We start from the raw sequence: 72,089 nt of genomic DNA, 5'->3' as shown, positions 1-72,089 counted from the left end.
GAGCAGCTCTCCACTGATCACATTCTGTGCTACGGTAAGTAACAGCCGATCAGATACAGGGATTCCCCTCCCCTGCCCTGGTGTCAACTCTAAATTCGTACATTTTCACATTCAAACACTATATTTGCCTCTTTCTTTAATCTGTCACTTGTTTATGGATGTATTGAAATGTGAAATGAATCATTAATAGTTGGTGGATAATAATTCATATGGCTCAGTGCTAATTGCACGAATGAAACAACAGAACTGCCAGAATCTAAGTGTAGTCATGGAGTCTGACCTGAATTCCAACATTAAAACAATTGCTAAATCAGCTTAGATTTCTTGTCTGTCAGAGAATTGATTTCAAAGTTCTGCTGCTGGTTTATAAAGTATTGAATGGTTTAGGCCCAAAATACATTTCTGATCATTACAAACCATCCAGAACTCTCAGGTCTTCTGGGATGGGTCAGCTTTCTGTCCCAGAGTCAGAACCAAAGATGGAGAAGCAGTGCTCAGTTATTATGCTCCAATTATCTGGAACAAACTCCCAGAACCCTGCAGGGCTGCTGCTACTCTTAGTACTTTCAGATCCAGGCTGAAGACTTTTGCCGCTGCTTTTAATTGCTATTCATATCTCACACTGCACTGTAACTTTTATTCATGTTTGTTTTAATCTTTTTGCCTTGGCTAAGGTATAAACTGAATGATTTCATGTTGAACCTCAACACATCCAAAGCATTTTGAATCAAGACAATTTTATTCAACAATATTTCGTTATAGGCTGTTTGCTATTTAAGAACAAGGAACACATTAAGCAGCAGTGAGTTGGAGCTGGGAGGGACGGTCACTGTCGCCTACAGCAGGGTGCAGCTCTTCTTCGGGCTTGCTCCACCACTGGAGGGGCTTCCTGCTCCACCCTCTTCTCTGCCAGCTGTAAAAGGCACAGCCTTTACTCTGCAAAGTGACAATAAATATGCATATCTTCAACTGATGAGATGAACAGGAAGCCAATGAAAAATTCTCAAGCTTAGCGTATTTAAATATCACTTCAGAACCAAAAGATAAAGCAGCAGCCAAACACTAAAAGTATCCAAAGAAAAAGAAGTCTTTATGATTCTCTAATGTACAGTATGTTGTTGTATTACTACACCAATATGTTATCGTTTAGCTATACGAATAGTCACTCATTTAAAATGTTTAATATTTTATTAGGAATTTTAAGATTATCACCATTTGCATCCTATCCTATAAAATATAAATGGATCATGGGTTTTCAGTGTGAAACCATCAACTTTAAAGAGTTGTTAAAGAGTAACTAAAGAGGTCAATAAAATGTAGTGAAGTATAAAGTACAACTTTTATCTCGGATATAAAAGGCTGTAGAAATGAAATCAAAATCCTCCAGTAAAATAGATGTCTGAGCAAGGACATTCCCAGAAGTTAAACAAATATTTAACATTTCCCTCTAGACGTAATACTTTTGTCTGAAAGTACTTCATTATAAGTGAAAGTCCTAATTCAAAATGTTGCTAAAGTAGAAGTACATAGCACTGCCAGCTAAATGTACTTACAGGATCAAAAGTAAAAGCACCCATTATGCACCGTGGCAGTTTAGAATGTAATATATTATTATAGAATATTAAATGATTCCTTATATGAATTGCTTACAAATACATGTAAGAGCATTTATATGGTGTTGGTTGTTAATATTCAGACCATTTGAGCGTTTTAAAAATACATTGGTAGTAATGTATATCAGATAACATCCCATTTGTTTAATATGTAAACAGTAGCTGGCAGTGTTAAATACATTTAGTGGATTAAAAACTACAATGCATGTTCAAAAATGTAGTGGAGTAATAGCATTAAATGGAACCACTCAAGTGACAAAAAAGTACTTGAGAACAGTAGTTCACTGAACTGACTTTAATTATATGTATTATGTCAACACGTTGCACATAACTGTAATAAGTTAGTTGAAAGCAATAATATTTGGTTGAACCTATCTGAATTTAATATTATTGCTTTCAACTAATACAGTTATGTTCCTGCAGCCTCTGCTCGTCAGGCGCAAATCTCCTCTCCCCTCCTCCCTGGACCAAACTCCGGACCTGGGGGGACAGAGCCTTTTCTGTCGCTGCCCCCTCCCTCTTGAACTCAATCCCCAAAAACATCCGTGACTGCCCGGACCTCACCCTGTTTAAATCCCAGATCAAAATTCACCTTTTCAAAACTGCTTTTACACGGTAAATGAATGTTGTGTTTTAAATACATTAAGTGTGTTGTTTTAATTATGTTTTTATAAGTTGTATCTCTGTAAAGTGTCTTTGAGTTTTTAGAAAAGCGCTATATAAATAAAATGCATTATTATTATTGTTATTATTATTATTATTATTATTATTATTATTATTATTATTATTATTATTATTGTGTGCAACCTGTTGACATGATACATTTGATTAAAGTAAAAGTTTCAGTTTATTCAGTGTTGATTAAATGTACTTCCCACCACTGCCTTTAGAGATACACAATTGTATGTACGTTTCTTTTTGTTGTTAACTATCCTACTCAGACAATAGCTACTATAACACTGTGGTAATATGTTACCTTTGAGGACGTTTGCCTCGAAGTATCCCGGATTGACCATGTTGCCAGCTGGCCTGTAGCGCCCAACCACAAACACACTGTGTCCATCGGTGGCCAGCCCCACACCCAGCTCCCTGCTCTCCTTCCACACCACCTGAGTGAAATGCCCTGCAGGGGGGAACAGCAGTGTGTTGAATTACACTCAAACTCACACTGAAAAACTGAAACCTTACTCATTTCACATAACTGTATTAGGTTAGTTGAAAGCAATAATATTAAGTTGAACCTAATATGTTTTTATTTAAACGTTATATTATTGCTTTCAACTAACCTAATACAGTTATGTGAATTCTGTTGAAATAATACATTTAGTTCAAGGCAACGTTTCCGATTGTTTTGAGTAAAAACAACTCAAAAAAATTATAATGTGAAAAATCAAACCAGTAACTTCATTTTTTCTTATAGCTTTAACTTAAGTGATTTATGGTATGCAGATATTAATATTGTCTGTTTTTTTTCTGATCTACACATTTGAAAGCATTCTATTTTTAAGGATTTATTAAATAAATCAGCAGTTGTGTTTTTACCAGTGTTGCCGTTGAAACCCGGGCTGCTCCAGTCGTAATCTTTGATCTCACTGTACCACGAATCCACAGCTTCTTTCCCTAAAAAAAGAAGAATTTACAAAAAAAAAAATGTTACAAGAACATTTGAATTGGTAGTTTAGGTTTGACTTTTATACCCTGCTCTGGAAGCAAATTTTTTCTTTTTTCTAATATAAATCCAAGATCAGAGAAAGGCAGAGAAGGGATTTGTTAAAAAATTAAAATAAAAAACTCAAACCTACAGGTTAGTGGTTATTAATAAAACATTGTGAACATAGGAAGTACAGGAGACTGATGAACTGCTGTGACTGTGTCTCATACCACAACAGGAAGCCTGAAGCAGTTGTGTTTTATTTCCTCATCATTATGGTCTGTCCTCATTTTTACAATCTTACCGTGGCATACAAACAACCTTTGGATTGAATAACTAGGTAAAAGTTAAAAAAGATGTGAAAGTAAGCAGCACCTGTGGAATTGCTGGCTGCTGAACTCCACATGTTGTAGATGTTCTCTCCGTCATTATTGTCACTGTGCTGCAGGCTGTTGATTGACAGCAGGTGGTCAGCCCACTTCTGAGCTGCGGCAGACATCTCGCTGTTAAGGGTCAGTTGTGGCGCACCATGCTTCGCCCTGTAGGCATTGTGGGTTTCCAGGAACTCCTTCTGGAAGCTTGCATCTGTCAAAGAAAGTGACATGAATAACTTATGAGCACTTAGAGGAAACAAGTCTTCAATCACTGAGGCTGCATAAGAGTTATTTCGTTAAGGAAATTAATTCTTGAGCAAACAATGCACCAACCTGCCATTGTGTGTGTTGCAATGAAGCCTGAAATGACAAAGAAAAGAAAATTAAGAATTCACGTCAACAAATTGGAAAATAATTCCAAAAAATCCAATATATGATAACAAATTAAATGATATGTCTCAGGCATAGTGTGGCGATGAAAGAGTCCTTTCATACAGTCCAGGTCTCATCTAAAGAGACAATCTTCTCCTGTGAACCCAAATACTTACCTGCTTACTGTAGGTGTGGAGGGATGAAGATACACTTCCTTCAGCTGTCTTCAAGTGCGTATTTATATACAACAGCAGGGCACCCCCCCTGTCTACATGTAGGAGGAGCCAGACACCCGGCCCTTGCCAGTAATTATGTTCCTTATTGTTTTTAACATGGCTCATCTATTCAAAGATTCCTGAGAATTCATTATCAACCATTTTTAAGATTACTTCAGTCACAATTCAAATAAGTTTCTTCTGTTCAAGTTAATGAAGAATTTCCTTTTTCTGTTTCCTTTGCATTTCCTCATCTCTTCAGACGAGGTGGGAGAAGTCCTTTATTCATCAAAATGTTAGGTAAAAGTAGAAAAATATTATCATCAAAATAGACTTAGTAGTCATTGTTTGATTGGTCCATTTCAGAATAATATCTCTGATATGTTTTATAATTATTGATCATTAAAGTGTTCTCAGAGCTGGTAAAGGTGCAGCTAGTTTGAATGGCTTTGTATACTGCAGGGTAGCTGCTGAATTTACTCCAGGTGAACTGAAGTCTGATTTAAGGGCTGATCATATTTACCATCATTAATCCAGATCTGTAAAGTAACTACAGGGATTAAATGTAGTAAAAGTACACCATTTACCTCTGAATTGTAGTGGAATAGAAGAACAAAGTAGCATAAAATGTAAATACTCAAGTAGTACAAGTATCTCAAAATTGTATTTAAACACAGTACTTGAGTAAATGTACTGAGTTACTTTACACCTATGTTCTTCATCATGTTGATCCACAATTCATCGGTATGTGCATTGCAATCTGAGTTACTATCATGGATCAAAGTGTTTTTTGAACTACAACAATGTATTAGGCAATTAAAGACAGCAGAGACACATTTTTAGTAAGGGAAACATGTTGGTGCTGTGAGACAGGTTGTTGTGGGTCCCCCTCCAGTAATCAGTAGTCCACACTTAACAAGTCGAGGCCTGAGTGACACACAGACAGACACAAGACTTCAAACGCACACAAGTCTAATTAGCTCACTATAAAAAGACTGCTCCTCCACCCCATGCTGATGGTTACCACAAATTCATAACCCAATAATATATTTGCCCCAAAGCTCTCTATGAATCTCACAACAGTGTTCATCCACACCTCTTCAGCTCACAACAAGTACAGCAGTTATGTAATTGTGGTTTAGTGTTTGTGAGGCTGCGTTTGGGCTTATATTAGGTTCATCCCAAACATGCACATATACTGTATATGATATTATTATTATGATGAAAAATTACACCATACGAATATTGATATATCATTTACTAATATATGTAGCTGTGTTTGGTTTCCACCACTGAATTTGATGAAGATATTGTTAATCAGACCAGGAAAGAGATAATCATTGAAAAAAATGTCCAGTACATGAACTGTATTTACTATTTCCAAAGGTTTTTTTGGATAGTTGAAACCAAAAATAATCACAACATTTCATAGGAAGTAGATCTTTAGGTGTGGAGCTGCCTAATAGCTGTGTGTGTGTGTGTGTGTGTGTGTGTGTGTGTGTGTGTGTGTGTGTGTGTGTGTGTGTGTGTGTGTGTGTGTGTGTGTGTGTGTGTGTGTGTGTGTGTGTGTGTGTGTGTGTGTGTGTGTGTGTGTGTGTGTGTGTGTGTGTGTGTGTGTGTGTGTGTGTGTGTGTGTGTGTGTGTGCTCTGTCAGGTCTGTGCAGTTTGGCTACGATCTTAGCATGAAAATCATCACATTATGCTTCTCGTATATCTTTTATCATGGTTATGATGCCTCTATATCCTGCTTTAAATAACTCAGGATGTGATGAGGCCTTTAATGGTTTAATATGATGTCTAAATATTGAAAACAAAGAACACAGACATTCCATATTATGTACTAAAAATGAGTGTTGACTCAGATTTGATGAGCCGGTCAGACAGGTGCATTTCTGATTTGCATGTTGCAGGCTGAAGGTACCTGTGGTGACCTGTCTGAAAGGGCTTTCTTATGTCACCTATGTACATGTTTCTCTTTGTGTAGAATTGGAACCTTTAATTTTGCTGGAATGCAAAAGTTTGTCAAATACCATGGCGTCAGCTCTAGACTCAATCGCCCCGAGGCACCTTCTTCGTTTTGTGTCTGTAACATGACAGATGATGAAGGTCACTTGTCAGCTCTCTGTCTAACATACACTTTTACTGCCACATGCTCTGCTCCCTGTAAGTCCTAATATTCAAATCAGAGATTCTCTCAAACATACACAAAGGAGCTCATGGTGGAATGGAATGTATACTTAAGTACTGTAAGGTTGTAATTTCCATGTAGAGTAATGTAATGCACTGTACACTGCTACTTCAATGGATGTTGGAGGAAACTACTCCAACACATTTATTTGCGTGCTTCAAACTCATTTTAGATTAATATAATTAAAAGGTATCATTCAATTATGCTGTGTTATTGTAGGTCAACCAGGCTGTTCAATATATTAGGTATCATAATAAGCTCGACCTTTACTAGCTACAACATTTAACTGATGAACACAGTATTCCACCAATCATTACACTCTGCTTGATTGCATTATTATAAACTGGGACAGTACTGTTACTATTTATACTGTAGGTATGTTGATGCTAGTACTTTTGTCCTTTTACATAACAAAGATTCAGAAAGCATTTCTGGGCAATGTATCACACACACACACACACACACACACACACACACACACACACACACACACACACACACACACACACACACACACACACACACACACACACACACACACACACACACACACACACACACACACACACACACAGAAAGACAGACAGACAGACACACACACACACACACATGGGCACACACACACACACACACACACACACACACATAGAAATAGAGACACACACACACACTCAGACAGACAGACAGACAAACACACACACACACACTCAGACAGACAGACAGACAGATAGACACACACACGCACACGCGCACACACACACACACACACACACACACACACACACACACACACACACACACACACACACACACACACACAGAAAGACAGACAGACAGACACACACACACACACACACATGGGCACACACACACACACACACACACACACATAGAAATAGAGACACACACACACACTCAGACAGACGGACAGACAAACACACACACACACACTCAGACAGACAGACAGACAGATAGACACACACACACACACGCGCACACACACACGCGCGCACACCCCCACACCCCCCCCCCCCACACACACACACACACACACACACAAAGGTGGTAGGTGAGTCAACAATCAGGGAGACACCCTTTTGTGTATGAAACCAAAGTTGTGTTACATGTCTCATGGTTTCACGTCTGTAGCTTCTTTTAACTCAAACCTGTAGTTTGTTGCTTGAACCTTATCATTGAGTCATGTGCTACAGATTAAGGTCGCTAACACGGTTAACATTATATTGAATTGCTACATACAGTGGGGCAAAAAAGTATTTAGTCAGCCACCAATTGTGCAAGTTCTCCCATTTAAAAAGATGAGAGAGGCCTGTAATTTCTATCATAGGTACACTTCAACTATGAGAGACAGAATGGGGGAAACAATCCAGAAAATCACATTGTAGGAGTTTTTATGAATTAATTGGTAAATTCCTCGGTAAAATAATTATTTGGTCACCTACAAACAAGCAAGATTTCTGGCTCTTACAGACCTGTAACTTCTTCTTTAAGAGGCTCCTCTGTCCTCCACTCGTTACCTGTATTAATGGCACCTTTTTGAACTCGTTATCAGTATAAAAGACACCTGTCCACAACCTCAAACAGTCATACTCCAAACTCCACTATGGCCAAGACCAAAGAGCTGTCAAAGGAGACCAGAGACAAAATTGTAGACCTGCACCAGGCTGGGAAAACTGAATCTGCAATAGGTAAGCAGCTTGGTGTGAAGAAATCAACTGTGGGAGCAATTATTAGAAAATGGAAGACATACAAGACCACTGCTAATCTCCCTCGATCTGGGGCTCCACGCAAGATCTCACCCCGTGGGGTCAAAATGATCACAAGAATGGTGAGCAAAAATCCCAGAACCACACGGGGGGACCTAGTGAATGACCTGCAGAGAGCTGGGACCAAAGTAACAGAGGCTACCATCAGTAACACACTACGCCGCCAGGGACTTAAATCCTGCAGTTCCAGACGTGTCTCCCTGCTTAAGCCAGTACATGTCCAGGCCCGTCTGAAGTTTGCTAGAGGGCATTTGGATGATCCAGAAGAGGATTGGGAGAATGTCATATGGTCAGATGAAACCAAAATAGAACTTTTTGGTAAAAACTCAACTCGTGGTGTTTGGAGGAGAAAGAATGCAGAGTTGCATCCAAAGAACACCATACCTACTGTGAAGCATGGGGGTGGAAACATCATGCTTTGGGGCTGTTTTTCTGCAAAGGGACCAGGACGACTGATCCATGTAAAGGAAAGAATGAATGGGGCCATGTATCGTGAGATTTTGAGTGAAAACCTCCTTCCATCAGCAAGGGCACTGAAGATGAAGCGTGGCTGGGTCTTTCAGCATGACGATGATCCCTGTTAAGCGTATTTTATTATTTGGGCAAAGCCAAGTTATTCAGCGCATCCAATGAGGTATATATGACGTAGTGACGTCAGCGCCACCACCTGTATATTATGTTGAATAAACGGCTGACTCCGCAGTGGTCGTGAGTGTGTTCAGCCAAAGAGAGAAGTTGGTCTCCGTGTATTTCTATTAGCAATGCTAGCCGGTTAAGTTCTTCACTGTGTGCCTAGTAAAACGCAAGTGCTGCTGCGTAGCCTAGAGATGGCTAATATTCACACAGGTTATGGGCCCAGTAGCTTAGGCAACAGGTGGAGCAGACTTTTATTCGACGGCGAAGAGAAAAATTATGAACTTTGGGAAACAAGGTTCCTCGCTCACATGGAGCTCCGGAGTCTCAGGGAGACTATCACGGAGACGCCTGATATCGACGAGGAGGATGAAGTAGCTCTCGCCGAAGATGAGGCAAAGAATGGTGAGGCGGACGCGGAACTTGTGCAAGTTTTGGACAACAAAAGTTTATCGTTGGTGATGAGAGAAGCAGAACGAGACGGAAGAAAGGCGTTGGCGATTCTGCGAAAGCATTACGTTGGCAAGGACAAGCCACGTGTCGTGAGTCTGTATTGTGAACTGTCCTCACTCTGCAAAGCTAGCGATGAGACAATTACCGAGTACATAATTCGAGCAGAGACTATTTTCATGTCATTAAAGAGAGCAGACGAACAAATCAGTGATGGACTTATGATTGCAATGGTAGTGAAAGGGCTACCCGAGTCCTACAAACCATTCGTTGTGCACGTTACACAGACAGATGAAGTCGTGACGTTTGGCGAGTTTAAAAGTAAACTGCGCAGCTATGAAAGTACAGAGAAATATGGAAGAGGAGACGTGACCGAGGACAACGTGATGAGAATAAGCGGGGCAACGAGAGCGCGCGGGAGAGGCCGAGGAAAGAAGGTGGACTTGGCTGACATGGAGTGCTACGCGTGCGGGAAAAGAGGACACATGGCCCGAGCATGCCCCAACTACGTGCAACAGAGGAGAGATGATCGAGCATGGGACACACCACAGCGAGGAAAATGGCGCGGGCGTGGACGCGGCCGAGGTCGTGACCAACTCAAGAAAGCTGATGAACAGACAGATGCACAGTCGTCATTTTTCTTTAGTGTGAGTGACTGTAAAGTGCAAGGAGAAAACAAGAAAGGGCTCATGGTTGACTGCGGAGCCACAGCGCACATGATCAACGACTCCAACAAGTTTAAAACGGTGGACAAGAGCTTCAGACCCGAGGACCACGTGATCGAGCTGGCCGACGGAAGCAAGGTGAGCGGAATGGCGAAGATGAGGGGAGACGCCGAGGTCTACTTGCTGGACAGCGAGGGACGACGAGTGAGAACGAGACTCAAGCAGGCGCTCTACATCCCATCGTTCCCACAGAACATTTTTTCTGTCAAGGCAGCAACAGGCAACGGCGCCGAGGTCCGATTCAAAGACGGCGATGACTGGCTGGTCAACAGGGACGGTACAAAATTCAAAATGGATGTGCATGGTAGGCTGTATTACCTTAGCACAGTTGAGAATGAAAATATGGATGAAGTGTATGGTTGTCATGATATGCAAACGTGGCACAAAATACTAGGCCATTGTAACTTTGATGACATTGCAAAGTTAGAGAATGTGGTTGAAGGGATGTCTATTAAGGGCAAAAATGATAAGTCAAACCAAAACTGTGAAATATGCACGCAGGGTAAATTCACACAAAGCCGAAACAGACAGGCAGATGCAAAAGCTACATCCATACTTGAGCTAGTGCACACAGACTTATGCGGCCCCATAGAACCAGCAGGTAAAGATGGGTACAAGTATGCAATAGCGTTTACCGATGATTATAGTGGGATGATTTTTCCCTACTTTCTGAAGGCGAAAAGTTATGCAGCGCAAGCTACAGAAAAATTCATAGCTGATGTACTTACCAAACCAGTGTCAAAGGTCAAATTTGAGAAATTCATGGGTTATTTGTTTGGAGAGTAATGGTAGCTGGCAGATTAAATGAATGTTAAGAAGAAATGAAGTAAAGAATGTATTTTTCTTTTATTTGGGTTTTCAGAACTGCCAGTATGTAAAATGGTTTTGTTTTACCAGTTATACTGTAACTGAGCACAGTACAAATGAGTTTTGTAAATTTTGTTTTTGGTTTCCACAATACAGTAGAGAGAGCTGTAAACATGTCTTTGAGTGGGAGTGTTAAGCGTATTTTATTATTTGGGCAAAGCCAAGTTATTCAGCGCATCCAATGAGGTATATATGACGTAGTGACGTCAGCGCCACCACCTGTATATTATGTTGAATAAACGGCTGACTAACGGCCAAAGAGAGAAGTTGGTCTCCGTGTATTTCTATTAGCAATGCTAGCCGGTTAAGTTCTTCACTGTGTGCCTAGTAAAACGCAAGTGCTGCTGCGTAGCCTAGAGATGGCTAATATTCACACAATCCCAAACACACCGCCAGGGCAACGAAGGAGTGGCTTCGTAAGAAGCATTTCAAGGTCCTGGAGTGGCCTAGCCAGTCTCCAGATCTCGACCCCATAGAAAATCTTTGGAGGGAGTTGAAAGTCCGTGTTTCCCAGCGACAGCCCCAAAACATCACTGCTTTAGAGGAGATCTGCATGGAGGAATGGGCCAAAATACCAGCAACAGTGTGTGGAAACCTTGTGAAGACTTACAGAAAACGTTTGACCTCTGTCATTGCCAACAAAGGGTATATAACAAAGTATTGGGATTAACTTTTGTTATTGACCAAATACTTATTTTCCACAATCATTTGAAAATAAATTCATTGAAAATCCTACAATGTGATTTCCTGGATTTTTTTTTCTCATTCTGTCTCTCATAGTTGAGGTATACCTTTGATAAAAAATTACAGGCCTCTCTCATGTTTTTAAATGGGAGAACTTGCACAATTGGTGGCTGACTAAATACTTTTTTGCCCCACTGTATTTACAGTGATGGGCAAGTTGCTTCCAAAATGTAATACAGTACATACTACTTATTACTGTCTTTTTAAAGTAATACGTTACATTACATTATTACTGTCTCTGAACTGTAATGTGTTACACTACTTTTACATTACTTTGAGTTACTTTCACCAAAATAACCTCTAAAGTATGGCTTTAAATGCTGAAATGTATTTATTGCAGCTCATTAATTAAAGCTATCTATCTATCTGGCAGTACATGCTGAACATTAGGAAAAGAGCTAGAGATTAAACTCATGCTCCGTTTAAGTGGGCTGAATAATATGTGATAGCGGTAACATGACGTCTCTGTGTGTTATTAATAACATGATAGTGGAGCCTCTGCACGGCCCTGTGACCAGTTGTACATCAACGAGTCTCTATTCAACGTATGCTCACCTTGTCATTGGTGTGTTGACGGGGATTTGGCTGACAAGCTTTCTAAAAGCCGGCGATTCCACAGAGGACAGAGGCTGCAGATCTTCAACACTCTGCCACAAGTCTCTCAACTTCTCGGGGTTCAAGCAGCAGACCCAGAGAAAGTTACCTTCTGTTGCTTCGGCCTGCGCGCACCTGTCTTTCTCTGTTCTCTTCTCCGAGCCTGCAGTTCTGCATTGTGAGCCTGCAGTTCTGCATTGTGAGCCTGCAGTTCTGTATTGTGAGCCTGCAGCTCTGCATTGTGAGCCTGCAGCTCTGCATTGTGAGTATGAAGCTCTGCATTGTGAGCCTGCAGTTCTGTATTGTGAGCCTGCAGCTCTGCATTGTGAGCCTGCAGCTCTGCATTGTGAGTATGAAGCTCTGCATTGTGAGCCTGCAGCTCTGCCTTGTGAATCTGTTTCTGCAGCTCTCTTAACCAATAGTAAACAGGCTTACTGGGTTATTATTATACCCTCACATCCATCTTCTCCCGCTTTTCCGTCAGGGTCACGGAGGTAACAGCTCCAGCAGAGAGTCCCAAACTTTCCTTTCCCTGGCCACATCAACCAGCTCTGACTGGGGGATTCCAAGGGGCTCCCAGGCCAGCGAAGAGATATAATCCCTCCACCTGGTCCTAGGTCTACCCCTCGGTCTCTTCCCAGCTGGACGTGCCTGGAACACCTCCCTAGGGAGGCGCCCAGGTGGCATCCTCACTAGGTGCCCGAACCACCTCAACTGGCTCCTTTCAACGTGAAGGAGCAGCGGTTCTACTCCGAGTCCCTCCCTGATGACTGAACTTCTGACCTTATCCCTAAGGGAGATGCCAGCCACCCTGCGGAGAAATCCCATTTCGGCCGCTTGTATCCGCGATCTCGTTATTTCGGTCATGACCCATCCTTCATGACCATAGGTGAGGGTAGGAACGAAGATGGCCCGGTAGACAGAGAGCTTTGCCTTCTTGTTCAGCTCCATTTTCGTCACAACAGTGCAGTAAAGCGACTGCAGTACCGCTCCCGCTGCTCCGATTCTCCAGCCCATCTCACGCTCCATTGTTCTCTCACTCGAGAACAAGACCCCGAGATACTTTAACTCCTTCACTTGGGGTAAGGCTTCATTACCTACCTGGAGTGGACAGTCCATCGGTTTCCTGCTGAGAACCATGGCCTCAGATTTGGAGGTGCTGATCCTCATCCCAGCCGCTTCACACTCGGCCGCGAACCGATCCAGTGAGTGCTGAAGGTCACAGACCGATGAAGCCATTAGGACCACATCATCTGCAAAAAGCAGTGGTGCAATCCTTAGCCCACCGAACTGCAAACCCCCTCCCCCACGACTACGCCTCGAAATCCTGTCCATGAATATCACAGGATTGGTGACAAAGAGCAGCCCTGGCGGAGGCCAACCCTCACCGGAAATCGGTCCGACGTGCTGCCGAGGACCCGGACACAGCTCTCGCTTTGAGAGTACAGAGATTGGATGGCCCTGAGCAGACACCCCCTCACCCCATACTCCCGCAGCACCTCCCACAGTATCTCCCTGGGAACCCGGTCATACGCCTTCTCTAAATCCACAAAGCACATGTAGACCGGATGAGCGTACTCCCAGGCCCGCTCCAGGATCCTTGCGAGAGTGAAAAGCTGGTCCGTCGTTCCACGACCAGGACGAAAACCGCATTGTTCCTCTTCAATCTGAGGTTCGACAATCGGCCGGACCCTCCTTTCCAGCACCTTAGAGTAATCTTTCCCGAGGAGGCTGAGTAATGTGATGCCTCTGTAATTGGCACACACCCTCTGATCCCCCTTTTTAAAGAGAGGAACCACCACCCCGGGCTGCCACTCCTTCGGTACTGTTTCCGACTTCCACGCAATGTTGATGAGACATGTCAACCATGACAGTCCCTCAACACCCAAGACCCTTCAGCATTCTGGGCAGATCTCATCCACCCCCAGGGCTTTGCCACTGTGGAGCTGTTTAACTACCTCAGTGACTTCCCCCCGTGAGATTGGAATTGATCCCCCTTCATACTCCAGCTCCGCCTCTAACATAGAGTGCGGAGTTGTCGGATTCAGGAGTTCCTCAAAGTGTTCCTTCCACCGCCCTAAGACCCTATCAGTTGAGGTCAACAGCGCCCCATCCTTACTGTACACAGCTTGGATGGTACCCTGCTTCCCCCTCCTGAGGTGTCGGACGGTTTTCCAGAACAACTTTGGTGCGGACCGAAAGTCCTTCTCCATGGCTTCTCCGAACTTCTCCCAAACCCGCTGCTTTGCCTCGGCCACAGCTGAGGCTGCGGCCCTTCGGGCCTCTCGATACTAACCAAGACTAAGGAGTCCCCTTCAGGAGCCCCATACAGGACTTCTTTCAGGGTCTCCAAGAAGGCCGAATACTCTGAACTGCTGTTTGGTGCATAAGCACACACAACAGTCAGAGTTTTCCCCCCCATGACCCGCAGGCGTAGGGAGGCGACCCTCTCGTCCACTGGGGTAAACTCCAACAAAGCGGCACTCAACCAGGGGCTTGTGAGTATCCCCACACCCGCTCGGCGCCTCACACTTTGGGCAACTCCGGAGAAGAATAGAGTCCAACCCTTATCCAGAAGTAAGGTTCCAGAGCCGACGCTGTGCGTAGAGGTGAGCCCCACCAGATCCAACTGGTAATGCTCCCCCTCCCGCACAAGCTCCGGCTCCTTCCCCCACAGAGAGGTGACATTCCACGTCCCCAAAGCCAGCTTCTGTCGCCTGAGTCTGGTCCGTCGAGACCCTCTGCTTTTTACTGCCACCCTTCTGGCAGCGCACCTGACCCCATCGTTGTTTCCCGTAGGTGGTGGGCCCGCGGGACGGAGAAGCGGAGGTGTTGCCCACGTTGCTTTTTCGGGCTGTGTCTGGCCGGGCTCCATGGCAAGCCCGGCCACCAGACGCTCGCTGACGAGTCTTCCTTCTGGGCCTGGCTCCAGAAGGGGACCCCGGGCTTCCTCCGGGCCGGGTATCCTCGCTTCCAAATGTGTTATTCATGGAGTCTTTTTGAACCAATCTTAGTCTGGCCCCTTACCTGAGACCAATTTGCCATGGGAGACCCTACCAGGAAAACAAGGTTCCAGACAACACAGCCCCCAGGTTCATCGGGGCACACAAACCTCTCCACCACGATAAGGTGCTGGTTCTCGGAAAGGTACCCTCACAATTGTTCCTCTGAATTCTTAGAAACAAAACACCACATCATTTCGGGTTAAAATGTGTTGTAACTGCGTTACTGAGAATTCTAATGGGTATTATATTACCCACATTTCATAAGTAAAGCGTTATATTACTCCTTTACAGCAAAAAGTAATACATTACTGTAACTCCATTACTTTTGTAACGCGTTACACCCAACACTGCATATTTGCATATAAGCATGTTTATTTCAGCTTGAAGCACACACATGTAGAGTCTCTCAGAGCCATTAGCATGACTGTGAGAATACAAAATGACCTTTAATCCCTCCTAAACGCATGGCTGGGAAACATCAGTGGTATGCGAAAATATATCTTTTGTTTTTTGGCTGAACCAAGTCTTCAAAAGAATCCGGTTCGGCTGGAAAAATGACAAATGTTACAATGATGTCAAACCTGCAGTTAAATGTCAGCAATAAAACGTCTGTTTCTGTTTGAATGATATGCATTGCAGAAACATCAACGCTAAGTAACGCTGTAATGTTTTCCTCAACTGTGTCTTAATGCAGTTCCATCTGAGGCACCTAAAGCAGACCTTTTCAGAATTAATTCTCATTAAGCACTTTTGGCATAGTGCTGTTTAACCAGCTGTCGGTGAAACTGTGACTGGCTGGGCTTGAGAGTAACCCTAACACAGCGATGCTTTGATCCAGCTAAACGTCAGTTTTTAAAGAGAAAAAAACACTTTTTGTCAGCGTTTGCACAACATTTCCACAGCCTCTTAAAACTATGCTATCCAATGTTTGCAGGGTCATTTTGTTCTTTGTGTGTGTTCCACAGAAGTTTACACACACGATACACACCTATTTTAACACAGCAATGAGACACACCTGCAGGTTAATGCAGCATGAGACCATTAATCAGCATGAGAAGAAAAAGAAGACAGTAAGAGCTGAACATTGACTTCATAAAAATATCCTTTCCCTCTGAAGGAGCTGATGGTTCCCTGATTCAGCACATTTACCGTGACTAATTTAAATATGAATTTGAGTCGCTTCCTCAAGTCGGCTTTATTTAGAAGTTATAGTTAAAATGATGTTTTCTTTCATATTAAACATTTAAAGAGCTTATAAAAAAATACGTTTTCCAATACATCTGGCTTGTTGTTTGGAAATAACCAACAATGTGAAGGTGTCTATACGGGCTCTGTAAATGTGACGTAATTTCTAACAACTAATGGGTAAAAAATGTATCAGCCCAGTAGCAACCCATTACCACTGTAATGGGTTGCTACTAAATAAAAATTCCGACGTGTCGAAACAGCAATGCTGGTGTTGTGTTCACCTTGTGAGTCTGTTTTTGTGCCATCATGGCAAAATGTACTCCAGGAAATACTGTATATTGTACACTACCACGGAGGCATGTTTGAGTTCTTTGCTAGGTTTGTCTGTCTGCCTGTCTGGGGACCAGACCTCCGTGTCACATATTTTCCGGTTTCATGATTGTGCTCTGGATGTCTGCTCTAAGGCCGACTTTCAGGTGCGCTGAAGCAGGTCACACCTTACTGAGCGGCAATCTGATATTTACAGGATGTTGTTTTTTTTAAAAGTTGATTTCAATTATTGTCCGCGTGAAGCAAAACAGTGGTTTTCCCTAGAAAATGTTTTTTCTGCTTTGCTCCGCTCTGCCCTGTTTGTATATTGTGTGCGTGGGAGTGTGCAGGACATAAGAGCAGCAGTGCTAAAAAAAAACTGTGCAAAGGCCATACATTGGACAGATCTTGAATATAGGGTGACAACTGAAACAAGAATTAACTCAATATTTGCGGTACACTTGAAGATATATTTTCCCTGTAATTGGTTGTTTCTCGTCACATAACAACGGAGCGCGCTGCTGGGTTCCAAAAGTTGAACTATACTGCCCAGCCAAGAAAAAGGTCTCAAGCCTGTGGGGGGGCAGTGCTATGATCTGGGGTCGCTGCAGTTGGTCTGGTCTAAGTTCAGCAACGTTATGGGCCCAAATAATGAGGTCAGTTGACTACCTGAATATACTGAAGGACCAGGTTATTCCATCAATGGAGTTTTTCTTCGCTGATGGCACGGGCATGTTCTAAGATGACAATGCCAGGATCCATCGGGCTCAAATTGTGAAAGAGTGGTTCAGGGAGCATGAGACATCACTTCACACATGGATTGGCCCCCACAGAGTCCAGACCTTAGCCCGATTGAGAATCTTTGGGATATGCTGGAGAAGACTTTGCGCAGTGGTCTGAATCTCCCGTCATCAATACAAGATCTTGGCGAAAAATGAATGCAAGACAGAAATAAATGTTGTGACATTGCAGAAGCTTGTGGAAACGATGCCACAGCAAATGCGTGCCGTAATCAAAGCCAAAGGCGGTCCAACGAATACTAGAGTGTGACCTTTTTTTTGGCGAAGCAGTTTATTTTCAACCTTGGGGACCTTAGTTGTGCCCTGGTTGCGCCCTGGGCCCTGATTGTGCCTTGGGCCCTGGTTGTGCCCTGGTTGTGCTCTGGTTGTGCCCTGAAAAGAGAGGTACGTGGTGCGTATCCATTGAAACTAATGGAAATAAGTGAAAAATGTGTACAGCCCTTAATGCCCAAAGGAGTCCAATGGAGGCAATTCAGGCAGGGGGGCGGGGGACACTTCTTAGATTTTAGTTTTTGCAGACCATTTACATGCACCAAAACCTACAACACACTACACGAGAAGGAAGCCCACAAAAGATGAGCCAATTTCTTGTCCTCTAGGCAAGGAAACACAAGAAAGAAGTCAAATGGCAACAAAAACCTTTACCTTAAGATGTCTTCTGTCAATCAAAGTGAAAATAATGCATCCATCACAAAGGGCCATGAAAATCTCCTCAAAAGAAAGTTGTCTTGTGGCTTAACTTGCCCCATGTGAGGGTACGTTGATGCAGTGATACCTCTCCTGCAGCTCAATGGCAACACCATCTCCAGGACAGCTGCTCTCTAAATGGAATGCTGTACTTGTTGTCCATTCAACTGATGTCAAAAGGAATAAGAAGAAATATTGAAGGGGTGATCAAAATATTGTTCAACAAATGTCACATCTTGCCCGCTTTTGTAGACAAAAAATGTTAAAATAAGAAAACTGCAGGAAATTGTAAGTGTTTTTTTAATCCCTATCCGCAGCTAAAAACAATAAAATAAAATAAAATAGTGAAGCATTGGCAGTTTTGAACTCGAAGGGGTCTGCCTAGGCTACCAGGGGGCTTGATATGTGGTTGTAAGGGTCTGGAGCACATTTTAAGTAATGTGTCACCTTTTAGATTGCAGTTTGTCCAAAGATTTCTCACAGAGCCCACACTTGTCTGGAGGGAGGTGGCCAGCTGCCCCGGAAGAAGACAGACGGCCTAGGACGGAGCGCTGTTCTTAATGGATCCTATATTACCTCCTTTTTATCTAAAACTTTTCAGGTCATGGAATGTCTTTGAGTGGAACAGACTGCAGCCTGCCTGCTTCTGCACTGGAGAAGGATCCTCTTAATAATGGAGTGTGTAACTAAGTAGATATACTCGAGTAATGCACTTAAGTACAATTTTCAGATACTTGTACTTTAATGGAGTATTTCAATTTGTTGCTACTCTGTACTTCTACTTCATTACAGTGTACTTTTACTCCACTACATATATTTAATCCCTGTAGTTCCTTTACAGATCTGGATTAATGATGGTAAATATGATCAGCCCTTAAATCAGACTTTAGTTCACCTGGAGTAAATTCAGCAGCTACCCTGCAGTAAACAAAGCCATTCAAACTAGCTGCACCTTTACCAGCTCTGAGAACACTTTAATGATCAATAATTATAAAACATATCAGAGATATTATTCTGAAATGGACCAATCAAACAATGACTACTTTTACTGTCTCTACTTTAAGTACATTTAGATGAGAGTACTTTCTACTTTTACTGGAGGAACATTTAGAATGCAGGACTTTTACTGTGACAGAGTATTCCTACTCTCTGGTACTTCTACTTTACTCAAGTACAAGATCTGAGTACTTCTACTTTACTCAAGTACAAGATCTGAGTACTTCTACTTTACTCAAGTACAAGATCTGAGTACTTCTACTTTTACTCAAGTACAAGATCTGAGTACTTCTACTTTACTCAAGTACAATATCTGAGTACTTCTACTTTACACAAGTACAAGATCTGAGTACTTCTACTTTACTCAAGTACAAGAACTGAGTACTTCTACTTTACTCAAGTACAAGATCTGAGTACTTCTACTTTACTCAAGTACAAGACCTGAGTACTTCTACTTTTACTCAAGTACAAGACCTGAGTACTTCTAATTTTACTAAAGTACAATACCTGAATACTTCTACTTTTACTCAAGTACAAGATCAGAGTACTCTTCCCACCTCTGAGGACAAGACAGCACCACACCAGGCCCCTCTGCCTCTCTGCATTGCTGTAGCGCTCATCCTGATATAGTGGACGTATCTGGTACTGAGCTGGAGGACACTGTGGCTGTTCTGCTCGTAACGAGGTCTGTTGGACAAACTGAGCCTGTTTTAAACAGGTGGTATGAGGAACTGATGGAGGAGTCCGTGCCATGTTACAGGAATATAAATCTGTAGTGGAGAAACCTGTTGAGAGCAAGACTTTTGCGGAACTGGGATCCAAATCTGAAGGGCCTTTCATAACAAACAATGGCGCTAAATATGTGTACTTACGCAATGCTAATGGAAAAAGAAATGTATACCAGAGGTGTAAAAGCAATGAATAAAGAGAAACTGGATACACTATAGAGAACAAATCTAAACATGGATAGTGGGGGACCCCATCATGTAGGGTTTTGTACAAACCACATGTAAACAAATGAAGTGAAGATTCACAATGGAGAATTTTCCATGGGGATAAAGCATGCTTTAGGGCGGCAGTGGCTCAGTCTGTTGGGACTTGGGCTTTGAACTGAATGGTCACCGGTTCGCGTCCCGATCTGACCAAAGACATACGGAGTGTGGACTGTTAGCTGGGGAGTTGCCAGTTCACCTCCTGGGCCCTGCCGAGGTGCCCTTGAGCACGGCACTGAACACTCAATACTGGCAGCCTTTGCTCTGGCAACCTACAAAACTGTATAATGTGTCAAATTGTGAGTGTACTAAAAATGCATGTGTGCACCTACCTATTTGTGGTTAATGTATGTATGTGAAAAGTGAATTTCCCCCTAGGGGATTAATAAAGGTTCATCTTCTTCTTTACAGAGCAGAGACAGGAGGGAACAGGTTGGCAAAAACAATTCTGCTGCTGGGTCAGGGCAGAGGGTAGCAGGGAGCGGTGAAGGCAGGGGCAAAACGGAGGTCTGACCAGGGTGGAGAGCTCAGGGGTGGACACAGGGAGTGAGCCAGGAGGAGCTGGGACTAAGACCAGTGGTGGGAGAAGGTATGGAGACATGACGCAGGAGAAAGGCTGGCTGGAACTGCAGGCCCAGGAGAAATCAGGTAAGCCCCCCGAATAAACTGGTAGGAGAAATATCAGCTAGAGACACGACTGACTGTGTTAACAGAGTCTGAGATCTGGGGAATAGAGGCGTCAGGACCGGAGCTGATGGCAAAGAAGATTGGATTGTTTGCAGGTGGCAGTCTGTCTCCCACACATACAGAAGAGGGGGAAGGGGATGCAGGTTAGACACATGGATGTATTAAGAGAACCAGACAGTACAGGCTGACCAGAGGCCATGACACTATTCTTCCATCCAATAGTTTGAAATAGTTGCCCTTTCCTTGACAAATAGAAACTGTATTCTACTGAGACTAGACCAGATAATTGTGTGTGCTATCCTGGGAAGCTGTTACACTTTTAACAGGGGAAGCCAAACTGTCAATATACAGCAGCAGGAAAAACAGAGCAGAGGGAAGGACAAAGCAGGAAGTCCCTCCTGTTTTGATCTCACCTATCAAAGCTAGAATTGGATCAATTTGTGGATAAATGGTGTTTAAATTACGCTTTGTGTTCTGTAGCAGAGGATGAAAGACCTTAAATATGATTTTAGTAAAGATAAATGTGTCTGAGGTTTTATTTTAATGTTGGCTGTATTTGTTTGAAGATGAAGATCCAGATGTGACAGGTAAATGAATATTAACTCTGAAAATGTACTGCATGCAAGGTCCATTCTATCATCAAAACCATCCATGTTGGCTGTGTCCTGGGTTGAACTTGAGCCTCTCCGTGTGGAGGATCGGCTATTTCTCTATTTGAATGTGCTTGCTTCAAGTGCTTCCTCCCACAGTCCAAAGACATGCACATTTGGCTTCAGCCCTGAGGCAAGGTACAGGCCTTTAATGTGGAATGTGGAAATGAGTTGGTTCATGAGTACTTCATTGTGACACTGGATTCATATTTCTATTCTATTTTGATAAAATGTACATACCTGATAAATATTAAGTATAAGTTTAATCTAAGCTGTATTTGCATTAAGGATGTATAGAGCCTGCAGGACTTGGGAAATGTCACATTCCTCATGGGGGGGAAGCAGCAGGTTACGCGCCACAGCTCTCAGTTAAAGCAGATAAAAGCATTCTAAGACTCCAGTAAAAACACCCTGCTTTTACAGCATTCTGAACACTGTCCTATATAATTAACGGATGTAGGTGGTGCTTAAGATTTTCTTAAGCTTTTACAGTGTAACATAGCTGGTACATGACAACAGGATATAATCACTGGTTTGGTTTACACATATGAATATTTGCCTCGGTGTAGTGCATACATAAAAAATGATTATACATTAAGATATGGAAAATTATTAACATGAAATCCAGGTATACCAAAACACTACGTACAGTATACTATTACAAAGTACTCAGAATAAGAAAATAAAATATGTGCAGTGTTGTTATTAACATGGAAAGATGTGTTGATACTGAGAGAGGTATCTTGTGTACACAAATATTCAGATATGTCCTTTAATAACTATTGTAATGAAATACAGACCAATTATCCAGCAGGTATATTGCAAACCATCCTGAAGTGAATGTAAACTGTCCCAAAATCTAAACCTGTGTTTAAAGTAAAGTTGTCACCATCTAGAGGCCTAGTTTTTAGTGACAACACATTTTAATCAGCTGGAAATACATTTTTAATAATCCAGATTATATCTCAGTTAGCCTCCATAGCCTCCAGATGTGCAAGCTCACTACATTACACTTAATTCGTCAATCAATCCATTTTTATTTGTATAGCCCAAAATCCCAAATTAAACATCTGTCTCAGGGTTTTTACAATCTGTTCAGCATATGACACCCTGTGTCCTCCCCATAAGAAACATCGTTAGGCTACTATCAGAGGAAAATGAAAAATGAAACAAACTTCACCCAAAGCCATAGAGGAGGATCCCTCACCCGGGACCGAGTGTACAGAACAACAAACATAACACAAACACAAAACAAAAAGGTCACACACACTAATATTCGTTGGACCGCCTTTAGCTTTCAGTACGGCACGCATTCTCTGTGGCATCGTTTCCACAAGCTTCTGCAATGTCACAACATTTATTTCTGTCTTGCATTAATTTTTTGCCAAGATCTTGTATTGATTACGGGAGATTCGGACCACTGCGCAAAGTCTTCTCCAGCACATCCCAAAGATTCTCAATCGGGTTCAGGTCTGGACTCTGTGGGGGCCGATCCATGTGTGAAAATGTCTCATGCTCCCTGAACCACTCCTTCACAATTTGAGCCCGATGGATCCTGGCATTGTCATCTTAGAACATGCCCGTGCCATCAGGGAAGAAAAAATCCATTGATGGAATAACCTGGTCCTTCAGTATATTCAGGTAGTCAGCTGACCTCATTCTTTGGGCACGTTGCTGAACCTAGACCAGACCAACTGCAGCAACCCCAGATCATAGCACTGCCCCCACAGGCTTGTGACCTTTTTCTTGGCCGGGCAGTATATATTGAAACAAAATAGATGCAGGAGGATGTCAAAGAGCTTCCAATTCAGTCAGAAATAATGTTAATTTGTAAATATCTCTAACATGACCATTGAGGGGTCAAAAGAAGGGCCCTCAATACTTTTGTGGGTTGTAATTTAATGTATGTATTTATTTAAACAAGGACTAGCATACAAATTCATTAATATCAGAAAAGAAAAGAGATGTTTTATGCTAGATTTGAGCTAATAGCTAATTTCCACCTGCACTCTTTAGGCAGGTACATAACAATCAACAAACCCTAAAAACATACTCTCTATCACACAAAAAAATATGAAACAATATTTAAGTACCATTCAATTAAAATGGTTTATAGAACAGTTAAAATATAATATTATAATACATTTGAAATTGAAAAACTCAGAATGTAATTAATGTTGAGATGACTGGTTGCCAGAGAGGAAGTGCAGAGCAGCTCAAATGGAAGGCAAGTTTTCTTGTGTCGTAGTTGTTGTCAAAACATGTGGCAAAGCCTGAAAAGTTTTAAGGACATTTTTTTCGAGTTGAGATACAACATACCAGCAATTTTGACTTTGTAGTGAAGTGTGGTCAAACTAAAACTCTTTTTCAGTTTGTCCACAGCATATTGTAGCCAGGGATACCCACAGCCAGTGAGCACACAGTCAGCATCTCACAACACTAAAGACTCACACAATGTGCTCTAATGTGAGGGATAATGAGGGTTCACCATTCATTTTTAAGTGAATTAAAGGTGAATAACTTCACTGTACAGTATGCGTTATCGCAAATCAGGAGTATTTTGTTGTTTCCAGTTGATAAATATTATTTTGCAGAGAAGTCTTATAGATACAGGTTATGATACAGGTTACAGGGATATTAAGATGGTTAATTCAATTGATATTGGTTCTGAAAATCTGGATTTGATGAGGAGATGGGATGAAGATCTGGATTTGATGAGGGGGGGAAGAAGAAGAGGTGTGATGAGGTCTTTGGATTAGCTCTCCTGGGCGCTGGATATGATGATGGAGGTGGATGGGGTGGAGGCAGGCCGCAGCATAAACATCTGAAATCACAGCTGACTGCAGGAGAGAGGTGAACAATTTTAAAGTTTGACTGCAGCACAATAATACTAAAAATACATTTTATTTTAGGCGCCTTTCATGACATCCCAAGGACACTGTACAATTTTTAAAATATGCTAAGAGGCAACTGAACATGATAAAAACACAAACAGGAAATCATGGAGGAGATAATCAAGTGATGTGTACACAAGTGATGGGGACAGGTTATCAGGAGGAACAGATGATGGGGAGGGCTACAGTGAGTAAGCTGATTTGAACAGGTGGGTTTTTATTTGGGATTTGAATGTGTCAATTGTGTCAGACTGTTGGATGTGTGGGGGGAGGGATTCCAGAGTCTGGGAGCAGTGCAGCTAAAAGCCAGAGCACCCCTGGTGACTAGGCGTGGGGTGGGGACAGTTAGCAGACCAGTAGAGGATGAGCGGAGGGAGTATGAGGGGGTTTTCTTCTGAAGGAGGTCAGTCAGATAGGGGGGGCACAGCTTAAGTTGATACAGGATGATTGGCTGCTGGAGATTGTGGTGAAATGTGATTGGTTAAAGAGAGCGCCCATGATGAGCTGATTAATGCAGCTGTGGAGTGAATGGATGTATACCCAGTCCTCCTGAAATAACTTGTGTTGAGCTTCTTCATAACCTGCACTGTACTGTGATGTTTAACACTTTGTTTACTTTACTCACAATAATGGCAACCTCAAATATTCTCTTCCAGACTGACATACATGGGGGCTTGTAACATTGAGATGTCAGGGTGTGGCAGGAAACCACGCAAGGGCAGAGCAAATGAAACAGGTAAGACAGGTGTACTGCGGAGAACAAGTCTGGACAGGGCAACACAAGAGGTACAGCATGTCTGAAAAGATAAATGCAAACTACTGATAGGCACACAATACAAAACCCCACACCGTCCAGAAAACAAGCTATGAACAGGTTTCAAAACCATAACGAAACACTAAACCAAACATGATCAACTAACCCTGAAACTTTCAGTCTCTTGAGACCCCTGTCAAGCCTCAACAGGTTATTACAATGTGGACCAGCAAGTCGTTCAACAGGATTTGGAATACTTAGTCGCTCATGCTATAGCCTGCAAAAGATACTGGAAGGTCCCGGGTTTATTACACTGATTACATCCTGTGAAACTAAGCTGATGGTGTCAGTGATGTTTCTGTCCATCTGTCTCCTGAACTCTGCACCACACAGAACATCGAGATCCTTGGTAATGGAGAGGCATTGTATGTAGTCGTGCGGTTAAGTGTCCTGTGGTCTATGCACCGAACAAGACTAAAGAAACTAAGACGAGTGCTGACGCATTAGGGCTTCTTTTTTATTGCAGTCAAAGATATTCTGTGTAATGCTCTGCAGGTATGTAAGTAAAAATCTAGAAAGTACACTGTTGACACTAGTATGTTACCATGTGCAACAGGTATTGTAAATACACAGAGGTTTGAGGTCAGGTAATGAGAGTAATGTTCATGGATTTAAAAAGATGTGTTATTTAATGCATTTTGTGTCAAAGTATTAAAAGTTGATAAGAATGAAAATTCAAACTAATATCAGGCTCCTCAGTGTAGGTGGGCATCTTTTCTAAAAACTGTCGGCAGAAGTAAATAAATCCACAGACACACAATGTCTCTGTGTCATCATTATAGGGACCAGCATATTCAACAGGAAAAGTGCAAAGGAAAAAATGTCCCTGTGATATAAAAATAAATCTATTAGAACAATACATCCCTGTCTAAATTACACACAAATGTGAATTTACACAGTCATTAATGTTTGTTGCTAATATCTTCTGGGTATATATAGAAAAAGCAGCGCTCAAGAACAGAGGACCTTTTTGGAACGCACACAGAAGTGAAAACATAATTTGCTTAGTTTTTTAAAAAAGACGATAGTTGACGGTGGGCTGGTTTACTGAACAGGTGGGAGGCACATTGATACACTGGATCTAAGCTGCTTAACATTATATTGTCTTCAAGCGGGTGCATGGTGCATGGTTCATGGTAATTTGTAGATGTTTTTCTTTATACAAAATAATATAAGGAATATTTTACATATCATATTAGTACTCCACTACTTATTTTCTGATAACTTTTTACTTTTACATTTTTAACACAAATACCTGTTCTTTCTACTTCTAACATTTTCAAAAAAGGCACGTTACTTTAGTTTGAATCTGCATTTAGTGGCTTGATCATTATTATTCAGGCTGTGGCCCAGTGGATTAGTGCACTGATCTTCGGTTCAGAGGCGCACTGGGTCCAGTCCCACTGCAGTCAGCATGTCATTGTTGCCCTGGGCAGGAAAATTCACCCCAAATTGCTCCTGTGGGGATTGCCCACAAGGTTTCTTTAGATAAAAGTGTCTAACAAGTGACATGTGATGTAATATTGTTTTCCTGTTCTGTCTGAAGTCTACAGAGGGAAAGAGGGGAGTGACAGGTCTGAGAAGATGGGGTCATAAAGGTTTGGGCAGGGGAGTGGTCTATACTTGATTGACAGTTTGGTGAAGCAGGTAAATAGGAGACTTGTGATTTTTAACAATGTGACTGGGTGACTTGCATTCCAGTTTGACTACACCCTGTCTGTGCAACTTATGACTTATTTTGACACATTAAATTACTGTTATTTAAGGATTAAAGTATTAATGGGATTAATATACCTCTAGGTCTCCAGGTGACAAAGTGGTGGGGACGAAAGCAGACTTAGGCGTGGTGCTGTCACTCATCACCTGGATGGAGCCCACAGCACACCACACAAGCATGCAGGCCTGAGAGAGCTGCTTCGGAGGAGGCGCTGCAGAGGGACGGACTCAGTGAGACAACACCAACAAGACTCAGTTTTCAGTGGTACTTGTACTTGGCTTGAGTATTTCCGTTTTATGCTACTTGGTACTTGTACTCCATTACAATTCCATTACAATAGTGTTGCACTGTGTGAGGCTAATGTTGCTCACACGAAATACTGACTGGTTTTCTGACCCCCCTGTTCCTACAGTAATAAATGTCTGGCTCAAGATAAAAGTGCACATTTCAGAGTGGCCTTTTACAGTGACCAGCCTGGGGCACCCCTGTGCATTAATCATGCTCTGATCAGCTTCTTGATATACCACACCTGTGAGGTGGATGGATTATCTCGGCAAAGGAAAAATGCTCACTAACACAGATTTAGACACATTTGTGAACAATATTTTAGAGAAATAGTCTTAGATCTTTGTTTTAGCTCATGAAGAATGGGAGCAAAAACCAAAAGATTTATGTTTATATTTTTATTATATTTTCAGTCAGTGTATAATCGAAACATATAATGTATATTTTTTTCTGAAATGGCTACTACTTTTACTACTTTTAATTTAAGTATATTTTGATGCTAATACTTTTCTACTTTTACTCACTCTGGTAGTTATACTTTTACTCAAGTACAAGACCTGTGTACTTCTACTTCTACTCAAGAACACGACCTGTGTACTTCTACTTTTACTCAAGAACAAGATCTGAGTACTTCTCCCCCTCTGCTAATAGCCGTACAACAAAACTTACTAGTTGACATGTAAATGCAACTAGTCCAAGTAGTGATGTGACGACACACTTTTTTTAAGCTTCACTAGTTAACAAGCAATGTCAGAATACTTTTAAAATAGTGTAAAACATGAGAATTGAAATGTCAGTAGTTCAACTAGTATGAATTTTGAGCCTCTGGTTACTAGTAAGATGAAAAGACACTCCTACTTGTTCACCAGTGAGCATTTTGGCTTTCAATGGTAAAACAGGTGTAGGCACTGCCATCTGATATCAAGGTTACATACTCAAACGGGTGCCAGACCTTTCACAAGACTCAATGCTTTCTCCTGTGCAGCAGCTCAGCACAGCATCAGTGTGTGTGCGTCACATGATGCAGGTGCAGAGAGAACCAGAGCAGCTGACAGAGCCTGAACGCATCACAAACAATATAAGTCAGCTCTAGCGCCCTCTAGTGAACAAGTCTGAGAACCACAGCCCCTGCATCAGCAGCGCCCTCCGGTGGATCTGCCACATGGAGGAGCTGGAAGCGACCCCTGACGGTAACCTCAGCCTGTACCTGCCGAGAGGAGTGCGGAAACGTCTGTAACATCCATACTCATAGAGGATCCCACATCCTCATCACTGTCAGCCACTGTAGGAGCCCTGTTTCCATGAGTGTAGTGATGTCTATAACTTTACATATATTATTGTATGGATTGTTTTAAATATAATTTGTACATATATCTGTATAACATACTTGGTTATGTAATCTCCTCAATAGTTGTTTATATTGGCCTCTTGAGCTATAGTTACTTCCTGACAATAATCCTGAAGTGAAACATAATCTGTTCAAATGAACAGGTATGTTTCATTTTCCTCTGTGTTGCTACTTGTATCTGAATCTGCTGTTGTATCCAAATAACTTTTGTGGGTCTACAACCCAGCACTGTGTTTACAGAGACTGAATTTATGGCGACTCTATTGTAGGTGAAGTTTTTTCATGGTACCACAATGACTCGAGTCAATACAGTGGGGCAAAAAAGTATTTAGTCAGCCACCAATTGTGCAAGTTCTCCCATTTAAAAAGATGAGAGATGGCTGTAATTTTTATCATAGGTATACCTCAACTATGAGAGACAAAATGAGAAAACAAATCCAGGAAATCACATTGTAGGATTTTTAAAGAATTAATTGGTAAATTCCTCGGTAAAATAAGTATTTGGTCACCTACAAACAAGCAAGATTTCTGGCTCTCACAGACCTGTAACTTCTTCTTTAAGAGGCTCCTCTGTCCTCCACTCGTTACCTGTATTAATGGCACCTTTTTGAACTCGTTATCAGTATAAAAGACACCTGTCCACAACCTCAAACAGTCATACTCCAAACTCCACTATGGCCAAGACCAAAGAGCTGTCAAAGGAGACCAGAGACAACATTGTAGACCTGCACCAGGCTGGGAAAACTGAATCTGCAATAGGTAAGCAGCTTGGTGTGAAGAAATCAACTGTGGGAGCAATTATTAGAAAATGGAAGACATACAAGACCACTGCTAATCTCCCTCCATCTGGGGCTCCACGCAAGATCTCACCCCGTGGGGTCAAAATGATCACAAGAACGGTGAGCAAAAATCCCAGAACCACACGGGGGGACCTAGTGAATGACCTGCAGAGAGCTGGGACCAAAGTAACAGAGGCTACCATCAGTAACACACTACGCCGCCAGGGACTTAAATCCTGCAGTTCCAGACGTGTCCCCCTGCTTAAGCCAGTACATGTCCAGGCCCGTCTGAAGTTTGCTAGAGGGCATTTGGATGATCCAGAAGAGGATTGGGAGAATGTCATATGGTCAGATGAAACCAAAATAGAACTTTTTGGTAAAAACTCAACTCGTCGTGTTTGGAGGAGAAAGAATGCAGAGTTGCATCCAAAGAACACCATACCTACTGTGAAGCATGGGGGTGGAAACATCATGCTTTGGGGCTGTTTTTCTGCAAAGGGACCAGGACGACTGATCCGTGGAAAGGAAAGAATGAATGGGGCCATGTATCGTGAGATTTTGAGTGAAAACCTCCTTCCATCAGCAAGGGCACTGAAGATGAAGCGTGGCTGGGTCTTTCAGCATGACAATGATCCCAAACACACCGCCAGGGCAACGAAGGAGTGGCTTCGTAAGAAGCATTTCAAGGTCCTGGAGTGGCCTAGCCAGTCTCCAGATCTCAACCCCATAGAAAATCTTTGGAGGGAGTTGAAAGTCCGTGTTGCCCAGCGACAGCCCCAAAACATCACTGCTTTAGAGGAGATCTGCATGGAGGAATGGGCCAAAATACCAGCAACAGTGTGTGAACACCTTGTGAAGACTTACAGAAAGCATTTGACCTCTGTCATTGCCAACAAAGGGTATATAACAAAGTATTGAGATGAACTTTTGTTATTGACCAAATACTTATTTTCCTCAATAATTTGAAAATAAATTCTTTAAAAATCCTACAATGTGATTTTCTGGATTTGTTTTCTCATTTTGTCTCTCATAGTTGAGGTATACCTATGATAAAAATTACAGGCCTCTCTCCTCTTTTTAAATGGGAGAACTTGCACAATTGGTGGCTGACTAAATACTTTTTTGCCCCACTGTATATATTACTCCGTTTAGCCAACAGCATCTCCAGCCACTCTTTCAGGCTCAGCCTTTACTCCAGCTTTTGGAACCTGTCTGCGGGGATTTGGTCTCGTTTGGCTACAAGAGCATTAGTGAGGTTCAACACTGATGTTGGGAGATCAGGTCTGGTTCACAGTGGGTGTTCCACTTCATCACAGAGGGGTTGGAGGGGGTTGCTGTCAGGTCTCTCTGCAGGCCAAACAAGCGCTCCCTCACCAAACTGGGGGAATCATTTCTTTACGGAGCTGGACCTGTGCACAATGTCATGTTCAAACAGGAATGGGACAAAAACAGCCTCGGACCACAAGTGTGCAGGGTGGTGACTGTAAACTTTTGACCATGTTTAGTTTATATTAAATATTGCAAGACTAATATAATAAATAATGTCCAATACAACAGATTAACAGTCCTCTATAATTTATTCCTATTGGGAAAACAGTTGTGCGATCTGAATCTTTTACTATAAATTGTAAACATTTCAACATATTTTATGTTTGATCTGTCCCCAGTGCAGATTATGATTTATAGATAGATACTTATATTATCCCAAGTGGGGAATTTGTTTCGTCACAGCATCATTGTTGACAGTAATTGTACAATAATTAAAAACGTCTTAAAAACAGAATAAAATCCAAATGAAATAAAAAGTGAAGTATTAAAATGAAACATTAAAAGCAAATATATTCACAGTACATTGAGAAGAGTATCTTGGAATACACACTATAAAATAAACAGAATACATTTGAATACTCTCTTATAGACCAATCTACTAAAGGGACAGAAACATAGTGTACTATATACATTAAAATAATGTGCACAGGAGCAAATTATTATATCACATTTCTAACGTTTAAAGCTTTAAAAATCGTTCTTTTGATGTGCTTTCTGTAATAACTTTCATAAAGCTTTATAGTATCAGTACATGAAATGATTGATCAATCTGTTTAATGGATTATTAGAAAAGATTGATGCAAACTAATAAACGCATTGATGCAATGTTTTATGTCTAAGTCATTCCACATATTATAATTATGCTATCTGAAACTATTAAATGCTTTTGATTGTTCTTCTAATGTGCTACTTATTGTAAGACATGTTTTTTGCAGGCCTGTTGATGCTTGGTCTAAACTATAGCAGCAGAGGCTGAGGTATATGCCTATTATGGGCTGAGTTCCAAAAACATGGAATCCTACATTTCCCATAATGCCGTTCAATAAGATGACCACCAGTATTATTTTTTGCTGTGTCTCCCTTGCATACTTCTGTTCGTACACTGAAAGAAAGACACTGAACTAAAACATTGACTTTAATTAAATGTATTATGTCAACAGATTTCACATAACGGCTTGTCCACACGGTTCCGTTGCGTTGATGCTTGATGCACCTTCCCATTCACTTTGATGGGGTGACGTCAAGCTTTGCCAAACTGCATTGTGATTCCGTTGCTTCGCCTTGACTGCGTTGCTCGCTGTGAAAGTTAAGAAAAGTTCAACTTTTCAAGAGTCGACGGAAGCGCCAGCCAATCAAATCCCGCCTGTGTAAATATGCCAGTACAAGCGTTAGTCAATCAAATCTCGTGTATGTGTGTCCAGGGCGGGAGATCAATGTGATTGGTTGTTGGTCGCATTAACCCTGAGCAACCACCAGCAACCGTCAACGCAACGGTACCGTGTGTACGCTACGTCACCGTTTAAGGTTTGTTGAAAGCAATAATACTAAGTTGAACCAATTTTTTTTTTATTTCAATACTTATTATGATTGCTTTCAGCTAACCTAATACGGTTATGTGAACTCTGTTGACATAATACATTTAATGAAAGTCAACGTTTCACATGCACATTGTCCCTTATGGTGAACAACTCATAACAGTAGAGTTTGAAAAGATGAACATTTCTTAACCTTCAACAATATCCAAATATGTAATGAAATATTAAGGACGTGTATACCAGTGGCGGCTGGTGAAAAAAAATCTTGGTGGGGCTAGTGTGCCAACAGATTTCCCTGCCTAATCTAGCATAAGCATTCAAATGAACAGTCGGAAAATGACTACAGTTCCACAATAATAATTTAATTTCACAGTTTCCAGCTTCACAGAAAAAGTAACAATTTACAGCTATATTAGACTTTATGCTATCAAATACTATACAATACAATCAAGGGATAAATTAACAACAAGGGTATGATTTCAGCTGAATCTATACAAATCAACAGTGAGTGAGTGAATGAGTGAGTGTGGGTTGAGAAGAGAGAATGAAACAGAACTTTCCTATTAAAATGTAACATATACAAAGAATTTAGAACCAAGTTATTTTCAAAAATTTTTACATAAACAGATTATTTTAATACCCTCTCTCAAGGAAAAATGCATTTACTTGGAGAAAACAGCATCAGTGCCATACAGTTGTCATTGCATGTCACAGCCTGAGAGAAACAACAAAGCATTCTCCACAACTATATTATAATTACATACTATAATATTATTACATATTACATCGCCATCATCTCTCTTCGTCGTCGCGCATATTTTTTCCCCACGTAGCGTAGGACAGAGTCTGGGAGTCGCACTACGAAAAAAAACTATCGCTGGCTCCTTATGTAGCTACAGCAATCCTAAACCTTCACGCATTTTACGTAGCAGTTGGGGCTAAATTTCCAGCGCCCCACCGGCATTAAATTTGGCGACATTGATAGGCCAATTATTCATAATTTCTCCCTAGCAACCATAACCGGATTGGCTGTTTAGCTGCCGGTCAGGGGCACTTTGCCGATCGCCCCATGAGAGAATGATACACTGTCTGTCAGTGGAAATTCACTGTTTAATGAGTGTTAGTTGGTGGAAATGTTGTTTAAATGATTTAAATTGCATGTAGGCACACACACTATTAAGTAAAACTGACATTGATTTAAAAAAAAATATGCAAAAAATATTTGTTCCCCTCAACAGCTGGTGGGGCAGAGCCCCAGCGCCCCCTATGGGCCAGCCGCCTCTGGTGTATACGTTACTGTTGTTCCGGTGAACATAGCTCATACAAATGTTGCAGTGAACTGAGGGAAGTACTCAGATTGAGCACCTCTGCAGACTGATGATATTTTTGACTGATTAGTCAAACCAACCTGCTGTTTAAGTAAACTCAGCTTAGTTCTCCTTTAAGTTCAGTTTAGTATTACAAACTTTATTTGTAATGTATATGTTGCATGCATCTAGCATCCTCTTGTGACATATATCTAATAACTGGCCCAAAGAGCTCTGTAATACAGGAACAGTGAGGCTCTCCAAAGGAAACATTTCTGTCTGGTCTGTCCTCACTCCCCTGCTGTGAATTCCTGGTAGTAATGTCCTAGCTAAGCTGACAGTCAGACACAATATTAAAAGCCAAATGGAATGCCACGACTGAATATTATATTTGCCTTCCGAATGTTCCTGCAGGATGCTTGCTTTGATCCCTCATGGCTTTGCTCAAATAACTTTCATTAGTTGAGCATTTGAGCATGCATACTTCAGACCAGGTCTGGGACGATGAAGGGTTAACCGAGGATGTTTTGGAAGGTCTTGGCCCACTGGGGGAGCTCTACTGGGGGTCAGTGTCTTTTTGGCTTATTAGCCCCTCATCAAGATTACTGCAGACAGGAGGCTAGGGACAGGACAACAGATTGAGGCATGACAATCTCTTTATTCCACGCAGAGAAAATATCATTAGAGAAGAGGTCAGCTGTTTCTCTGAGAAGCACACATCTTAGAGGTTAGCCATGCATCCACTGAGTTTATAGGAAACAAAGTACATCGCCCATGTACAAGCTGAGCATGGACGACAGCTTAATGAGAACCACAAGAGAACAAAGACTCTTACATATTGCCAGGTAGGGGGAAAGGCCCCAGTTGGCATGCAAATCACTTATTGTGCTAATCAGGTGTTAGAGACAGCCGGAGCAATTAGTGAAGTCACAACAGAGATTTGTTTTAGCGAGCAACTGTCAGGCAACAACTTTTTTCCCCGAACCTCTCATTAACGTGCGTCAGGTCAGAATCCTCTTACTGGGACTGACACTATCCAGAGTAATTCCAAGAGTAAGTGGACTGCTGTTTGGCGTTATCACAGCCTCTAAGCATGGCTGAAGCTGTCACACTGCTAGAGTGAAACTCATTTTAACCTGCTTTTGCATGGAAGGCTTTGGAGAATAAATCTCCCTTTCATTCAGGACTACCCATTACTTTCAGGAGATTAAAAAGGAGGAAAGAAGTTCAGCTTACTCACTTTGTCTCAATCCGGATACTGCTCAGATGTTCTTAAATTGTGTACCGAAGGTCCGCAGAGGAGGGTTCCTCCTAATGACTTTGTTGAACCTCTGACCTTTCCTGGTTCCACTTGAACAACATTTCTATCCATGACAAGGTATCCCCATACCTACATACTTTTCATCTTCACACCGTACATTTTTATATGTTTATTTCATTTCATTTAATATTCCACTCCTTGTGCTCAACTGTATATATTCTTATTATTTTATTCTATTTCTATTTTGAGATGTTTCTATTTTTAGAATTGTTTGTTTCTATCTTTAATTTCTAAATATCTGCAATGCCTTGTATAGTTTTATGCTACTGCAATGCAAAACAGTCCCAGTTTGGGATTAATAAAATACATCTTTTCTTATTTTATCTAAATTGGGTTGACTTGCATTTTGGATCAAAAACAACTTAATAAGAAAAAGATCTGCTAAATGTACTGTTCACATTCACGCTCTGCAGAAAAAAGAGAAAATCTGAGCTTTACTTTGGCGCCATTTGGCAGTTTTTCATTGTTGATTTTAGCCTTAATTTCCCTAATTGGAACACCCCATGGACTTTTTGCTCTAATCTCCTTGCTTTTGTAATTGCCCTTGTAATTCTCCACAACCCCATTGTCCACCACTTCCTCATAATGAATTGCGGTTTCCATGGCCAGTCAAAGACTAAGATAAGGATTACAAAAGTGACCCCTCAGATTTCCTCCGTTAGTTCAGTCCGGTGCAATAAACACGATAACCCCTAGAGGCCTGCATCAGGTCTGTGGAGCTTTGGTGTTGTTGACACCATCCATTCATTTATTGAACTGTTTGTTGTTTTTAAAGTAGGTTTTCACTTTTTCATGTCTCCCTTTACATGTTAGGTCGTTTTCAGCTTTCATAGGGATATACAAAAACACAACACTTTCTTTGCAGAGGTGTACAGTAAAGTAAGTAAGTACATTTTTCTCAAGTACTGTACTTAAGTACAATTATGAGATACTTTATTTGATACTTTACATTTAATGCTACTTTGTACTTCTACTCCACTACAGTTCAGAGGTAAATGGTGTACTTTTACTCCACTACATGTATTTAACCCCTTTAGTGACTTTACAGATCTGGATTAATGATGGTAAATATAATCAGCCCTTAAATCTGACTTCAGTTCACCTGGAGTAAATCCAGCAGCTACCCTGCAGTATACAAAGCCATTCAAACTAGCTGCACCTTTACCAGCTCTGAGAACACTTTAATGATCAATAATTATAAAACATATCAGAGATATTATTCTGAAATGGACCAATCAAACAATGACTACTTTTACTGTCGCTACTTTAAGTACATTTAGATGAGAGTACTCTCTACTTTTACTGGAGGAACATTTAGAATGCAGGACTTTTACTGTGACAGAGTATTCCTACACTCTGGTACTTCTACTTTACTCAAGTACAAGATCTGAGTACTTCTACTTTACTCAAGTACAAGATCTGATTACTTCTACTTTACTCAAGTACAAGATCTGAGTACTTCTTCCACCTCTGTTTCTTTGTGATACAGATTTATTTTTGGCGGGGCTCAATATGATGTGAACAACAGATAAAATACTCCTTTCCAATACTATTTATTTTGATTTGGGGCATATAAGCAGGCTACTTCTTCAAATGGATGAAACGCGTACATTTGGTTTAATACAGAGCTGTGAATGTGAACATGAGTAACGGTGGGCTGGTTGTTAAATGGAGTTTGAATGCCTCCCTATCTGAGATTTAGCAGCATTCTTTGTTGGCAGAGTTTAGAAGAGGGGGAGTGAGGGGTGAAGTTAAGGGTCACAAGGCAATTGGAGCTCTTTTCAGATGCCATTGTTGTGGAGGGTCAGACAGGAATGGATGTTAAGATGTGCAGGGGTGGAAACTGTGTGTGTGTGTGTGTGTGTGTGTGTGTGTGTGTGTGTGTGTGTGTGTGTGTGTGTGTGTGTGTGTGTGTGTGTGTGTGTGTGTGTGTGTGTGTGTGTGTGTGTGTGTGTGTGTGTGTGCAGGAGAGAGAGAGGAGTAAATGTCTGGAACTTTATAAAGATTCCTATAAATCAAACACAGCTCTGCCCCTCCTCTGTCAAGGGAAGGTGGGAAAAGTTATCTGGAAGAAAACTAAAAATGAGGGAAATCACCCTGTTACGAACTCTCCTCCAAATCCCAAATGACTTTTGAACTCTAAACCTTTTAATCCCAGGTGCTTTGTTCTTGCCTGTTTGTGATATTGCTTAACAACTAGAATGAGGTTCAGAGTGTTGTTTGGATCCAGAGGTGGGAGAAGTACTAGATTGTGTACTTGAGTAAAAGTAGAAGTACTCTGATCTTGTACTTGAGTAAAAGTAGAAGTACTCAGATCTTGTACTTGAGTAAAAGTAGAAGTACTCAGGTCTTGTTCTTGAGTAAAAGTAGAAGTACTCAGATCTTGTTCTTGAGTAAAAGTAGAAGTACTCTGATCTTGTACTTGAGTAAAAGTAGAAGTACTCAGTTCTTGAGTAAAAGTAGAAGTACTCAGATCTTGTTCTTGAGTAAAAGTAGAAGTACTCTGATCTTGTACTTGAGTAAAAGTAGAAGTACTCAGGTCTTGTTCTTGAGTAAAAGTAGAAGTACTCTGATCTTGTACTTGAGTAAAAGTAGAAGTACTCAGGTCTTGTTCTTGAGTAAAAGTAGAAGTACTCAGATCTTGTACTTGAGTAAAAGTAGAAGTACTCAGATCTTGTACTTGAGTAAAGTAGAAGTACCAGAGTGTAGGAATACTCTGTCACAGTAAAAGTATTCTAAATGTTCCTCCAGTGAAAGTAGAAAGTACTCTCATCTAAATGTACTTAAAGTAGCGACAGTAAAAGTGTCATTGTTTGATTGGTCCATTTCAGAATAATATCTCTGATATGTTTTATAATTATTGATCATTAAAGTGTTCTCAGAGCTGGTAAAGGTGCAGCTAGTTTGAATGGCTTTGTATACTGCAGGGTAGCTGCTGAATTTACTCCAGGTGAACTAAAGTCTGATTTAAGGGCTGATCATATTTACCATCATTAATCCAGATCTGTAAAGTAACTAAAGGGATTAAATACATGTAGTGGAGTAAAAGTACACCATTTACCTCTGAACTGTAGTGGGGTAGAAGTATAAAGTAGCATAACATTGTAATTAAGACCAGAACTTTTTGTTTGGACTTAAGCATAACTCTGGTCGGAGTGGTAATGAATGCTTCTCAGTGGGCAATGATGGACTGTAATAAACCATCACAAGAAGAATTAGCATTAGCTGCCCATTAGCAGACAGCTGCTGATTGTAAAATGCCACCAACAGTGCTTCCTCTATCTGCTCTGTGTCTCAGCTCACTGGAGACCTGACCGGCAGACATACAGACAGAGAGCACGTTTTAAAACAAGATATAAAGCCTGGTTTTATTCTATATTTCTATAACTATTTTTTATAAATTCTAAAGCCCAAATCTTAAAAAAAAAAAAAAAAGGATGTGGACAAAAAATAAGGACAATAGAAACAATAGTACTCTTATTGGGGACTTTTCAGCATAAGATTAATCCTCATTTAGTGGTGGTTGTGGTGATACTTATAATTTAATGCAGGATTGTTTTTTAGTGGGAATTGTTGATACAGCAGCCTTAATATTTGAACCCTGTTCAATCTGGCACTGCTATCATGTGCTTTAGTTGTCAAAGTCTTCTTTCAAATGTTCTTAGAACATGATTTTAGAGTAGTTTCTTATCTAGTTTCAGTTTGGCACCATTTTATTTAGCTCTTATTTGTTTAATTTTAGTTGGAAATGATGTCTTTTGTATGAAGAAAGGTATGCTGATTGTGGGTTGGTGGTCTGATGCAGATAGAGCTGTTGGAGTCACACTGTGATCTCATAGGGCCTGAAATTTAGAGTTAAATATGAAGAAAATGACATTGATGATTGTGGTTAATTTGAACAAAGCAAAGGGAGATTGTGAAAAAGTAAATAATTACATTTTTTCTCGTTTTTTCACGAAAACTGCTTTTCATATTCCCATTCTTCAACCCTGTTTTAGATATTTATGATGTGATAACTCTGTGAACTCTCTCTTCCTGTCACACTGTCCTGTATTAGCATAGAGTGCAGGTGTAAACTGGAAGGTTTCTTGTGGAAGCTGTTATTTTCCAGGTATGACCCTCAGACCCCTCAGACCCCTCAGACCTCTGCTGCATGGGTTCCATAAACTGCAAAGGCTGCCTCAGATCGGGCTGGTGTCTGTTAATCCAGACATTAGTTCATAAAGATGCCGGCCCCCTGTCATGGTTTGTCTGCACGCTGGATGAAGCTGGATTATCTGTCCTACAGCTCTGAAGGAACACAGTTAAATGGTCATGTGATGAGATCATCATGTCCCTTGTAGTTCATTAGATTATCCTAATTATGATTTAGATTCTGCCAGGTGGTGTGAGATAATAACACATTAACTGAATGTTATTTTCACCTGTAGACACCGTTCATCAGTGGTGGGGGAACAGGAGTCACGCTGGAAGATTTCAAAACATTTTAAAAAATCCAATAATACTCAGTATAGGAAAAACTGACATTTAAACCAAAATAATCCCAGTTTGATCCGTTTAATACCATACTATATCATACCATAAATATGTATAATGTTAAAAAATAAAGATAATGAAATGAAAAGGATACTAACAACAACTTCTTTAATATCTCACAATGTAATGAGTGTAATATTATTATTGAAACTAAGATGTTCTGATTCTGATTTAGTAACAGTTATTATTATGAGGCTCTTCTCTGATGATTTACCATCTTTTACAAAAGTCTTTGAATAAATAAATACAGTTAGTATCCAGAAACACTGCATGTTATATAAAGTCTGTACCTTCAGTTAGAGTTTGAGATGTTTTGGTGATCTCTTGTGATATGTTGAACATGTTTCTTGTATGCAATCTATCTAGGTTTGGTGATCTGCTCTCAGTCCTTGTGCAAATGTTTGAATATAAAAGGATGTTTAAACAGCTAAAAACATTTTAAGTCAATGACTCAAAGACAGAACTTATTATTGTGTCACGAAAAGAGATGTGTGGTTTATCTTACCATTCACTGAAAAGCTGAAATGTGACTTTATTTATGTATTATGCCAAAAAGTGTCACATAACTGTTTTAGGTATGTTGAAAGCAATAATATTAAGTTGAACCTAATATATTTATTTAAACTTAAAATGATTGCTTTGAACTAACATAATACAGTTTTGTGGAATCTGTCGACATTATACATTTAATTAAAGTCAAGGTTTCAGTTTTTTATGTGTGATATATGATTTCTTTAGGGGAATAACTGTTATGCTGCATCATAGGTTTACATGAAAATATTGTGCTGTTGTGAGTGATGTTTAAACGGTACAAGTACGTTCAAATGCTCAAATAATGTGATGGCAAATATTCCAGGAAATGAAAAGGTCAGGTGTGTTTACACAGTTTTTTTGTTCTTCCTTTTTTCTCCTGGGGAACTCCAGTGCATCTGTGCAGTGATGTGTTGTCTGTGTGTTACCCCTCGATAAATCACCCTCATAGACACACAAACAGCTGGGCTGGTTTTCACCCTCTGAACAGTTCTATAATGTTGCTCCGTAGGTCTATGAGGATATAGATGTGAGGATAGAGAGAGCCAAACAGACAGACAGACAGACAGACAGACAGACAGACAGACAGACAGACAGACAGACAGACAGACAGACAGACAGACAGACAGACAGACAGACAGACAGACAGACAGACAGACAGACAGACAGACAGACAGACAGACAGACAGACAGACGACAGACAGACAGACAGGTTACAGACAGACAGACAGACTTGTTGCTGCAGTCCCTGAGGAATGTGGAGCTGCTGTGACTCACTGCTCTACACATTTGCATGTTGCTTGTTGAAGGACTCCTGCACCCCCATTCGCCTCCCGGGCCCTCCCCCAACCCTCACAGTGTTTAATTAAACTTTTTGTGTTGTTGTGAGCGCAGCAGGTTGGACTTAAGCCTGACGCTGGGATCAGGGTCTGGTGGTGCAGTTGGGGGTGGGGGTATGTGTGGAGTGGAAGTGGGGGTGAGTAAGGCATTTGTCTCCCTACCGTAGAGGCCTCCACCGGCCGGGTATGCACTCATTTAAGCTGTAGTAGGGAGGACCATTGATCCACACCCCCCCCCCCCCCCCTTCAGATGCCAGTTCTGCACAGCCTACATTTTAATACGTCTTAAACACACACAACAGTGACTCAAGACAGGATTCCTTCACTCTCTCAATATTAAACCTCAACAACAATATCATATATATCCCTTAAATATAGATATTTATAACATGTATTTTATCATATAATACATGTATGATAATATATGCAGCTTCTGCAAGGCTGACATGATGTTTACAGTTTATGTTGTTAACGGTAAATCTTATTATAGGGAAAATTATTCGAAATTACATTTCATAATACTACCCTAACTTTAAGCATGTTCAAATTGAAATGTTTTATACAGTATCATTATCATCATTATTATCACTTCCTTCTTTCTTGATTATTAAATGGTATATGCTTGATTGTTTGTACATTCTTATTAAAAAACAACAAACTAAAATGAGTCAAACCCTAACAAGTTTTGATGATTAATGCTCAATATTTATTTAGTAAAAGTAATATGTTCTTGAAATGAAAGTTCAAGCCACTAAACTGTGCTTTTTCATCTACGATAGTATACTTATGATCAGTCTGCTGTTTGTATATCTTCTACTGATATCATCATCATCATCATCATCATCATTATCCTTATTATTATCATCATCATCATCATCATCATCATCATCATCATCATCATCACCATCATCATCATCATCATCATCATCATCATCATCATCATCATCATCATTATTATTATCATTATTATTATTATTATTATTATTATTATTAATAATAATAAATAAAAGGTAAATGGTTGATACTTGTACATTTTATTTGCAAAAAATACATTGCATTTTAATTTGTATTGCACCTCTTATGTTGTATTTCTCAAATATTATTTCCCAACTTTTTTCAGTTGATGATTTGTATATCTTGTCTTTTATTTTTATTTACTTTTAATTCATGTGCGATATCTTACCTATGCTGCTGTGACGGAAAGTACATCTTATTATTACAAATAAAGTCCTTACACGAGAGAGAGGGGTGCATGAGTCCAGTTCAGCAATCCAGCTCAGGTTTTCCTCCTCTCACCCTCCTCTCCAGCCCTCCAGAGAGACTCACACACTCAGAGCCTCAGTTCAGAGTCTGTGGTCATGTAGGTGCTGGAGCTCAGCGTCAGCAGCTCAGTGTGAGCAGCCTGGATGGAGCCCTGCAGAGTGCTGCTGGATGGAGAACCTGTGACTGACAGCATCGCCCTGCACTGACGCAGTCTGTACCATGGAGTTTGGAAGAGTTTGGTCCAGGCATCAGAGGACGCTGCTGATCACCATGATGATGTTCAAAATGGGTAAGCAGTTTTCTCCTTCTGCAGAAACAGAGACAGATCACCTTCATGTGTGCCTCATATCAGTGTAATAACTGTCAGAGAAGTGTTAAGAGGAAAATATAAACTATTTCAAACTCCTAAAAGCACCTGTTTGTGTGTTTGTAGTAGTGTCTGGCATGGCTGTGGTGATGTGTGTGTGTGTGTAACCGTGTGAGTGTTTTACTGAGGAGAGTTGCACTAATGTCAAATCTGTCATTCACACAGTATGTTATTATGGAGAATAATAAACTATAATACAGTACACAATCATAATTACACAATGACGTACAGAGTTTATCAAATGATCATAAAGTTGTGGTTGATGAGATGAAGCTTTAGGAGCATCAAATGTCACAGTTAATTCAAAAAGTAACATATTCAGCCCTCAAAACTGGTTTTCATTTGTATGTTAGTCCGTTTTTGAAACATACCATACCAAAATACAAATTCTAATTCATAACAGATTATGAAGGAATTCAACAGGATCTGAAGCTGGTGTCTTTATGACTTTCTGATGGATCTGAGATAAACTGTAGCTGGTCCTCATGAGTGTGTGTGTGTGTATGTGTAAATGTGAGTGTGTGGGGGGCTTCTTGGGCGACCCCACCACCTTATGAAACCCTGCTGACCCATTTTTCCCGCGACCTTCATTTGTGTGAAGCGTCTGAAGCTCGTTTAAACACTGGCGGACCGGCAGCAGGGATTGGCTGGGGGTGGCATTGTTGAAGATAACCATGGTAACGAGCTGAGCGTCCGGCTGCACTGCTGCACAGCTTTTTGTCTCACATTTGAATGGAAGGAGTGATGGGTATTAAGGAGCATAGCAAGAGAACTGGCACTCTCAGCGCTTGAGGATTTAAAACAGACAGCGGGCAAAGGAAACACACGAGGAGCCGAGGACATGTGCTGATGAAGAGGAGATAGGAGGGAGGAGAGAAATAGGGGTTTTAAGATACATGCTTTGCCCAGTTATATAATTATTATTTAAAACAATTATAAAACAGTTTACTGAGAGAAGCCTTAATACTTTAGCAGGATAGGATAGATCCCCAAAAGGAGGGACTGTGGAATCAGAATCAGATTACCTTCATTAGTCCCACAGAGGGACACATGTTACAGCTCTTTGCCAAAGAGAGCTTAATATCACTCAAGAAAGAGTAATAAAGTCTGAACCACAGAGGTTTACCATCCTGCACTGAAACTACTGAAACTTGGCGTTTAATTAAATGTGTTATGGTCCCCAAATTTCACCTAACTGTAGGTTAGTTGAAAGCAATAATATTGAGTTCATTTTAGTTTTGCCTGATACAGTTATCTGAGATCTGTTAATTAAAGTCAAGCTTCTAGTTGTTTCAGTGAGTAGGAGCCTCTACGGGCTGCCATCTCCAGCTGACACACAGCTTGGCTCTTCACTTTACACTGTGAGTTAGGAGGAATAGTTCTAATAGGAAATGGGAGCTGCTGAGCCAAAAACATAAAAATATGGGCAAGCATTGACAGTAAATGTATAAGTAAGCATTACACTTGAAAAAGAAAAAAAGAAAATCAAAATCCCTTAGAGGAGCCAGCTGAGAGCAGAAAAACATGTTGATTTTGATTTCTTTGTAATTGTAAAGTAATAGAAACACATCTAGCCCTCAGCTAGGGCAAACAGTTAGAACAGAAGCGGCTGCTCCCACAGGAGACTGCCTCTCTGACTCAGTGTGCAATGGTGACTGACTCAGAGAGGATTTGTGCATTTTTTGTACAAAGCAAAGCAGCCACCTGCTGTGGAGCCTTTGGAGCACAAAGATGGACTCAGGCAGAGCTGCTCGTCTCTTGGGGTGATTCAATCGAATTCCTGTGTGCCCGACGTGCGTTAGGCTCCTTCTCTGTGATTCATGGCTGCTGCTTCCTCTGCCCTGCAGCCAGTCTCTCTGTTGACTTTGTGTTGCTGTTTTCACAAGTCGGGGTAAACACTTTCTCTCACTCTCTCGCTGCCTTTTGCACCTGCCAAGAAGGAAAGAGGCCTTTTTTATTTTATAGAGCCTTTATCTCTTTAAACATGTTATTTAAGGACATTCAGAGGCGGTAAAACTCTTAAAAAGTCTAAATTCTCTAAGAACATACATACATTCTTTCTGTGTAATATTACATAAAACCCCATTTTGTGCGCTTTGTTTGTGCTCTGGGGGGTCTTTTTGGTTTAGTTTGGATTAAAGATTTGCTTTAGGAATTTTCCCAAATTTTTTAAAGAAGCTCAGGTTTTGATATATCTCAAAGATAAGTCTGGAGTTACTTTATAATTATCTTATTGCCCACAAATCCCATTAAAGACGAAACCAACGGTCAAAGGCCTTGTTGACCAGTCAGAGCCACTTGACTTCTGAATTTAAAAATGAGTCATAAATAAATATAATGAATAAAGGCTCAGCAATGGCCTTAAACACCAGGTCTCTGTAGTCTCTTTTTTTATCAGATCATTGTTACTCATACAGTGAATTGTTAGGGACTTTTCAGCCGATCAGTCAGCATTTGTTTCTCGTCAGAGTCTTTGTGGCAGGATGAGCTTGTTGGATTGAGTCAATATGAACTGCAGTGTGTGTGTTCATGGTACTGGAGGAACACATTACACAGTGCAACAGTGTATTTGATTAGACTGCAAACAGATTCAATAACTTGAGTAGGAGAAATAAACAATTCAGATTGATGAACACACAGAATATACTTAAATCCATAATGTTGCCAACACTGTGCTTCTTCAGAACATGTGCTTATTAAAGGAGCAACAGAGTGTGTAAACCATATTGATTAACAGAGTTATTGCTAGGTGAACCCTGTTAATGCTCAGCTCTTTAAAGAAGTTTAAATGAACATGTCAGTCATGTCCTTTACTAAGGAAAATTACCTGTGAACTTTCTCTACTACTAATGATTTGCATCATATTTACATACATCATATTGAATACATATGTTTGCTCCAGAAGTGGTAAAATAGAGGTCATGATGCTGTAGGTCAGTTGTTAAATGTCAGCTGATGGAATAATGTGTAGACTGCATAAACCCTTCAATGATCCCTGCTCCTGCTTCTTTTGCAACTAAACTTAGATGCTGTCCAATGTAACAAAAAGAATACATATGACCTCTCTAACTGACCACAATTTTCATACATAAGGATGAATATAATTTGTTCGTAAACATTTGTCAGTTAGTTTCCCGGCTCTTCCGATGGGGTTTTGGAATAGATTCAATCAATATAATGAGTAGACTTTATGGCAGAGGGATGAAACAACCAGACTCCCTGCTGCTCAGGAGAGCAGTGTGATAGTGACATCATCCTACCTGCTAACAGTGGCTCTGCTCAGTGTTATTGTTGAAGTGAGGTGCTGGTGCCAGTCCGTGCCGGGATCAACCCTGTCGGGCCATAACAATGATCTATGAAGTGCACGGTATCGGGGGAGGGGCTATAGAAGCTGTTATCAGTCCCCTGGAATGTGTGAAGGGTTGATTGGGATTAGATGGAGGGGTGAAGAGTGAGGAGACCCTCACTGTCTCTGTTTTACAGAGACCTTCATTCATGAGATCACATCATTCCGGTTCTCATGACGGTCCCAAAAAAAACCATCTTGGCTCTCTTTGAAAAGGGAGGCAAAGAGAACAACTCTGAGAGAAAGTAAAGATGATCTCAGTACAAGGAGGAGAGGGGGAGGTGATGTGAGGCAGGCAGAGGAAATGACACTCTGGAGAAAGATAATGCAGCTATGGTGGAGATAAGGAGGAAGAAACACGCACACATCTGATTCCGTTCTGTTACTGAAGTGTAAGACAACAGAACAATGTGACCTTAGAAAAGAAGAGACCACAGCATCAGGGTCAAACATGTCCTCTTATAGGATAGGCCTGCAGAATATACTTAACAGATGCTGATTTGGTTTAATGCATTCATTAAATAATCCCCACTTTCTTTTTAAAATGTAACAGTAATCTCATAATGTAACCATAAGGGAATACTGTTACAATATTTTTGTATCCTGATGACGTAATCCTGTTACATGTAACTGTTACTCCCTCAGCCTGGTTTTGCAGCATTTGGCTCACTTTGTGAAATATTGCAGTTTGAGTCAGTTAGAGCAAGAACATCTTTAACAGAGAAACAGTATTTCTATTGATGTGTAATGGAATTTTATACACAGTATGCAATGTTATTCTCAAATGCATTTTTAATACATTTATAAACATTTTTATGACTTTAGTGCTTTAGTTGCATTGATAAATCTGCCATTTGTATATCCGAAAAACAGCACTGATGTTCCCCCAGACATTGTTTAAAAGTCAAAAAGCATGCAGGGCGTTTCCGGTTCCAAACAAAGGGATGAATAAACAACACAGCACTTTCTCAGGTGTGGAAAGCGTGACGACAGGGAGAGGAGGAGTGAGGGACTGATGTGAGGAGGAGGACTTGGTGTTAACAGAAGAAGGAAGCGATAGCAGATGCATGTGAGAGGAAATGGGGGTGTTAGAGCGGATTTAAGAGGGAAATGAGAAGTGTAGGTGTTGCAGGGAAGACATAAACACATTGTTACCCAGGTGTTTGTGTTGATAACTTGCTAAGAGAGGAACACAAAGTTTTTATGATGATTTTATCAGAAGCACAGAATCATCATACATCTCTGAGTATGGCTGGTTATGGTGGCGATGTAGCATCTTTTTAGGAGACACAAAGGACATGGTATCAGATTCTGCTTAGTCAACATACTTAGGGTTATTAGAGAAGACTTTTTAAGCTGAACAAAGTAAGGTTTGAAATAAAAACAATACAATCTATCACTTTGATCAGCTCTAACGTGCATCCCTGCTCACCGCATTGCACTCACAGTTTCAATCTGATCATCTCCATCTCCAGAGCACTGACCGACATCCTGTTGCAAGTCATGATGATTTCCCTTACCTTGTCCACAATGAGCATTTGCCAACAGGGACTCAAGGAGTAAGTCATACTCCTGCTCCAAATTAAAGAGAAGCATTGTCTGAACTCAAACAATTTAGAGAATGGAGATGCTCAGATAATTTAGTTATAATTCATTCATCTACATTTTATAGAAATTCAACCATGAAACACCTGGAAAGTTAACCTTCTGGAAAGGGGACAGGTGAAGAACTGAGTGGACTTTGATCAGCTCTAACGTGCATCCCTGCCCACCCTTGGGTTCCTTTTGCAATAATGACGGCTACTTACTAATACAATTTCTCAATAATTTCACCAAATGTATTGATTTAACTATGGTTTTATTGAGTTTTTAAAAGATTGTATTGCTTCCACTAAGAAAACATAGTCTTTTGTAGAAGCAACGATTGAAAATGTGGCGACAGTTAAAATATTAAAGTGTTCAATTATCACCATATAAAGTTTTTTAGGTGGTGTTGTGGTGGTGGGCGGGGTCAAACCAAAAAGAAAAAAGCACATTTGCAGGTTTTGAATGAGGATGATTCCAAGATTCAGATATCCTGGTCTGACAGCCCAAACTGTGTACTAACAGTAATGAGTCAAGTTCCTACTGCTCTCCGACACTGACAGCTGCTAGTCTGCTCATGTAATAAGTTTACTTTTAACACCATCTGCTCTGAACTTAATTCCAGAGAAAAAAGGGGCTTTTCACCTTGAGCACCACTTAAGGTTAGAGTTATAGAGACCACCATATAAGCCGAAAGGTTGTGCATCTGAAGCTTAGGAGGGAAAGGCAGTGGGCTACTGTGTGAGCCAACAGGGATTTAATTTACTTTCAGTTTGTTAACTTACTCATTCACAGTTACGCAGCCTTCTGAGGTACTACCCTACTACCTATATTCTTGGGTACATATTGGACTAACATCATTGAAATGGTTAATCTGTGTTATTATTTGTATGTACTTCTATCTCATCATCAAGATTTTTCTTTTGAAACAGTTCCTTGCTGCTGCAGTTGATAAGAGTAAAGTTGAGAGATATAAACAACTGAATCATAATAAAAGCTGCAAAGAGTTGAAAGCGATCTGCAGAACTGGAGATATTTATCTTTGGGATCATCACAAGGAGCGACCTGTCTCACAATACACATATTACATATTGATTAGATCAGTTTTGAGACCTCAATCTGCAACCATCAGAAATGATCCTCTGCAAATTAATTCAAACTTTTTTGTCAGTGGGGAGTTGCTGAATGGGGCTTTAGACGTTTACCGCCAACAATTTCAATAATGCTATTCCTTTGCCTATAAATTAAAGCTCGCACAATTTTTAAACACAGCAGGTAAACTTTAAGCAAATGGAATATAAATTACAGAAATGCATAATATTTAACTATATACAGAAGATTTGAATTTGTTACTTCAAGACACCCCAAATCCGAAGTCAGTAAACAGAATTTCAGTTCAAAATGCTGGAAACAATGTGGTGAGCAGAAAGCAAACCTTGGTCATCTATTTTGGTCTTATAATGTTTTGTGTGGCTTCTGGGAAACAGCTAAAGGAGAAAAAAAAAAAAAAAGTTTGGCTTTCCTCTCAACAAGAACCCTTCTTACATGGGCAACAAAATAATTCCAACTTATTTATAGTCATAACAACGGCAATTATTGAAAAATGACAAGGAATTGGTTAAAATATAATAACTTAATTACTTAATTAATGGAATGGAGAAAATAACCATGAGAATCAGAAAACAAGTTCATATCTTTGATGAAAGATGGGAATGATTGATAAATTATAGAACACAAAACATTATAATGGCCAGGTGGTAGGATCTTTTAATTAGCAATTAATGTATGTATGAGTGTTAATGTTGTATCCATTATGTGTAAACTCAACCTTAAGTTGATTTAAATTTGTACTTTTTCCTTTTTTTTATTCTTCGGATTTGTCGAATGTTCTTAGTTTATGTATGCATCTGTGTTTATTTGTCCTGCATGCCTGGTAATGAAAGAGTTTCTTCAAATGCAAATACAAAAAAAGATGTACATATATCCATAAATGTAACGTCGCTGTATGGTCCGTCCCAGGCCTTCTGTGCACAGCTGCAGCAGACACGTGTCTGTCCTCCCCCTGCAACAATGGAGCTACATGTGTTGACCACCTGGAGGACTACGTGTGCCTGTGCCCCAAAGGACCGGTGTGGTACGCGGGGAAGAACTGCAATGAACTGTATGACCCCTGCAGCCTGTCCCCCTGCGACAACTGTACCGGCACACCAGGGACCAACGAGTACACCTGCCACTGCCAAGACGGCTTCACGGGCCTCAACTGCACTGAGGACGTAGACGAATGTGAGAGCAACCCCTGCATAGGAACCCGCTCCAACTGTGTCAACGGAGTCAACAGTTATTCCTGCCACTGCCCCCTGGGATCGGGAGGGGAGGACTGCCAGGACAATGTGACCACTTGTTCAGAGGAATCATGCCAGAATGGTGGCACCTGTATGGACGTCCCTGACTTTGGGCACAGGTGCCATTGCGCGGCTGGGTACGATGGGATACACTGTGAGGAGAACATTGATGAATGCTGGTCTGAGCCCTGTCACAATGGAGCCATCTGTAAAGACGGGGTCGATGCCTACCAGTGCTTCTGTGTGCCTGGATTCCAAGGCTACCACTGTGACCTGGACATCAATGAGTGTGCCTCCCAACCCTGTCGAAACAACGGCACATGTCTGGACGAGGTGGATCACTACGGGTGTGACTGCGCCCCAGGGTTCAAAGGTAAGCCACTGTTATTATAAAGTCAGGGTTACATCTGGCTGGGGTCTTGAAAGGAGGAATGTATGTCACCCGATCATACCTTGGATAATGATTTGGCATTTGTTATGAATCGATTGACCATCAAAACATCAATCCGATTACAGGACCTACTCTCATCATGCAGGAAATATGACTGCACCAGTGTGTAGGACAGGCTGGTGGATAGGTCTTGTAAGCCAATTTGAGCAGCATTGGTGTCGAGTCAGAGACCTGAATTCATGCTTGACATTTTTCTTTAAACTTACATTTTTGGAAAGTTTTGCTTGTACGCTACCAAAAACATGGTACATGTTTACTTGTGGTTTCTCTTAGCTTAGAACAAAGGTAGAGAAATAACGTGCAATAACATAAATAAAAGAAACATCAAAACTGAAATTCAACAGCCATGGTTACAAGTTGTTATTATCAGTGGTCACATACTTATATATTATTATATATAGTGTACAGTCTCTTGAAAAGCATACATTAGTTTGCCATGCTTGCCGTTTTTTTTAAAGACTGTACCCGCACTCTCAGGTGTAAATGCTGCAAATCTTAACCAATCAGTGCCATATATGGTATTGATGCTAACCCTGATATCTAAAAGCTGTCATATCGATATCATGGTAATTAAACACATATGATGATATTGTGTGAATAATCCAGCACTTCTTAAACATTTCCATTCCCTCCATAATCATACTGAAGCCATACTTTTTTTTTCATAACTATGATCTTTCTCTGACCCTAAGCACACTGTAGTTCTTTGTTAACGTTTTTGACTTACAGACCAGGAAGATAAATGTGTCAGCAGCAGACGGTTAAACACGTTATGTGTTAATTGCAGTTGGTCAGGAGCTAGATCTGATTATTGGCAATGGTACTGCCAGTATGTTTTGGATATCAGCATTCAGTAAAGAAAAAAAAAATCACAAGATGTTTGAATGAAAAAACATTATTTTCATTACATTTAGTATGCGTTGGATGATGGGTTGAGATTTTATAGCATTAACTATATGAGAAAAAGTGTCATGGCTGTGTATGGAGACATTAGTGAGTGTTTCTGTAGTCTGCGTCTCAGTTTTTGGCAGCTCTATGGGCTCAGTATTTGGCAGCCCCCTGTTATTGTGTTGTCTCTGAACCTGTCCTAAGATCATGAGTTGTTATGCTGAGCTCACTCCTTGGCCCTCTGCCATCCCTCTTTGGCCCCTGCAGGGGTTAATTGTGAGGTGGACATCGATGAGTGCGAAGTGCTTCCCTGTCAGAACGGCGCCACCTGCCTCGATCACATCGCCATGTACACGTGTGAGTGCTTGGCCGGTTTCCAGGGACGAGACTGCGAGGTCAACATTGATGAATGTGCCAGTTCCCCCTGTGTGAATGAGGGCCTGTGCCTGGACGGGGTCAACAGGTAGGATTACACCGTACAGTCTTTGGATTACACACAAGCTGAGACGGATGACACAGCCGGCTAATGCTCACAGGCCCTTTGAAGGGTTTCATTTCCAGAGTTTGATTAAGTTGTAATGTGGAACACAAACACGGATGCTTTTGAGTGTATATTGAACACAACTATATTGCGGTGTTGAATGTTTTAGCAAAAATTCTTGAAACAACGCAATTCTTTTCCACAGTTTGCATGATAACTAAAGTAATAGGTCAAGAGAGCCATGAAATATCAATATCAAGAACTAGGGATTGGTCAGTGATGGTGCTGTCACATCATATTGAGCTTACATAGCCTAGCTATGTACAAGAATAAGAAAATAAGACATATTTTACATCAACTAGGGGAAATACAGCCTTACAAGTAGGATACTGAATCACTGTATTAAAATAAATATTCTTTCTTTATTAATGTCAACCCCAACATTCTCCCAATTTAAAGCTTTTACAGGAAAAAACTCACAACCCCCCAAATTGCTGAGCGTTCCTGATTTGACAAATTAGATACCATGACCTGGTGATACAGCAGAACATATTCCATTGTTGTATTTTGTATAAAAACATGAACGGTTTGAAACATTAATGGCTTGGAAAGAACCTGTGTTGTGAATAGAGTCGGTATGCGTACCACTAAAATGTTTATCTAAATATTGTATCATCTCTGAATATTCAAAGTTAAACTATGTACTTGCTGAAAGAAAGAAGTGCCTTTTTTTAAATAAAATTCGAGACATAACACACTCCTGCACTTTTCACTACGCTCAGGGCTAAATGCTAACGTTAATCTTCTGTTCTTGATGACAATATGTTGTATCATGTCACAGACCATCAGATTATAACATCTGTTTCTCTTCTCTGTTCCAGCTATGAGTGTGACTGTGAGGGGACCGGCTTTGTAGGCCTCCACTGTGAGGAGGATATTCCAGAATGTGCTTCAGACCCCTGCCAGCATGGAGCCACCTGTGTAGAGGGGGTCAACCAGTACATGTGCCAATGCTGGCCAGGTAAATCCCATTACTCTGGGCACCAACATACTCTCCAACATCGCAACAATCACACATGAACCCACTGATCAGTCTTATCCCAGGTTACCATTAATAAAGCCATTGTCACAGTCACCTACTTTACCTGTTTTTGTACTTAACACTCAATTCCCATAAACTTGTTTTATTTTATTCTGACTAGCAGCAAAAAAATAAATAGAAAATGGCTCAAAACGGACGTCCCAATCGCTTAACAACTAATCCACTCAATCCATGCAATAAATGTTATGGAAAGAATTACTTTTTCCATGAGGCTTCAGGAAAAAGTAATTGAAGAAAAAGTTTTTAAAAAAGACGGCCATTCTTAGTTTGATAATTCTTCTGTACACTACCAGGATATTTTGTATTTATTTCAAACAACCCCTGCATACTTTTGAGAGCAGGGCTGTGCTTTGCAACATGCAGAGTTAAAGCTTGAAATCCTTCAGGGTGTGTTGAATTATGAAAAGTGATGGATAAGCACACTGTGACAGGGAGTGTTGTCAATGTCAGCGCTCCTCGTCTGATTGCTGCTGTCACAAATGTGCTGTGTGTGTGTGTGTGTGTGTGTGTGTGTGTGTGTGTGTGTGTGTGTGTGTGTGTGTGTGTGTGTGTGTGTGTGTGTGTTTGTGTGTGCGTGTGTGCGTGTACTCATTACTGTGTGCATATCCTATAAGAACCTTGGATATAAAAAAAATATAGTCAGTCTTCATGTTCTTATTCTTATGTATTGTGTGCTGAAAGACACGGTGAATAAGTAATTTAAAGTAGCTTTGGATGAAGGCGTCACCTAACTGAAATATGATGCAAAAGTTCATACTGTAAGCAAAGGACAGAATCCATTGTCCTTTTTAATGTTGCATAGCTAGTTTCAATTCATAGGAACTAAAGCATGCTGACAAAGTACTAACTTCGCATGCTACAAAGCACTTCAGTATCATCCAATGCTTAACCACCTTTCACGTTCGCTAATACAGAATTTCTCTAGCTTTTACTATCTCATCTTTTACATGGCAAAGTCTACCTTTAATTTCAAAAGCTTTAGATGTAGGTTTTCGCTGATTTCGTTGATATACTGTGGATTTTCTACACCAGCTCCCTTCAAAGGAACACATCATGCGAGTCACATTTTGTTAACAACATTTCATCACACCATTTACCCCTGGACCATGCTTATGGGCATTGTATATTGACAGGATTATCCTTTGAACGTGGGTTTGTGTTTATGTGTGTGCAGGTTACCAGGGGGAGAACTGCCAGGTGGATACAGATGAGTGTGAGCATCATCCCTGTGAGAATGGTGGCAAGTGTTTCCAGCGCTCAGATATCCTGAACTATGGCTCCCTGCATGAATTCAGCAAAGCCAATTTCAGTTACGAAGAGGCAGCGGGTTTCATCTGCCGCTGTCTGCCGGGCTTCACTGGTAAGCCACTTCACGACATGAACTCTTTAGTGTCTTAGTATATTATTTCATGATGGAGTGGGAAGGAAATATGAATCTCATGAATGTGTTCTGTTGGCAGGAGACAACTGCTCAGTCAATGTAGACGAGTGTGAGTCTGCTCCGTGTCACAACGAGGGAACCTGTCAGGATCTGGTCAACTCTTATCAGTGTGTGTGTCCAGACGGCTTCACAGGTAAGAAAACACACTTATCTGCTGCTCCTCCTATCTGCCAACAAACAAAATTGCTCTTCCTCCTGAGCTCCCCCGCAGAGGTGTGTCCCTGTCCTGGTACTACTCATCCTCACTGTCTGCAGTACAGGACAGGCACTTCCTGATATCAGTTGCTGCATGTGCTTGTGGTAACTGAGCTTGTACAGATGTGATGCTGACTCAAAGAGGCCGAACTGCAAATGAAGACATGGCTAGTTATTCAACATTTTAACTGCAGACTGTGGTTAAAGGGAAATGAGTGTCCCTTGGTATATCAATGAAGCTGAGCTTTAATTGGAATTTTGAATCAATGTTTTAAAAAGAGGAAGAACCAAACGTGGTAACTGTGTCATCACCCCATACTACGAGCTCAGGGTATGAAGTGTGAGGCCAGTGCGGAAGAGCCTTACACCTGCAGCTTTTCTTCATGGCCACATGATGAGACTCCACTGGAAAAATAAATCCAATGGTACACAAGTCTGCTCCTCACTTTATTAACCTCAGTAAAGGTTGTACTAAAGACTTTAAGGTCAAAATCCCGTATTTCAACTCTTCTTAAATACAGCATGATGTGCATTTAGTAAACCATGGTCCCAAAGTCAAATAGACAGTAAAGCAGGGTATGCTTTTGGGCGGGGCCACCCAGTGTTGTCCAGTCTGGGTGCTCTCTGTGTTTTTGAATGAGAACCTTTGGTCTTGTACAGTGTCTTTCAGTTTATGCAGGGTAATTGCAACATTATGGTAACCTCATAATGTCTTCTTATGCGTTTGGTTGTACTTAACTCCCCCCTCTTGTTGGAAATGCTCAATTTAAAGCTTCACAACAGCGATCCACAAAACAATAAATGGTGTGACAGTGACTACATCCACTTCTTATTACAGTCTATTCATTCTATGCAGATTTTCCAGTTTGTTATTCCATTAGAGGAGAAGCTATTAACGGATCAAATCATATTTTTTAAAACATAATGACAAATTATGTTTTGTCATTATGGTTTTTTTTAAAACATAATGACAAATTAATAAAAAAAAGTCCTGGACTAAGTTTACAATAACTTCACTCTGAAGGAAAGAAAGATTTTTATTCCAGGATGTTCCCAGTAGAAGTTGAATGACAAACAGCTCTCAGAATCTTCAGTTCTGGCCAAACAATAAAGGGTTAATCTTCCTCTTGCTTGCCATTCCTCATGGCCAGCCAAGCTATTCATTCCTCATTAAGGGAGATTTGTCACCGCATCACTCAAAACAGGAGGAAACGCACAATAACTGACCTTAAAATGCACAATCCTGACTTAGAAGTGTGGTATTCAGCTAGCCTCTCATCAACAGAATGGGAAGCTAATGTAATTTGCTAATTGTATTATGGCCATGTGATGTGGAGGCCCCAACAAAGCATGTTATGGGAGGGAATAAGAGGGCATATGGTATGGAGGAGCATAGAAAACAACAAAGCCAATAAAAGGTGCCATATGTCAGGCGTCCTCTTTGGGTATTAAACTGGGGTCTCAGATTTTTTTTCTGGAGGAGGGGAGATTACAGCAAAGCTGCTTAGGAGCCTAATTAAAGCCTGATGAAAAAAAGACACAAAAAAACATTGTAAGCAAAATAAGGGATTTTCTTCTAAATGATATCACTTCATATTCCTGGTAGTGGTGCACAGTAACATATAACTTCTCACAGCAAGCTCAGATAGAGGAAAACTCCATGTGGCTGAAAATATGATCCTATTAACTTTGTATGGCACGTGCAAGAGGTTAACTTTCCACGTGCACGAGGTCGTCACAGTTAAGCCAGAAGAGACGATCCTTCAGGTGCCCCCTCTGAGCCATGCTTCTACCCATCATATAGAGATAGGATATCGAGTTTGTGAAAGATGATGCAGGACATGTTGTATTAAAAAGGCCTAGGGGTAATTAGTTTGGTCCCATACTATGGCTTGCTCATCACGTAGGATGCATGCTCATGTCACATAAATATGAATCAGCATTGTTCAGATAATGTTCTAGCTCCTAGCATTTTTATGCCCTCTTAACAACCCAATAATCACTGATGCATGTACTGGTTCTCTCAGAATGTAAATGTTGTTTTTTGAAGGCTTTAATATAAAAACTCAAACATTTATATCACCAGATACTGTGTGTTAATATTGTTATGTCAGATGATATCCAAGATCAATTATGTAAAGAAAGGAGCATTAAAGAAAACATGTTAATTTGAGCAATAACAACAATTTACACAGAGAATACAATGCAGAGTGGGGAGAAGTACTCAGATCTTGTACTTGAGTAAAAGTAGAAGTACTCAGATCTTGTACTTGAGTAAAAGTAGAAGTACTCAGATCTTGTACTTGAGTAAAAGTAGAAGTACTCAGATCTTGTACTTGAGTAAAAGTAGAAGTACACAGATCTTGTACTTGAGTAAAAGTAGAAGTACTCAGATCTTGTACTTGAGTAAAGTAGAAATACTCAGATCTTATACTTGAGTAAACTAGAAGTACTCAGATCTTGTACTTGAGTTAAAGTAAAAGTACTCAGATCTTGTACTTGAGTTAAAGTAAAAGTACTCTGATCTTGTACTTGAGTAAAGTAGAAGTACTCAGATCTTGTTCTTGAGTAAAGTAGAAGTACTCAGTTCTTGTTCTTGAGTAAAGTAGAAGTACTCAGTTCTTGTAATTGAGTAAAGTAGAAGTACTCAGTTCTTGTAATTGAGTAAAGTAGAAGTACTCAGTTCTTGTTCTTGAGTAAAGTAGAAGTACTCAGATCTTGTACTTGAGTAAAAGTAGAAGTACTCAGATCTTGTACTTGAGTAAAAGTAGAAGTACCAGAGTGTAGGAATACTCTGTCACAGTAAAAGTATTCAAAATGTTCCTCCAGTGAAAGTAGAAAGTACTCTCATCTAAATGTACTTAAAGTAGAGACAGTAAAAGTAGTCATTGTTTGATTGGTCCATTTCAGAATAATATCTCTGATATGTTTTATAATGATTGATCATTAAAGTGTTCTCAGAGCTGGTAAAGGTGCAGCTAGTTTGAATGGCTTTGTATACTGCAGGGTAGCTGCTGGATTTACTCCAGGTGAACTAAAGTCTGATTTAAGGGCTGATCATATTTACCATCATTAATCCAGATCTGTAAAGTAACTACAGGGGTTAAATACATGTAGTGGAGTAAAAGTACAACATTCATCTCTGAGCTGCAGTGGAGAAGAAGTAGAGAGTAGCAAAACATTTAAATAATTAAGTAAAGTACAGTAGGCCTATCTCAAAATTGTACTTTAGTGCATTACTTGAGTAGATGTACTTGTACATGCACCATGCTCAGATTCAAGTCTTCCCATAGGTAATGAATCTTAAGTGACTTTATCAAACACATTTATGCTTAAGACTGACCGACTGATATGCAAATGATAATAATAGATACATTTGGGCTCCATGCATGGTCTACCCCTGCTCAGGCCAGAACCCTGAGCCTGCAGCGCCTCCTCCAGGTTGTCTGGAGCAGCTCCTGCCACCGATGAGCATTCACAGGCCAGCAAATGGACAGTGGGGGGGGATGCAGCACTGCATTCCTCTTGTCAAACACTGACAGGAGCCAGCTTGAGGCTGCAGGCTTACCACTCTGCCCGGGCTGGGCTACAGACAGGAGAGGGGCGGGGGTGAGGAAAGGAATCAGGAAGGGATAGAGGAGGGAGGTAGAGGAGGAAGAGAGGGAGGAGAAGCCAAGGTGGGCTGGGCTGCATTGCACTCACTTCTGCCTGGTACAGAGTGGAGGAGTGAAGGCACTGCTGCCCTGTAAGAGAGAGAGGGAGGAGAGAGGGAGTGTGGTGTTTCTCTGGTGGGTCGGCTGCACACTCAGAGGATCATGGGGGGACGCAAGTTGATGCTGCTGTGCTGCTGTGGGCTGCTCTGGTGGTTGACAGGTACAGTATGGTACACTATATTTACAATGAAGAAAGTTGCATGCCTTTGTATGGGGGGGGGAGGGGGGGAGGAGTCCTGGCACAGAGGGGAGGGCAGCTTTAGGGTTCCTTGGGTGTAGAGTGTTTTAAAGGACTTTGTTAATGCAAGTTGACTGCTGCCAGGGCTTATGCTGGATGCAGTTAGATGACTGAGACTACTGAACCAGGCAGACTGCAATAGTATGTGAGTGTGTGTGTGTGTGTGTGTGTGTGTGTGTGTGTGTGTGTGTGTGTGTGTGTGTGTGTGTGTGTGTGTGTGTGTGTGTGTGTGTGTGTGTGTGTGTGTGTGTGTGTGTGTGTGTGTGTGTGTGTGTGTGTGTGTGTGTCAATGTCTGGCTACTTCAATCAGTATGATAGACACTGGATTCAATTGCGTTTTCAAAACTCTGCGTAAATCAAACCAAATGATCCTTTAACTGTGCAATTAATGGCTATTTCCTGCACTAATTTCCTCATTTGCTGGTGACTGATGGGAATAGGAATGCCTTGCCTCAACCAAGCCTGCCTGTTTATCTGTATGCGTGCACACCAAGCTCTGTATGACATTAGGTTAACTGTGGTTTGACTCTCCAAGCTATTTGTGTATTTCTCTCTAGTGGATAAAACAGATTTATGTGATTTTAAATGTGATCAAATAAGGTCTTTTCTCACAAAGATTTTTGTTGATTGATGTGTGTTTCTGCTGCAGGGAAAAAGTTGAATCAGTGTTGTTGAGCTACGTTTTGTTACTAAATGTCTCTCTATGCAGGAACTCACTGTGAGGTGGACATCAACGAGTGTGACAGCAATCCATGCCAGAATGGTGCCACGTGTGAAGACTTTGCCAACTCCTACAGGTGCGTCTGCCCCGTCCCAGAGTCAGGCCATGAGCCCTGGGGTGGGAGAGACTGTGACGTCCGACTGGTGGGCTGTAAACAGCACCAGTGCCAACATAAAGCGGGTTGCATCCCTGTGCTGACTGATGATGAAAAACACAACTACACCTGCCTGTGTCCACCTGGCTGGACTGGAGAACGCTGCAACACCTCCACCACATTCTCATTCAACTCAGAAGGCTACGTCCACATGCAGCTTCCTGTTTCCAAAAACAGAACAAAGAGAGAGACGAGAGACCAAAACCAAGGGCTCCACATGCATGTTCGATTCAGGAGCACTCTGCCCGACATGGTGCTGTACCACCGGGGTACCACGGAGCGCTTCTTCTCTTTGGAGCTTGTTGGAGGCTCCCTTCAGGCCAGGCTGAAGTCAGCGAAGGTACTGCAAGTCATTTACCCTGGCCCAGTAAATGATGGGGAATGGCACCAGGCCACTGTCACCATGGATGAGAGGCTGGTCATGGTTGTAAAAGGACCCGGCTGTGAGGAAGGTTGTCTGGTAAAAAATGAGGTCTACAACCATCTGATGTTCGTCCAGCCCAGCTCCTTTCAACAGCTGTATGTTGGAGGGGTGCCGCAGGAATATTTAGCCTACACGTCCAGTGGAAGGGCATTCATTGGCTGCATGGAAGACTTTCAAGTTGACCACAAGCTGCTTCTTCCTCAAGATCTCGTTAGAGAGGAGAACCAGGGCTTGGAAATAGGATGCAGCAAAAAAGATTGGTGTGAAGATGACCCATGCATGCAGCGAGGGCAGTGTGTGGACATGTGGGTTCGGCCCAGCTGTCAGTGTCATCGGCCCTACTATGGAGAGAGCTGTGACCAAGGTGAGAGTACTTACAGCATACTTTAACACATTCTACTAGAGCAGAAACACTCTAGACCACCGGGTAGATTACTGCTGATCAGAGTGGATTTCCAAGACTGTGTAGGAGGAACTGTTGGAATGCTTCTTTAGGTGGGAGTCATACCCTGCTGTAAATATATTCCATGGTTCCGTGTACTTTCAGGTGCTGTTTTTTAGTGAAGGCGTGACTTATTAAAATATATAAATACAATCTAAAATCCCATTCTGAGCTTCTCTACCAAAACAGTCTCAGTTTGGGATTAATAAAGAAATTCTTATCTTATCTTCTTATACCTCCTCCGTGGAGTTAACACTTACTGCTGTTTGGTGCTAAAACAACAATAGAAAACTCAATATAAATATTATTTGTACTATATCTGATTCAACCTTGAGGAGGGGCACAAAACTAAAAAGTCTAAGGGCAAAACGTTCTTGTTGTTGTTGTTTGTGTTAAAGGCAAAGTAAATTAATGTGGTTTGTCGTAAAAATCAATGCAGCAAAGGCCAAGATATCACAAGATTGATTCCATACATTCAAGCTTCAGAAGCACTGGATCCACCACTTCCCATGATGCAACTCTTAGTGAATGCACACAATGGACACGTGGAGAATGCTCCCCTGTGGCCTTGCAACATGTGATCAAGACTAGTAGTTATAAACAGATATGCATTATTGCTGATTCAGGTGTGCCAGTGTGTTGGGATAATATACTGACAACTTTGTGCTCCCCCCCCCCATCTCAGAATATCCCTCCTGGACCTTCAGTCATGAGAACACCACCAGCTACGTCAGCTACAACATCTCGGAAACCCATGGAGAAAACTTCACCGTCTCCTTTCTGTTGCGCTCCCTCAAACACAACGGTCTGCTCCTGCAGCTCCGCCGAGTAGGAAAGACCTACCTGACCATCTATCTGAAGGAGGGCACTGTCGCTATTTACAGCCCTCACACCACCCTGCTCTCAGAGAACAAGCTTGTCACTGACGGCAACAACAATTTAGTGACTGTACAAGTACAGTATGGCCATGTGGTCTTCCCCAAAGCAGGGAACCATCTTGCCTTAGGGAACGTGAGTGTAGAGGCAGGTGATGTGGCGTATGTGGGAGGGCTCCCTGCAGGCATGAGCATGAATGCCTGGGGTGGAAATATGAAGGGCTGCCTGCAGGACATCCGACTGGACCACAAGCATCTGACCAATGACGGTCTTCCAGAGGGGGTGGAAGTTTACCAGCCCAGCAAAATAGAGAACGTGCTGCCAGGATGCCAAAGTGATGACACATGCAAGGTAAAAGAGAAATGTACACTTTGATTTAAGATATTTTATTGTCACATGTACAGCATAATGGGCAGTTACAACCAAATTCTTATGGTCAGCTTTTCACACCTAAATATTAAGAAAATATACATGCAAACCAAACATTTTAAAATATAAGCTGACATACATTAAAACATTATTGTGGGTATTGTGTGGTGTATAAATATGCTTAAGAAAAATAATAGATAGATATAACAGTATGGTACAGTGTGTAAAACAATAGAGTGACAGCCGCTGTTAGTGCTGATAGAAAAGTGTCTCCTACAAACTCACTTCCTGCCTGAAAGCCCTCATTGGACTCCTTTGTTTACTCCCGCTACATAATGACATCACTACATAATACTCACGCTTGTATTGGCTAACATTCCTACACAATGAATGTAGTAGGCTAAGGTATAGGACATATCTAAGCGGTTGACAGACAGATTGAGCCAGTTAACCAATCAGAGCAGACTGGGCTCTGGTTTCAGACAGAGGGTGAAAAGAGGTGCTACTGCGACATGTTACAGGAGAAACAAAAAAATACAATTTTGAACCTGAAATGAAAATAATATGGCCCCCTTTAAATTTGAAGCACACTCAATGCAATTTTTTGATCCCTTTCACTTAAGACAATGGTCTTGACTGGGGGCCCTCAAGATCATGTGATTGTAGGTAGAGGCTGAGCTGAAGTTAGACGTGAGAGCAGGTAATACCATTTATGTGAAATCTGCTATTCATTTTGAGTTTTACAAATGATTATGTATTATGCTTGGCCTGTACAGTGAGGTTTACCCTTAAAGCTACCTGTATGTTGGGACCTTAACCAAGCAGCCTTATATAAGTGATATATTTATAGCATGGCTACATTGTGTTATAAAGCAAACAGAGTGCATGATATCCAAAGATCAGTAACTGACCAAACTGTGTGGCTAATACAGTTTTAGTAAAAAGCCCCAGATAAACGCTATTATGTTTTGCCAGTGTATAGCTCTAGATCTGAACACATGCTAAATCTGTTAGCGCCTTGCAGTGCTGTCTGATAGCTGTGTCGCCTCAACCTTATTAACACTGATCTGGTTGTGTTCCTTTGATCTGTAAGTTACCGCTCAATCCTCTCTGCAGCTTTAACATCTGCCTTCGCATCAGGTGAGAGATTTTACAGGTAATCATTTTATCCATTCGTCTGTTTGTCTGTGAACAGGATCAGCCCTGTTTGAACGGGGGACAGTGTCAGATAACCTGGAATGACTTCAAGTGCAACTGTTCCATTAAGTACTCCGGCCTCCTGTGTGAGACACGCCTGTGGTGCGTCGACAACCCCTGCTCTGATGGAGTGCACTGTGTGGACCTACAGGATGGTTATGAGTGTAAGAAATCCTTTGACTGAAATCACTCTTTATCAGGGAATGGCAGGTGTAGTCAGGTCAGGCCAGGTTCATCTGTTTAGCTCTTAATTTCTTAATTAGACTTACAGTCTTGAAACATTTCTGAGGGGCCATGTAAAGCCATCCTTAGAAAGTAAATAAACTCCATGACCTTAGAGTCTGACTGGTGCCAGAAGAAAAATGATCCTACTAAAATACAGAAAGAACAAATATATAGATTATGGTTGAGGCTTTTTCCAAGAAGCAGATATGAAATGGTATCAGGAAGCAGAGGAGAGACATGGGAAAAGAGACCCTGACAACAGATTTAATAAACGGAGACCAGGCGTTTATTACAGTGATCATGATTACACATCATGTCTAATTACAGAAGTGTTTAACATCATGGCTCATCAGTATCTTTTTCAATCACTTGTATTTAAAAAAAAAAAAAAATGTTGAGTCCCCCAAAGTTTTATGATATAAAAGTAAAGTACGGGTCCCAGCACATAGAAACTGCCGGATGCTAATCTGCATATGTTGGGCAATTTGCACAATCAGCATAAGTCTTATAAATTAGCATTAATGGCATTATAGCTTATGTGGACAATAGCAAGACAATTATTGAGTGGTTTCGGGCATTATTGAGGATGCTGGATCCATTTCTGACAGGATCCAAAACTGCAGTTTAACCAGAAAGTGGACATATTTGTTCTCTCAGTGCGCTGATTTTGACTACCATGAAAAAAGTAGTGTTGCAACCATTAATTATATAGAGCACAAGATGAAAATTATTTTCTCAACTGTGGACCATTTTGTTTCAAATAAATGAGCAATCTGTCCAATCCAAACAATCCAGAGTCTCCTAAATAAACCCATAGGGATTACAAATATGGCCTTTTTCTGATTGTACTGCCATCTTGGATCCTGCAAATGTCAGAAATGGATTCAGCATCCTCAATAACCCCCCAAAAACGATTCCAAAATTGTCCAAATCGGCCAAGTCATTATTAAACTATGGTCTGTTATAATGCAATGTAATGGTAATTAACATTTCCGGGTTCACCATAGGACTCTTTGAGCTGGCAAATAGACTATAGTGGAGATCAAGCTCCAAGAACACTTTTGTATAACCAAATGTAACTTTATTACTTTTGCAACTTTATGATAATATCTTTAAAAGTTCAACATCCATGACCAATGGCTAAAGCCCCAAAGCCTTAGAAATGATGATGACATAATCAGGGTATTTATACTCTAATAGAATATCAGAGCCTGTGTTTCTAACCATGCAATTTAAACTGTCTTACGTGTTTAAAATAGGTAATAAAACAAGAGTGTTTTTCTAATTATGATACCTTGAAGTGATGAAGCACACATGGTCATCACTCTCATATAGTTTTAGGAAGATGGATAAATCAACATTGTTACTTAATGCCATTTGTTCCTGCTCAAAGGGATGAGGCGGGCCGTGAATGATATAGAGTTTACATTTGATATGTACTGTAAATGCATAGTTTCCTACATCTGGAAAATATTGGAGCTCTATTGCACAAATGTAAATCTAACAAAGTGACTCAAAAAGATGAGCCCTTTAACAATAAAAACACACATCTAAGTACTTCAGACATTGTTTTGAGGAGACAGCAGATCAGCAGGTGGTTTTCCAATCAATGCATCAGTCGTGAAAAAAATAACTCTACTAATAGCTCTTAACTGGCCTTGGTCTAACTTTTCAAAACTGTTCCCCTCCCACAGGTTTGACTGAAGCCATTTTTCAGGACAATGCTCTTCAGTTTGTTGCCAACAGCTCCCTGCTGAGCCCTGTGACCGACATCACCATGGACATACGAACACGAGATGAGAACGGGATCCTGCTGCGGGCCGCCAGCAGAACCGAGGTCTTCTGTCTGGGTCTGCTCAACTCCTCCCTGCTGGTCAAACTGGACAGTGGGGCGAGTGCAGAGCTGCTGGCCTTCACAAGTGACAGAGTCATTGCAGACGGAGCATGGCATCACATCCAGCTCACCATGGTGGAGCCCACACAGTCAGTGTCCCGCTGGCGCCTCACGGTGGATGGGCAAAGAGTGGGGGACAGCTTCGGCATTGGTGGCAACCTCAACTTCCTCAATGACACCGATGTGTGGCTGGCTGAAAATTACACTGGATGCTTAGGGGAAGTGAGGGTGGGGGGAGTCTACCTGCCACTCATTAACGTACCAGACGCCCCACAGGTGAGCCGGTTCTCCAGACTGGGTGGGCACGAGCCAATCATAGGATGCCAGGGTTCACCGATTTGTGATTCCCAGCCCTGTCTCAACCAGGGTGTGTGCCAGGACCAGTTTAATGAGTTTAACTGCAGCTGCAATGCAGGATGGGAGGGGCAGCTGTGTGAGTCAGAGGTAAATGAGTGTTCTTCGACTCCATGTGGCTACGGTACATGTAAGGACCTTCTGGCAGACTACCGGTGTGACTGCCATCTTGGATATACAGGGAGAGACTGTAAGGAAGAGCTGGATAACTGTCTGGAGTTCAGCTGTGTGAACGGAGGGACCTGCATGGACAAGGGCGGGGCTCACACATGTTTATGTCCTCGTGGCTACGTCGGGAAACGCTGCCAGTGAGTACACTTCTTCTTCTGCACATGTAGATACGAATAATTTAAGTGACCTGATCAGGCTGCAATATGATGAGATCTTTGTAAACTGAACCCACACATCCTGTTTTTTGGTGAAAACATGTGTGACATGTTGTATATCAGAGATCTGTGTACGATGCATGGACGAACAGGAACCTTGGCATGCGCTTGTTACTGGATCACAACATCTGTACAGCAACATGAAGTAGGAGGGTTAATTAGTAACATACGTCCTGTATGTGTTGGAGTTGGTACAAAACTCAAAATGGGGAACAAAGTAGCTTTCTTTCAACTTTAGGAGGAATCGGCGGTACTTGTTATATAGAAATGTCAGATATAAAATACAATTAATACATTAACTCGGCGGAATACTTTATGGTCATTTATACTGAGAGGCGCTCTTCCATATAGCCCAGTATGCCCAGCTTATTGAACATTTACGATTAAAAATTCAATTGATAGTGAACACCAATCCAAATCCATTTATCAAACCTTGACTTTTTTATAATTATATGCAGAAATCCCTCTTTTTCACTGATCGAGTGTTTTATATGTTTAATGAGTAGGCCTAAATCAAAATGCTGAGCATAGGTGTCTGGAGCTGTTATTAATTCTACAGAATCATACGTTCATGAGTGATTATCAGTTCATGTGTGTGTGTGTGTGTGTGTGTGTGTGTGTGTGTGTGTGTGTGTGTGTGTGTGTGTGTGTGTGTGTGTGTGTGTGTGTGTGTGTGTGTGTGTGTGTGTGTGTGTCATAGGTGGCGTTTCCCTCCAGTGGCGTGTGATGCAGACACAAAGTGTCTTAATGGGGGGGTTTGTATAGGAGGAGATTCAGGAGGCAACTGCACCTGCAAGCCAGGATACACTGGAGCAAGGTAAGAGTGAGCCTCACACACACACACACACACACACACACACACACACACACACACACACACACACACACACACACACACACACACACATACACACCAGCTGCATAGGAGAAAACGTCTGAACCTCATCCGAGTTTAAAAGTCTGGTGTGTGTGTGTGTGTGTGTGTGTGTGTGTGTGTGTGTGTGTGTGTGTGTGTGTGTGTGTGTGTGTGTGTGTGTGTGTGTGTGTGTGTGTGTGTGTGTCTGTGTGTGTGTGTGTGTGCGTGTGAAAGAGCTGCTGCCCTGTCGAGCAGCATTGTGATTAATCCCTTGTGATGTGTTTCAGGTGTGAGACAGAAATAAACGAGTGTGAGTCCAGGCCTTGTCTCAATGGTGCCACCTGTCTGGACAGACTCAACCACTACCAGTGTGTGTGTGTGGTGGGCTTCAGTGGCACAGAGTGTGAGAGCAACGTAAGTCGCTGATAGATCTTTTCATTGACACCGGCTTTGAGTTAATATGCTGATTTAAAATCTAAATCTGAGTGATGGGTGTCATGGGTATCTAATTAAAGTACCCCTAAAGCCTGGAAAATGAAAACATGATAAACATAATGTGAATAAACAACAATTCTCCATCCCATAATGTCCGCTTCCAGTCTAAACCTCTCTAAATTGGTATATTTCATGAGTTCTAGATTAAATCCCAAAGGTTGTTGAATTTTAACACAAAACCACGTACAATGTTGAAATTACTAATGAGAGCTGAACATCACTAACACTATGAAATAACATTGTATTTATAATGAGGTTGAATAGTTTAGGAAACATTATGATTCATGTCATTGTTATAAAGGCACCTAATGATTAAACACAATAATAAAACTAATATTATTATAGTAACAATGTGAGTCTGTTACTCCTAAGTTACATAAGTGTGAAGAATACTATAAAGTGAAACTTATTTAAATATATATATAAATATGACCTTGTATAACGTTGGTTGGGTTTCTGACCTCACTTTGTGGATGATAATAAAAATGTCCCATATTCTTATATCAAGATTATTGTCTTCATTGTGTTCATCTGAACCTAAAGGAATTCATTTAGAATACATTATAACGTATAACTTCCAACACAATGGCTTGCCACAAAATGAGTTGTTAATACATTTACTTTGTCCAGCTCCTCCACAGAACAGAGCAGAATAGTTGTTGCTTATAAGAGATCTTTGAAAGATGCACTAACCATTCATTAACCATTCATAAACCCATTGGTTACAAATTATAGACAATAAATGATGTAAACATACCGTTGTGCACTGTCCTCCTGCAGAGAGAGGAGCATATGGAGCGAATCCCCTGGCTGGTGGTGACCATCCCCCTCATCACCCTGTGTGTGTTGGTGGCCATCCTGGTGGTGTTTTGCCTGGTCATGACAGCACGGAAGAAGCGTCAGTCAGAGGGCACGTACAGCCCCAGCTCCCAGGAGGTGGCTGGTGCCAGGCTGGAGATGGGCAGTGTCCTCAAAGTGCCCCCCGAGGAGAGGCTGATCTGAGGCCAGTGGACGTGTACAGGGCAGAGAGAACATGAGCTCTGCAGTGTCACACTGACGGGCTCCTGCTCTACGAGGAAGAGATGGAGGATAAATCAATGACTGATCCTCCACCCGGGAAAACTGCTTTTGTCAAGGTCTCACATATGGACAGGTGAAGACCAGAGAGAGGCTTTCCTGTTGGGGGGGAGTTAATGAGTTGAGTCTTGAGCAAAACACTTGGGATTGTAAGAAATCACACAAATGGCTGGACAACACTGAAACTGAACTCCAAATGATGAAGGGGCAAGTATTCAGCAAAACCAAACCCTGCTTTCCAGATTACACGGCTGATTCTGTTTTCAGAAGAAAGAGTAAGGTGTAGCAGGAAAAGAAAAATTTGCAAAAAGTGTTGTCGAATCAGAGTTTGGTTTGCATGAGTAAAAATCTAATTCTCCCAACAACATAACATATGCAAGACATGTTTGTGTTTATCGTGAAACAGACACTCTTTTACATCTTGGTTTTGCCTGTTAGAGGTCACTTGGTAATGCTAGGTAAACTCTATATTCTCCTTCAACTTTACATTTGTGATTTTGGTCTGCCTCACAAGTTGGAAGAAGCAGTTGCAGAGAAGGAATGTATTTGTGAATCAAACCTCGTGTTCTGTTTTGCTGAATCAGAAATGCAGAATTTGTACAAAATGTCCATGCACTCAGTGAGTCCTTTCTCCTTATTTAAGCTTCTGCAGTCTGTGAAGACATGCAGATAGTTCATACGATTGAGCCTGACTCCAGAACACCCCCACAGAACATGTGAATGGATGACTGCTGCTCCGCAGGAGTCAGAAACTGTATATTTGTTGTATTATATTGTCAATGTGCACTGTACAGGCTGCCTATTATTGGTTACTGTGTATTAATGCTGTCGGTTTTTGTTGTGTATAATTTGCTGCAAAAGTTTAAGTCACTGTATTTTTTGTAATAATTTTGCGGGGAACAGAATAGGTTCTTTTTTATGCTGTATGTATAAGTTGTCTCGTCATTGTTTTTGGATATAAATAACTTTTTTCAAATGTCTAGAAAAAATTAGAATTCAGCAAAGTTTAGTTAAATGGTATCTAATTTAAAGAAAAGTCAGGAAGTCTCCCTGCTCACTCGCCTTTCCCTCTGACCTCACTGTAGCTGCTAACTTAGCAGCCAGTACTCTGCTGCAGCTAACTGAAGGTGCTGATGTGACCCATGTACTGCATTTTTTATGAAATAGAACCATTTGTGAAAGGAATGTATCATGCAAGGCGGAGCTAAATATGAATTAGAGAAACTCTTGTCATTACTATTCAAAGTAGTATTGAATGTCATTTTGAAAGAGTTATGTGTATGAATTTCAGCATGAACTGTAAAGTTTTGGGTATGGGTTGGCATAATCTCAGTTCTTTTCTAGATATTACAGTTGTCTCTGACTTATTTAATTCGATTTACTACAACTAACCCAATATTGCTCGAATGTGGTTAATCAGATACTCTATGTGGTTTAGTATATATGGAGACATCCCTGTCCAATTTGATTTTGGGATGGGCCAGAGGTGTGTAATGTAAAACCCATTTCTGTTCGAACATGACAATGCCCTCCTTCATCCCACTTATCTCATTTTGTGGACAAACAGAGACTCCTTCCCTGTAACCTTGTTCCACATCTGGTGTAAAGCCTGGAACCAGAGTAGAGGCTGGTATACAGTAGCAGCGCATCATGACCATGGTTTGAATAAAATACGACAAGCTCTCTAAGAAGTGTACTGAAATGGACCTTTGGGAAGCTGTCCAAGCCTGAAAAGAGAGACAAACAGGGAATGGGTTCCGTCAGATTCATTCAGATCTACTTGTATTATTAGACATTATGACCCTGACCTGTGGTTGTAAAATGTGACCCTTACCAAGTCAATTATAATTTTTGACCCAGCCCAAATGTGTACCTGGGTCAGGTCTAAGTTCCTCAGAGCTGAGTCGACTCATGAAGACCTCTACTCATGATGTCTATTGTCTGTAGCTCTTGTCCATGTGAACATGTGTTTGTCTTGTAAATCCATGCATTAGATTTGGTTTACAAGTGGAAATACAGTATTTATGGTAGATTTAAACTGATCCATACTGCTGCTTCTCTCTGAGGTTGTTGTCATTACGACCGGCTGCATACAGGGTTTAATAAAAGTCAGAAATCACTGAATGCTCCTTTATAACGATTGCAGAGAACGTATGGCTGTGTGCATCATGGAACGACACGTGCCTTCATGTTCTCGTGCATCCATCCAACACAGGGATCCTGTCCTCTCTATACTCGTTCAGACAGAAAACACCTTGGTGAGGATTGGATTTCAAAAGAGAGGTTTCTGAAAGAAAGACATCTCAGGACACATATTCAGACATGGTTGCATTCATTGTAGACACCTGTTTCAAGAGTCTTAATTCCTACTCAAGAGTGATTTGGTCCAGTGATATGGTGTTGTTACTAAAAAGCAGAACATCTACAGTACAGGAATGCTTTGTTCAGAATGATAATGATTTCACTCTGGAGTTGTTTTAAGTAAAACTGTACCATGTACAGCACATCTGCATTCCATGTTTTTTTTCTTCCAAAATGGGATATAATTACATTAGGGAATAAACAGGATTTAGATTTTGAGTGATACTTATTGTCCAAACCAAGACTTTTGTTAATCCGCACTGGAAAAAACTGAACTGTGACTTTATTTAAATGTATGTCATCAACAAATTCCACATAACAGTATTTGAAAGTATTTACAGTTAGTTGAAAGCAATCATATGAAGTTGCACCTAATAAATTAAACCTAACATTATTGCTTTCAACTAACCCAATACAGTTATGTGAAATCCGTCGACATAATACATTTAATTGAAATTTGATTCAGTGCACTCAATTTTTAAGTGAATCTCTTTATTAGTACTTAGTGTCCATATGAGGAAGATGTTGTGTTTAATGTTCATTTTGTGCATTTAGTTTGAAATGGCACTTCAATTGCAATTAATGTGTTCAAAGAAAAATGAAAACACAAAGAAAATGAATAAACTTGATGGATGTTTTTTGGTTGTTCCCATTCCCAACAGTAAAATAAAAAAAGTACTCTTTCAAGGTACAGCATTTTCAATAAAGAGATGGTGGTGTCAACAATAAAATATATAGAATGACACAAATATGTCTTGTATTTACAAAATCAAAAGAATTTACCATTGAAGTCAAATCAGTAAACCGAGTGATGGGGTAATGACACAAATCTTACAATAGAATCAGAATCAGGATTACTTTATTCATCCCAAACTGGGATTTTTTTTTCTCACGCAGCAAAATACAGTATGAAGCAAAACAAATAATTAGCAAATAAAATATAGTGTAAACGTACAATGTTGAGTGTAAAGGGTGCAGGTTATGTCCAGCTCATAGAGAGGCTATGGAGCAGTGAGTTGTCTGCCAGCCAGAGGGGAATTATTGTACAGAGTTATTGCAGTGGGCAGGAATGTTCTCCTGTACCTGTCCTGGTGAAAGCGGAGCTGGAGTAGTCTGTTGGAGAAGGAGCTCCGCTGTCTGTCCAGCTGCAGGTGGAGAGGGTGGGTGGGGTTATCCATGATGGACAACAGTCTGTTCAGAGTTTTGCTTCTACGAGATGTTACATCAGACATAATGTTTACTTTGTATAAATACTGACTGACAATGTGTGTATATGGTTTGAACTGTTCTTAAAAAAATCACCAAGGCCACAATGTCTTAAAAACAAGAAATGTCCCTCTATCAATGATGAATAAACATTTTACAACACTTTTTAGGGATCTTCTGGAGAAAATGATCACACTAGAATATTTCGCTTCAGCAGTAGTGTTTTTGGATTACCGGTTTTAACTGAACAAATAAAACAGAAACACTGATAAAAAAAAAAGTAGTTGAACTGTTGAACCCCTCGACGTTCCCCCTCCTACCCCCTCCTCTAAAACCGTTTATTAAAAAAGAAATAACCCCCTCACTCTCTCTCCCTCTCTTTGAAGCCCTAATGGTGCATTCCTATGAGCGACTCCCACCCAGGCTGGCTGCTGCCTCGGTCAGTGCTTCTCCTGCCTAATGATGGCAAGTGAAGCAGGACAAGCCTCCTCCTCTTCCTCCTCCTCCTCCTCCCTGATCCCACAGTGTGTGTGTGGGGGGGGCACAAACGCTGAGGAATTGTTTTTAAAAACATACCAAGACATGCTGTCAGTCAGACTCAATGGAAAAGTTCTGCCTTAACATTCATCCTGTTGAAGTATAGGCAGATATCTTGAGGAGCAGTTTAAAATACAATAAGATACGATACCATTTTATTAGTCGGATCAAGTCTGAAGTTTTTCTTCTTCCGATCAGAATCAGAATCGGTTTTTTTACCAAGTAGGATTACACATGCGAGAAATCTGTTTTGGTATAAGTGGTGCTCACCAAGACACAGAAAGAATATGACTTAGTGAAACAAAGTAAATACAAAATAGGACTGTCATGACAGCTTTAAAAAAA

The 72,089-nt window shown here is 41.0% G+C and overlaps 2 protein-coding genes across 2 annotated transcripts; one reads left to right on the top strand and one right to left on the bottom strand.

Moving 5' to 3' along the window:
- Positions 1-761: 761 nt before the first annotated feature.
- LOC134874110 (Golgi-associated plant pathogenesis-related protein 1-like) lies at positions 762-4,231 on the bottom strand. The gene is made up of 6 exons (XM_063898113.1): positions 4,187-4,231; positions 3,972-3,998; positions 3,640-3,849; positions 3,156-3,233; positions 2,590-2,736; positions 762-936 (listed from the first exon to the last, which is right to left on the bottom strand). The coding sequence occupies exons 2-6, from the start codon at positions 3,976-3,978 to the stop codon at positions 932-934; spliced, it is 447 nt and encodes a 148-aa protein (XP_063754183.1). The 5' UTR covers positions 3,979-3,998; positions 4,187-4,231; the 3' UTR covers positions 762-931.
- A 37,887-nt stretch (positions 4,232-42,118) lies between these two features.
- LOC134873108 (protein crumbs homolog 1-like) lies at positions 42,119-71,128 on the top strand. Its single transcript, XM_063896519.1, has 13 exons — positions 42,119-42,311; positions 49,339-50,034; positions 51,268-51,463; positions 52,363-52,502; positions 53,758-53,943; positions 54,044-54,157; positions 58,880-59,833; positions 60,597-61,138; positions 62,352-62,517; positions 64,273-65,134; positions 65,913-66,029; positions 66,356-66,482; positions 67,344-71,128. Exons 1-13 carry the CDS (start codon positions 42,242-42,244, stop codon positions 67,563-67,565), a joined length of 4,392 nt encoding a protein of 1,463 aa, XP_063752589.1. The 5' UTR covers positions 42,119-42,241; the 3' UTR covers positions 67,566-71,128.
- Positions 71,129-72,089: the final 961 nt, after the last annotated feature.

This window comes from Eleginops maclovinus, chromosome 12, assembly GCF_036324505.1.
Source record: "Eleginops maclovinus isolate JMC-PN-2008 ecotype Puerto Natales chromosome 12, JC_Emac_rtc_rv5, whole genome shotgun sequence".
In the NCBI taxonomy this organism is placed as follows: domain Eukaryota; kingdom Metazoa; phylum Chordata; class Actinopteri; order Perciformes; family Eleginopidae; genus Eleginops; species Eleginops maclovinus.
The sequence above is the reverse complement of the archived record's forward strand: the minus strand, read 5'-3'. Positions and strand labels throughout refer to the sequence as shown.

Coding starts and splice junctions, on each gene's coding strand:
- LOC134874110 (XM_063898113.1), bottom strand. Junction 3,234..3,639: donor AGCAGCCAGCAATTCCACAG/GTGCTGCTTACT, acceptor TTCTTTTTTTAG/GGAAAGAAGCTGTGGATTCG. Junction 2,737..3,155: donor GGGTTTCAACGGCAACACTG/GTAAAAACACAA, acceptor TCCCCCCTGCAG/GGCATTTCACTCAGGTGGTG.
- LOC134873108 (XM_063896519.1), top strand. CDS start 42,242: ATGGAGTTTGGAAGAGTTTGGTCCAGGCATCAGAGGACGCTGCTGATC. Junction 52,503..53,757: donor CATGTGCCAATGCTGGCCAG/GTAAATCCCATT, acceptor ATGTGTGTGCAG/GTTACCAGGGGGAGAACTGC. Junction 53,944..54,043: donor CTGTCTGCCGGGCTTCACTG/GTAAGCCACTTC, acceptor TTCTGTTGGCAG/GAGACAACTGCTCAGTCAAT.